The following is a 64378-nucleotide window of genomic DNA, read 5'->3' as shown; positions in this document are numbered from 1 at the left end:
TCTGACAAATAACTAATAACCATGATTGTATATTTAAAAAAGTGTAGTTTTAAGACTTTAATTAAATATTTGAGTAGAATATAATTAGTTTTAACTGTGTTGTAGAAAAGTTAAATGTTAACTTACTGTTTAGTTTTCTCAGGATGAGCAGGAGTAGTTGATGATAGCAGCCTAGCTGTTAGCTATGCTGTGAAGTGGACTGCTAACGTCGAGCTGAATGGGCGGAGTTAAGTCCCGCCTTACTGCTGTCGCTAGGTTGATCCGAAGTTAGGTTGAGACTGCAAATCCAATATGGATGCGGCCGTCGATTGGACTCATTTTCTGTCTATGTAACAGACGGGTCAGGGTTCATCCAGTAATATTTACAGTCTATGGTCATAACGAGCCAAACTGTCCATCAATCCGATCACACACTGATGGTGATGCCTTCAGGAACCATTTGGGTTGCTTCAACTGGGGATCGAACCACCAACTTTTCTGACAACCAAACCACTGTACCTCTAAGCCACATCTTCCCCATAACATTGACAGTATTATTTTGTTGAAGGAAGTATTAGCTTTAGGTAGTATATTGATTTTATAATATTGGTTCTAAATGAAATACGATGTCTTGAGTTAGTTCTTCTTATAATTATCTCTCATGCTTAAAAAATGTGTCCTTGTCGTCTTGTATGTTTCATTCATCTTGCTTTAAAGCATTGTCTTCTTCCGTTTGATGAATAGTTTCATATTATAATTATCAGTGTGGTATTTCAACAAGACAATGTCGTACCTCTGTCAGTATCATTTCCCTCATTCAGCCACCAGAGGGCAGCAGAGTACATCTTTTAAAAATGGCCTTCTATCCTGCTCAGTTCATCCACCAGACTCAGATAATAAATGAGATAAGAGATGAGATGAGATTCAACTTTATTGTCATTACACATATACAAGTATAGAGTAACGAAATGAGGTTTGGCATCTCACCAGAAGTGCAAATAAGCATAAAGTGCAAGAGTCTGTGTTATGTACAGTAATTATAAAATTTACAGATGTAGACTAAAAAAAGTGAATTATTAGGTATATCTGGATGGCTGGATTAATGGGATGCTATAAATATAAATAAATGCAATAAATATAAGTGTAGTGAAGTGTAAATCCAGACTGTTAGTGAAGCAGCTCATTCAGTCTCCACAAAGACTCTCCTGTAAGGACTCACTGAAGAGGATCACTTTACACCTCATAGAGACGAGGACATTCAGCTGACGTAGTCACAGGGTGTGGCATGAAGCTACATTTCAGTAGTTCTTGAGTAGTTCTTGAAATTAATGATGATGTAATGGGTGTGAAGATTTGATGGTTATGTGTTTCTAAGAAGATGCTCGTGCATTTTCTTATCTATTTACAGATTATATCAGTTTTCTACATATTGACTTGTTTTTTCTTATTTCAGGTTGAATATTTTGACTCCATTTTGACTGTTTGTTTCTTTTATGGATCCAGAAAGGAGCCAGTCAAGGTTTTGTTTTCACACACTTTGCATTGAATGGAGAAGCAGGATCCAGATACCTGTGATCACTTGAAAGGAAAAGAAACTGTGCCTTTGAGGTTTGGGACTTTTAATCTTTCAGAGTCACTTCAACTCTACAATTCACTTAGCAGACGCTATTATCCAAAGTGCAACACAAGCGAGGATCTAGAGAGGAGGAAACAAAGTCAGTAAGTGCAAATGAACAGCTTTCAGTCTGATCTGACACACAGATGCTGACAGGAAAGCACAACTTCAACAGCTGTTCTTTAGAGTTCTAATCAGCATCAAAACCATCCTAAATATCGTGATCATCATTACCAAACAACACCATCTTCATCTTCATCATCATCATGAAGGTCATTGGTGTTCATAAAGAGCTGGGTCTTTAGCTTTTTCTTAAAGGTGCAAAGGGACTCTGCAGATCCAATGAAGTTTGGAATTCTTTTCCACCACCGGGGGCGACAGAGGAGAAGAGTGTAGTTAGAAACTTAAGAACCCGTCCGGTTCAGTTCGGTATGGTACACATGTATTGGTGTTTCTACTGTCATGAATACTTTTTTGGCACGCTTCTGTTGGGGTGCCAAGCGTACTGAACCGACTCTAAAGGTTGGAGCTAGACACACTGCAGTCTGTTGATTGGTCGAAAGAAGAATCTTCACTTGACAGCGGTAATAAAGGACAAACACAAAACGCACCACGTTTTGGAGAGAGTCATTAAAAGGCTGTTTTTTGTTTTTATGCGACTATATGTCAGCGCGTAGCTCCGCCCCATGGACGACCTGGGAGATGCAATCATTCATTTTTATTTACTGTGTCACATTCTTCTTCTTCTTTATTGAATGTCTTGGCTGTCTGTCGTGCCGCTGTTGTTTAATGATGTACGGTTGGCTGTTGAAACGCAAACAAGATCAGGGTTTACCGTGTCAGACTGTACTGAACCAAACCAGACCGCTTGGTGGAAACGGGGCTTTAAGGCCCAGGTTCAGTTGGACATTTGTGAACACCTTATAGAGGCAAATAAAACCACATAAAGTGCAGACTGGCTCTTGTATAGTGTTTGCTTCCTCTCTTATTCAAGTACTGCTATGTGTTGCTTTTATCCTTCCCTAAACATTGGCTGTTATTGTGTAAGTTGAAAAGTTGTTTTAGGTAAAAGAGTCTGCAGGACAGTAAACTAAACTGAGCGCACATTCGTGAGTGTGTGTCTTCAGTGAAGTGTGTCAGTCTCTGCAGAAGCTTCCTGCTGCAGCAGTCAGTCTGGTTTCTGTTCAGGCTGACTGAGGGAGGTTTTTGTACGACGCTTTTTCACTGTGTGAACACATACTGACTGTTGATGATATGAAAACTCTGACAGTAGTAAACTGCTGCGTCTTCAGTCTGGACTCCACTGATGGTCAGAGTGAAGTCAGAGTTTGATCCACTGCCTGTAAAACGATCTGAAGTCCCCGATTCTCGAGTGCTACCATAGTAAATCAGCAGTTTAGGAGTTCCTCCATCTTTCTGTTGGTACCAGGCTAAATAGGGTTTGCCGCCTGTAGTAGCTACATCCTTACTGGTCCTACATGAGACAGTGACAGAGGCTCCCAGAGCAGATATCACTGCTGCAGGCTGAGTCACTGTGACCTGTCCTCTGGACTCTGAGGAGACAGAGACAAACACATGAAGCAGCATCAGGGTTGTGTGGGCTTCATTTCAGAGAGACGGATGTTCATAGAGGAGAGGAGTTTGATTGTCTGGACTTTACCTGTGAAGCAGCAGCAGAGGAGGAGAGTCCAGATGAGGACGCAGATCAAAGTCATGTTTTTGGATGAGGAGGAGGAGGAGGATTTCTGTGTCTCCTGTTGTGATGAAGGACAGCTGTCAGTCCTCCAGTGTTCAACTCTCAGGACTTTATACTCTCCCCGAGCACTGGAGCATGCTGCTGCTCATGCAAAGTGGCTCTTTATGAAAATGCTCTGACTAACTGGGGACTTGGATTATACTAATTCTAAAGTTAATGATTTTAAGTTTCAATAAGACATGTTTTTAAAACCGTCTTCATGCTTCTGGAGAAATCCCCGGAATAAAATGTCTTAATTTTGAATATTAATGGAAATGTATTCTTTATACTTTTCAGTTCATTTGAAGGTTTTGCAGACAAGAGCATTTTTTTTTACTTTCTTTAGTGAGAGGTTTTTGTACGGCGACTCAGTGAGTTTGCATCACTGTGGTACACATTTGGTGGAGGAACCAGACTGGATGTTGGAAGTAAGTCAAATATTAACCCTTTGTATGTCAAGAGATTTTTTTATTTTGAAATGCAAGACTGAAAATGACTGACCCAAACATTTGTGTGCATGTTTTTCTCTGTATTTAGACTAAATTGAATTTGAATGATTTTTGTTTTTAATGAAACACAAAATCGTATCAAAATAAATGTCAAATCTGAAGCCAGAGTCATCATTTGTTCCAGAGTAAATGAGTGTTATCATTGTAAAGGTGAAGTTGCATCTTGAGGGCTGGTAGTTTGAGTACGATGTGTTGAAGTCAGAAAGCCGTGTCTCCTGGACTCTGCTGCTGGTTTCCCCCTGCTGTTGTTTCACTTCTGAAACTGCCCTCAGTTTACACGCTAAATGCCTTCTTTCCCTCTCTATGATTTTATGTTTCAACGTTAACTTTTCTTGCCTTTTTTATTGACAGTTTTTCTTAAAATGAGCAAAAGAATAAAAATGGAATCAAACAGTGTTTGTTGTGCATATCTTTCATTTCTTAACAGGTTAACAATTTTTGAACGGACTTTGGTAAGTTCATCTAAAGAATTAAAAATAAAATAGCAATGGAAAACTTCCAAATAATCTTATATCATCAAAATCTGCTGTTGAAGATGGTGAAATGTCGCAATCTGATGACTGATGTGTTGATTTGTTAAATCTCTGAAAATAATGAAGGTGGGTAAGAAATGTGTTGCAAATGAAACGGATGATATCATCAGAATAAAGTGATAAAACATTGCTTCTGGCATTTTGTTCAATGCCTGCTCTGTGGTTGTCAAAATTAGATTTAAATATATAAATAAAATCATGAGAACACACATTGTGGAAAGTTTATTCAAAGGCTTTTTGGTAGGGTTAGGGTTAAGACTGTTCTGCATATTCTGTTGGGATCTCAAAAGAAAACGATTTAATACTTAACTCATAAAAAGAGATATTTATGAATTAAAACAATTCAAATGTTTTTTAATTATTGACAGTAGTATAATCCTTCTTTTACCTGTGGGTGCTTTGGGTGCTCTGCTTTTCTTGGATATAATCAGGAGGACTCTAATGGAAACAAGTTGGTAACCTCTGAGGTAGTCGACGACTTTAAAAAGACTTAAAGAGTCTTATACAACACATATAGTTCTGTCAGTGCAGACTAACCTTTCCTCTGCAGGGCACCAGTTTAGCTCAGTTGATAGAGCAGGCGCTGTATTTTATATATTTGTGGCGACAGTAGCTCAGTCTGTAGGGACCTTGTTTGGGAACCCGAGGGTCGCTGGTTTAAGTCCCTGTACACATCAAAGTATGGAAGCTGCCAGGTCCCAGGTCACTCTCCGAGTGCTATAGAGGTGTCCTAGAGCAAGACACTGAACCCCCAACAGCTCTGGTCCGCTCCCTGTGTCGCAGTGTGTAGCAGCCCCACTGACATCTCTCCAGGTCCTGATTGTGTTAGTGTGCACAGACATCATGTCCACAAGTTTTCAGATGTTACTGCTCTCGTGCACCTACTTACCCAAGGCAATAATCTGACCAACAAAAACAGAGATTGAATCTTTAGTCAGCTAGTGTGATGCATATTGAATGTTGGAAAGTATTATTGATTTTAGAAGAAAGAAAGACGATGTTTCCCCTCATAGCAGATCCAAACTGTCCAGTTTCATAAAGTACATCATACAGTACATCAAATAGGAAAAAGGACACTGATGTGTCTTTAAAGAAGGCTCAGTCAAGACTCTTAAGGAAGCTTAGATCCTCTGACATTAGCAAGAACCTTCTGTACGTTTTGTATCTTGGCTAGTGTCCTCTTTTATTCTGTTCTGTGCTGGGGGGCGCAGCTTCTGTTTGGATGATACAAATAAGATCAATAAGCTGATCAAAGAGGCTGGCTCTGTGATCGGCTTTACCCCACACTCTCTTGAAGTCACCTTTGAGAAGAGAACGAGGACAACACTAAAAATCTCTTCATAAATATCTGACATATGCCAAGGGTTCATTTTGAAATGCTAAGTACTGTATAGTGGAAATATATGATATTGAATAACTGATTGTGTAGTTTTTGTATTACAGGGAAGAGGTGATGGAAACCAGTCAGTGTAGTGTTTGAGTGTGTGTCCTCAGTGAAGTGTGTCAGTCTCTGCAGAAGCTTCCTGCTGCAGCAGTCAGTCTGGTTTCTGTTCAGGCTGACTGAGGGAGGTTTTTGTACGACGCTTTTTCACTGTGTGAAAACATACTGACTGTTGATATAGTGATTACTCTGACAGTAGTAAACTGCTGCGTCTTCAGTCTGGACTCCACTGATGGTCAGAGTGAAGTCAGAGTTTGATCCACTGCCTGTAAAACGACTTGAAGTCCCCGATACTCGAGTGCTACCATAGTAAATCAGCAGTTTAGGAGTTCCTCCATCTTTCTGTTGGTACCAGGCTAAAAAGGGTTCGTCGTCGTCCGTAGTCTCTACATCCTCACTGGTCCTACATGAGACAGTGACAGAGGCTCCCAGAGCAGATCTCACTGCTGCAGGCTGAGTCACTGTGACCTGTCCTCTGGACTCTGAGGAGACAGAGACAAACACATGAAGCAGCATCAGGGTTGTGTGGGCTTCATTTCAGAGAGACGGATGTTCATAGAGGAGAGGAGTTTGATTGTCTGGACTTTACCTGTGAAGCAGCAGCAGAGGAGGAGAGTCCAGATGAGGACGCAGATCAAAGTCATGTTTTTGGACGAAGAGGAGGAGGAGGATTTCTGTGGCTCCTGTTGTGATGAAGGACAGCTGTCAGTCCTGCAGTGTTCAACTCTCAGGACTTTAAACTCTCCCCGAGCACTGGAGCATGCTGCTGCTCATGCAAAGTGGCTCTTTATGGAAATGCTCTGACTAACTGGGGACTTGGATTATACTAATTATAAAGTTAATTATTTTAACTTTCAATAAGACATGTTTTTAAAACCGTCTTCATGCTTCTGGAGAAATCCCCGGAATAAAATGTCTTAATTTTGAATATTAATGGAAATGTATTCTTTATACTTTTCAGTTCATTTGAAGGTTTTGCAGACAAGAGCATTTTTTTTTCTTTCTTTAGTGAGAGGTTTTTGTACGGCGACTCAGTGAGTTTGCATCACTGTGGTACACATTTGGTGGAGGAACCAGACTGGATGTTGGAAGTAAGTCAAATATTAACCCTTTGTATGTCAAGAGATTATTTTATTTTTAAATGCAAGACTGAAAATGACTGACCCAAACATTTGTGTGCATGTTTTTCTCTGTATTTAGACTAAATTGAATTTGAAGGATTTTAGTTTTTAATGAAACACAAAATCGTCAAATCTGAAGCCAGAGTCATCATTTGTTCCAGAGTAAATGAGTGTTATCATTGTAAAGGTGAAGTTGCATCTTGAGGGCTGGTAGTTTGAGTACGATGTGTTGAAGTCAGAGAGCCGTGTCTCTGTGCAGTGAGAGGTTTTTGTACGGCGACTCAGTGACTTTGTATCACTGTGGTGGACTTTTGGTGGAGGAACCAGACTGGATGTCGGAGGTAAGTTTCTGTTGATTTCTAAACAGTGTAATGTAATCGTGATTTTTTTTTTTTTCATTTACAATATAAAGAAACATTTATACATTTTTACATTATATTTTTTTCCTGTTTGTGTTTGTCCTCCTGTACCATCTCAGGACAGATCGTTTACATTCAGTTCAGCAGCTTCAGATTCATAAAAAATAATTCTCTGGTTTCAGATATCTATTCCACATCAACGATAACTCTTAAAGGCCCTTATTTCATTTTGTCATTTTGAATAAATTGCTCAAAGGGAAGTTGTAAGAATTTTGAATGAAAATGTTCAAAGTCTCTGATCTCTTTCTGCAGATTATGTCACTTAAGATTTTTTAGCCTTTTATGATTTAAAACATGTTTTATTGAGAGATTTGGTTCATGTTTCCACTCAAGAGTTAGAAAAATAGGTATTTCAAAGGTTTGAGTGATTTGATGATTTTTCAGCGTTTTTATTTTAAGTCCAGTGTATTCTGGTCTCTCTGTACGATGATCGTCTCTGTGTTGATTTGCATGACAGATTTCTGAGAGGGAAGTGAAACAACGTGTGAGTGACTGCTGAAGCAGAAAAAAACATCTGACAGAAACTCCTTGAAGGAGAAACTCTGCTTTCAACTGCAAAGGTGTCCAGGAGTGATGTGTTTGACTGACAGCTGTGTGGTTCCTGTCCTCTGTTCTGATTGGTGTCTCCTAGGTGAAGCCCGTCCCACCTTGATGGTTCTGCCCCCTTCCAATGAGGAGCTGCAGCAGGGGAAGGCCACGCTCGTGTGCCTGGCCAACAAGGGCTTCCCCTCGGACTGGAGTCTGGCCTGGAAGGTGGACGGCATCAGCGGCGGCAGCTGGGAGGAGAGCAGGGGCCCTGCGGTGATGGAGCAGGACGCTCGTTACAGCTGGAGCAGCACCCTGAGGCTCTCTGCAGGCCAGTGGACGAAGGTGGGCTCTGTGACCTGTGAGGCCACCCAGGGCTCCCAGACGCTGGTCTCAGAGACACTGAGGAGGGACCAGTGTTCCCAGGACTGAGCTGTATAACCTGGACTCTGCTGCTGGTTTCTCCCTGCTGTTGTTTCACTTCTGAAACTGCCCTCAGTTTGCACGCGAAATGCCTGCTTTCCCTCTCTATGATTTTATGTTTCAACGTTAATTTTTCTTACCTTTTTTATTGACAGTTTTTCTTAAAATGAGCAAAAGAATAAAAATGGAATCCAACAGAGTTCTTTGTGCATATCTTTCATTTCTTAACACTGTTATAACTGTGAAGAGTCTTCATAGTCTCTGAGGTTAACAATTTATGATTCGACTTTGGTAAGTTCACCTAAAACATAAAAAAATATATAGCAATGGAAAACTTCCAAATAATCTTATATCATCAAAATCTGCTGTTGAAGAAGTTGAAAGGTCTCAATCTGATGACTGATGTGTTGAATTGTTAAATCTCTGAAAATAATGAAGGTGGGTAAGAAATGTGTTGGAAATAAAACGGATGGCATCATCTGCATAACGTGATAAAACATTGCTTCTGGCATGTTGTTCAAAGCCTGCTCTGTGGTTTAAATATATTAATTAAGATCATGAAAACACACATCGTGGAAAGTTTATGCAAAGGTCTCTTGGTGTTTTGCATATTCATTTGGGATGTCAAAATAAAAAGATTTGAGACGTATCTCAAGAAAAGACATATTAATCAATGAAAACAATTCAAATGTGTGTTAATTTTAGACAGTAGAAAACTCCTTCTTTAACCTGTGAGTGCATTGGGTGCTCTTCTTTTCTTGGATATAATTAGGAGGACTCTAATGGAAACAAGTTGGTAACCTCTGAGGTAGTCGACGACTTTAAAAAGACTTAAAGAGTCTTATACAACACATATAGTTCTGTCAGTGCAGACTAACCTTTCCTCTGCAGGGCACCAGTTTAGCTCAGTTGATAGAGCAGGCGCTGTATTTTATATATTTGTGGCGACAGTAGCTCAGTCTGTAGGGACCTTGTTTGGGAACCCGAGGGTCGCTGGTTTAAGTCCCTGTACACATCAAAGTATGGAAGCTGCCAGGTCCCAGGTCACTCTCCGAGTGCTATAGAGGTGTCCTAGAGCAAGACACTGAACCCCCAACAGCTCTGTTGTGCTCCCTGTGTCGCAGTGTGTAGCAGCCCCACTGACATCTCTCCAGGTCCTGATTGTGTTAGTGTGCACAGACATCATGTCCACAAGTTTTCAGATGTTACTGCTCTCGTGCACCTACTTACCCAAGGCAATAATCTGACCAACAAAAACAGAGATTGAATTTTTAGTCAGCTAGTGTGATGCATATTGAATGTTGGAAAGTATTATTGATTTTAGAAGAAAGAAAGACGATGTTTCCCCTCATAGCAGATCCAAACTGTCCAGTTTCATAAAAATGTCGGTGTCTTCCTGGACAGTACATTAAATTGGAAAAAGGACACTGATGTGTCTTTAAAGAAGGCTCAGTCAAGACTCTTAAGGAAGCTTAGATCCTCTGACTTTAGCAAGAACCTTCTGTACGTTTTGTATCTTGGCTAGTGTCCTCTTTTATTCTGTTCTGTGCTGGTGGGGGGGGGGGGGGGCAGTATCTGTTTGGATGATACAAATAGGATCAATAACCTGATCAAAGAGGCTGGCTCTGTGATCGGCTTTACCCCACACTCTCTTGAAGTCACCTTTGAGAAGAGAACGAGGACAACACTAAAAATCTTTTCATAAATATCTGACATATGCCAAGGGTTCATTTTGAAATGCTAAGTACTGTATAGTGGAAATATATGATATTGAATAACTGATTGTGTAGTTTTTGTATTACAGGGAAGAGGTGATGGAAACCAGTCAGTGTAGTGTTTGAGTGTGTGTCCTCAGTGAAGTGTGTCAGTCTCTGCAGAAGCTTCCTGCTGCAGCAGTCAGTCTGGTTTCTGTTCAGGCTGACTGAGGGAGGTTTTTGTACGACGCTTTTTCACTGTGTGAACACCAACTCACTGTTGATGAAATGTACACTCTGACAGTAGTAAACTGCTGCGTCTTCAGTCTGGACTCCACTGATGGTCAGAGTGAAGTCAGAGTTTGATCCACTGCCTGTAAAACGACTTGAAGTCCCCGATACTCGAGTGCTACCCAAGTAAATCAGCAGTTTAGGAGTTCCTCCATCTTTCTGTTGGTACCAGGCTAAAAAGGGTTCATCGTCGTCCGTAGTATCTACATCCTCACTGGTCCTACATGAGACAGTGACAGAGGCTCCCAGAGCAGATCTCACTGCTGCAGACTGAGTCACTGTGACCTGTCCTCTGGACTCTGAGGAGACAGAGACAAACACATGAAGCAGCATCAGGGTTGTGTGGGCTTCATTTCAGAGAGACGGATGTTCATAGAGGAGAGGAGTTTGATTGTCTGGACTTTACCTGTGAAGCAGCAGCAGAGGAGGAGAGTCCAGATGAGGACGCAGATCAAAGTCATGTTTTTGGACGAGGAGGAGGAGGAGGATTTCTGTGTCTCCTGTTGTGATGAAGGACAGCTGTCAGTCCTGCAGTGTTCAACTCTCAGGACTTTAAACTCTCCCCGAGCACTGGAGCATGCTGCTGCTCATGCAAAGTGGCTCTTTATGGAAATGCTCTGACTAACTGGGGACTTGGATTATAGTCATTATAAAGTTAATTTTTTTAACTTTCAATAAGACATGTTTTTAAAACCGTCTTCATGCTTCTGGAGAAATCCCCGGAACAAAATGTCTTAATTTTGAATATTAATGGAAATGTATTCTTTATACTTTTCAGTTCATTTGAAGGTTTTGCAGACAAGAGCATTTTTTTTTCTTTCTTTAGTGAGAGGTTTTTGTACGGCGACTCAGTGAGTTTGCATCACTGTGGTTCACATTTGGTGGAGGAACCAGACTGGATGTTGGAAGTAAGTCAAATATTAACCCTTTGTATGTCAAGAGATTATTTTATTTTTAAATGCAAGACTGAAAATGACTGACCCAAACATTTGTGTGCATGTTTTTCTCTGTATTTAGACTAAATTGAATTTGAAGGATTTTAGTTTTTAATGAAACACAAAATAGTCAAATCTGAAGCCAGAGTCATCATTTGTTCCAGAGTAAATGAGTGTTATCATTGTTAAGGTGAAGTTGCATCTTGAGGGCTGGTAGTTTGAGTACGATGTGTTGAAGTCAGAGAGCCGTGTCTCTGTGCAGTGAGAGGTTTTTGTACGGCGACTCAGTGACTTTGTATCACTGTGGTGGACTTTTGGTGGAGGAACCAGACTGGATGTCGGAGGTAAGTTTCTGTTTAATTCTAAACAGTGTAATGTAATCGTGATTTTTTTCTTTTTTTCATTTACAATATAAAGAAACATTTATAAATTTTTACATTATATTTTTTTCCTGTTTGTGTTTGTCCTCCTGTACCATCTCAGGACAGATCGTTTACATTCAGTCCAGCAGCTTCAGATTCATGAAAAATAATTCTCTGGTTTCAGATATCTATTCCACATCAACGATAACTCTTAAAGGCCCTTATTTCATTTTGTCATTTTGAATAAATTGCTCAAAGGGAAGTTGTAAGAATTTTGAATGAAAATGTTCAAAATCTCTGATCTCTTTCTGCAGATTATGTCACTTAAGATTTTTTAGCCTTTTATGATTTAAAACATGTTTTATTGATAGATTTGGTTCATGTTTCCACTCAACAGTTAGAAAAATAGGTATTTCAAAGGTTTGAGTGATTTGATGATTTTTCAGCGTTTTTATTTTAAGTCCAGTGTATTCTGGTCTCTCCGTACGATGATCGTCTCTGTGTTGATTTGCATGACAGATTTCTGAGAGGGAAGTGAAACAATGTGTGAGTGACTGCTGAAGCAGAAAAAAACATCTGACAGAAACTCCTTAAAGGAGAAACTCTGCTTTCAACTGCAAAGGTGTCCAGGAGTGATGTGTTTGACTGACAGCTGTGTGGTTCCTGTCCTCTGTTCTGATTGGTGTCTCCTAGGTGAAGCCCGTCCCACCTTGATGGTTCTGCCCCCTTCCAATGAGGAGCTGCAGCAGGGGAATGCCACGCTCGTGTGCCTGGCCAACAAGGGCTTCCCCTCAGACTGGAGTCTGGCCTGGAAGGTGGACGGCATCAGCGGCGGCAGCTGGGAGGAGAGCAGGGGCCCTGCGGTGATGGAGCAGGACGCTCGTTACAGCTGGAGCAGCACCCTGAGGCTCTCTGCAGGCCAGTGGACGAAGGTGGGCTCTGTGACCTGTGAGGCCACCCAGGGCTCCCAGACGCTGGTCTCAGAGACACTGAGGAGGGACCAGTGTTCCCAGGACTGAGCTGTATCACCTGGACTCTGCTGCTGGTTTCTCCCTGCTGTTGTTTCACTTCTGAAACTGCACTCAGTTTACACGCTAAATGCCTTCTTTCCCTCCCTTTGATTTTATGTTTCAACGTTACTTTTTTTTGCCTTTTGTATTGACAGTTTTTCTTAAAATGAGCAAAAGAATAAAAATGGAATCCAACAGAGTTCGTTGTGCATATCTTTCATTTCTTAACACTGTTATAACTGTGAAGAGTCTTCATAGTCTCTGAGGTTAACAATTTATGATTCGACTTTGGTAAGTTCACCTAAAACATAAAAAAATATATAGCAATGGAAAACTTCCAAATAATCTTATATCATCAAAATCTGCTGTTGAAGAAGTTGAAATGTCTCAATCTGATGACTGATGTGTTGAATTGTTAAATCTCTGAAAATAATGAAGGTGGGTAAGAAATGTGTTGGAAATAAAACGGATGATATCATCAGCATAAAGTGATAAAACATTGCTTCTGGCATTTTGTTCAATGCCTGCTCTGTGGTTGTCAAAAGTAGATTTAAATATATAAATAAAATCATAAGAACACACATTGTGGAAAGTTTATTCAAAGGTCTCTTGGTGTTTTGCATATTCTGTTTGGATGTCAAAATAAAAAGATTTGAGACGTATCTCAAGAAAAGACATATTAATCAATGAAAACAATTCAAATGTGTGTTAATTTTAGACAGTAGTAAACTCCTTCTTTAACCTGTGAGTGCTTTGGGTGCTCTGCTTTTCTTGGATATAATTAGGAGGACTCTAATGGAAACAAGTTTGGAACCTCTGAGGTAGTCGACGACTTTAAAAAGACTTAAAGAGTCTTATACAACACATATAGTTCTGTCAGTGCAGACTAACCTTTCCTCTGCAGGGCACCAGTTTAGCTCAGTTGATAGAGCAGGCGCTGTATTTTATATATTTGTGGCGACAGTAGCTCAGTCTGTAGGGACCTTGTTTGGGAACCTGAGGGTCGTTGGTTTAAGTCCCTGTACACATCAAAGTATGGAAGCTGCCAGGTCCCAGGTCACTCTCCGAGTGCTATAGAGGTGTCCTAGAGCAAGACACTGAACCCCCAACAGCTCTGTTGTGCTCCCTGTGTCGCAGTGTGTAGCAGCCCCACTGACATCTCTCCAGGTCCTGATTGTGTTAGTGTGCACAGACATCATGTCCACAAGTTTTCAGATGTTACTGCTCTCGTGCACCTACTTACCCAAGGCAATAATCTGACCAACAAAAACAGAGATTGAATCTTTAGTCAGCTGGTGTGATGCATATTGAATGTTGGAAAGACAAAGGAACATATTATTGATTTTAGAAGAAAGAAAGACGATGTTTCCCCTCATAGCAGATCCAAACTGTCCAGTTTCATAAAGTACATCATACAGTACATCAAATTGGAAAAAGGACACTGATGTGTCTTTAAAGAAGGCTCAGTCAAGACTCTTAAGGAAGCTTAGATCCTCTGACATTAGCAAGAACCTTCTGTATGTTTTGTATCTTGGCTAGTGTCCTCTTTTATTCTGTTCTGTGCTGGGGGGGGCAGCTTCTGTTTAGATGATACAACTAGGATCAATAAGCTGATCAAAGAGGCTGGCTCTGTGATCGGCTTTACCCCACACTCTCTTGAAGTCACCTTTGAGAAGAGAACGAGGACAACACTAAAAATCTCTTCATAAATATCTGACATATGCCAAGGGTTCATTTTGAAATGCTAAGTACTGTATAGTGGAAATATGATATTGAATAACTGATTGTGTAGTTTTTGTATTACAGGGAAGAGGTGATGGAAACCAGTCAGTGTAGTGTTTGAGTGTGTGTCCTCAGTGAAGTGTGTCAGTCTCTGCAGAAGCTTCCTGCTGCAGCAGTCAGTCTGGTTTCTGTTCAGGCTGACTGAGGGAGGTTTTTGTACGACGCTTTTTCACTGTGTGAACACAAACTCACTGTTGATATAGTGACAACTCTGACAGTAGTAAACTGCTGCGTCTTCAGTCTGGACTCCACTGATGGTCAGAGTGAAGTCAGAGTTTGATCCACTGCCTGTAAAACGATCTGAAGTCCCTGATTCTCGAGTGCTACCTAAGTAAATCAGCAGTTTAGGAGTTCCTCCATCTTTCTGTTGGTACCAGGCTAAAAAGGGTTCGTCGTCGCCCGTAGTATCTACATCCTCACTGGTTGTACATGATAAGGTGACGGAGGCTCCCAGAGCAGATATCACTGCTGCAGGCTGAGTCACTGTGACCTGTCCTCTGGACTCTGAGGAGACAGAGACAAACACATGAAGCAGCATCAGGGTTGTGTGGGCTTCATTTCAGAGAGACGGATGTTCATAGAGGAGAGGAGTTTGATTGTCTGGACTTTACCTGTGAAGCAGCAGCAGAGGAGGAGAGTCCAGATGAGGACGCAGATCAAAGTCATGTTTTTGGATGAGGAGGAGGAGGAGGATTTCTGTGTCTCCTGTTGTGATGAAGGACAGCTGTCAGTCCTGCAGTGTTCAACTCTCAGGACTTTAAACTCTCCCCGAGCACTGGAGCATGCTGCTGCTCATGCAAAGTGGCTCTTTATGAAAATGCTCTGACTAACTGGGGACTTGGATTATACTAATTATAAAGTTAATTATTTTAACTTTCAATAAGACATGTTTTTAAAACCGTGTTCATGCTTCTGGAGAAATCCCCGGAATAAAATGTCTTAATTTTGAATATTAATGGAAATGTATTCTTTATTTCAGTTCATTTGAAGGTTTTGCAGACAAGAGCATTTTTTTTTACTTTCTTTAGTGAGAGGTTTTTGTACGGCGACTCAGTGAGTTTGCATCACTGTGGTACACATTTGGTGGAGGAACCAGACTGGATGTTGGAAGTAAGTCAAATATTAACCCTTTGTATGTAAAGAGATTATTTTTTTTTTTAAATGCAAGACGGAAAATGACTGACCCAAACATTTGTGTGCATGTTTTTCTCTGTATTTAGACTAAAAACAAATTTTTAAAGAAACACAAAATCGTATCAAAATAAATGTCAAATCTGAAGCCAAAGTCATCATTTCTTCCAAGGTAATTGAGTGTTATCATTGTAAAGGTGAAGTTGCATCTTGAGGGCTGGTAGTTTGAGTACGATGTGTTGAAGTCAGAGAGCCGTGTCTCTGTGCAGTGAGAGGTTTTTGTACGGCGATTCAGTGACTTTGTATCACTGTGGTGGACTTTTGGTGGAGGAACCAGACTGGATGTCGGAGGTAAGTTTCTGCTGATTTCTAAACAGTGTAATGTAATCGTGATTTTTTTTTTTTTCATTTACAATATAAAGAAACATTTATACATTTTTACATTATATTTTTTTCCTGTTTGTGTTTGACCTCCTGTACCATCTCAGGACAGATCATTTACATTCAGTTCAGCAGCTTCAGATTCATAAAAAATAATTCTCTGGTTTCAGATATCTATTCCACATCAACGATAACTCTTAAAGGCCCTTATTTCATTTTGTCATTTTGAATAAATTGCTCAAAGGGAAGTTGTAAGAATTTTGAAAGAAAATGTTCAAAATCTCTGATCTCTTTCTGCAGATTATGTCACTTAAGATTTTTTAGCCTTTTATGATTTAAAACATGTTTTATTGATAGATTTGGTTCATGTTTCCACTCAACAGTTAGAAAAACAGGTATTTCAAAGGTTTGAGTGATTTGATGATTTTTCAGCGTTTTTATTTTAAGTCCAGTGTATTCTGGTCTCTCTGTACGATGATTGTCTCTGTGTTGATTTGCATGACAGATTTCTGAGAGGGAAGTGAAACAATGTGTGAGTGACTGCTGAAGCAGAAAAAAACATCTGACAGAAACTCCTTAAAGGAGAAACTCTGCTTTCAACTGCAAAGGTGTCCAGGAGTGATGTGTTTGACTGACAGCTGTGTGGTTCCTGTCCTCTGTTCTGATTGGTGTCTCCTAGGTGAAGCCCGTCCCACCTTGATGGTTCTGCCCCCTTCCAATGAGGAGCTGCAGCAGGGGAAGGCCACGCTCGTGTGCCTGGCCAACAAGGGCTTCCCCTCAGACTGGAGTCTGGCCTGGAAGGTGGACGGCATCAGCGGCGGCAGCTGGGAGGAGAGCAGGGGCCCTGCGGTGATGGAGCAGGACGCTCGTTACAGCTGGAGCAGCACCCTGAGGCTCTCTGCAGGCCAGTGGACGAAGGTGGGCTCTGTGACCTGTGAGGCCACCCAGGGCTCCCAGACGCTAGTCTCAGAGACACTGAGGAGGGACCAGTGTTCCCAGGACTGAGCTGTATCACCTGGACTCTGCTGCTGGTTTCCCCCTGCCGTTGTTTCACTTCTGAAACTGCCCTCAGTTTGCACGCTAAATGCCTTCTTTCCCTCTCTATGATTTTATGTTTCAACGTTAATTTTTCTTGCCTTTTTTATTGACAGTTTTTCTTAAAATGAGCAAAAGAATAAAAATGGAATCAAACAGTGTTTGTTGTGCATATCTTTCATTTCTGAACAGGTTAACAATTTTTGAACAGACTTTGGTAAGTTCACCTAAAGAGTAAAAAAACAAAATAGCAATGGAAGACTTCCAAATAATCTTATATCATCAAAATCTGTTGTTGAAGATGGTGAAATGTCTCAATCTGATGACTGATGTGTTGAATTGTTAAATCTCTGAAAATAATGAAGGTGGGTAAGAAATGTGTTGGAAGTAAAACGGATGGCATCATCTGCATAACGTGATAAAACATTGCTTCTGGCATGTTGTTCAAAGCCTGCTCTGTGGTTTAAATATATTAATTAAAATCATGAAAACACACATCGTGGAAAGTTTATGCAAATTTCTCTTTGTGTTCTGCATATTCATTTGGGATGTCAAAATAAAAAGATTTAAGACTTATCTCACGAAAAGACATATTGATCAATGAAAACAATTCAAATGTGTGTTATTTTTAGACAGTAGTAAACTCCTTCTTTAACCTGTGAGTGCTTTGGGTGCTCTGCTTTTCTTGGATATAATTAGGAGGACTCTAATGGAAACAAGTTGGTAACCTCTGAGGTAGTCGACGACTTTAAAAAGACTTAAAGAGTCTTATACAACACATATAGTTCTGTCAGTGCAGACTAACCTTTCCTCTGCAGGGCACCAGTTTAGCTCAGTTGATAGAGCAGGCGCTGTATTTTATATAATTGTGGCGACAGTAGCTCAGTCTGTAGGGACCTTGTTTGGGAACCTGAGGGTCGCTGGTTCAAGTCCCTGTACACGTCAAAGTATGGAAGCTGCCAGGTCCCAGGTCACTCTCCGAGTGCTATAGAGGTGTCCTAGAGCAAGACACTGAACCCCCAACAGCTCTGTTGTGCTCCCTGTGTCGCAGTGTGTAGCAGCCCCACTGACATCTCTCCAGGTCCTGATTGTGTTAGTGTGCACAGACATCATGTCCACAAGTTTTCAGATGTTACTGCTCTCGTGCACCTACTTACCCAAGGCAATAATCTGACCAACAAAAACAGAGATTGAGTTTTTAGTCAGATAGTGTGATGCATATTGAATGTTGGAAATTATTATTGATTTTAGAAGAAAGAAAGACGATGTTTCCCCTCATAGCAGATCCAAACTGTCCAGTTTCATAAATATGTCGGTGTCTTCCTGGACAGTAAATTAAATTGGAAAAATAACCCTGATGTGTCTTTAATGAAGGCTCAGTCAAGACTCTTAAGGAAGCTTAGATCCTCTGACTTTAGCAAGAACCTTCTGTATGTTTTGTATCTTGGCTAGTGTCCTCTTTTATGATGTTCTGTGCTGGTGGGGGGGGGCAGCTTCTGTTTAGATGACACAAATAAGATCAATAAGCTGATCAAAGAGGCTGGCTCTGTGATCGGCTTTACCCCACACTCTCTTGAAGTCACCTTTGAGAAGAGAACGAGGACAACACTAAAAATCTTTTCATAAATATCTGACATATGCCAAGGGTTCATTTTGAAATGCTAAGTACTGTATAGTGGAAATATATGATATTGAATAACTGATGGTGTAGTTTTTGTATTACAGGGAAGAGGTGATGGAAACCAGTCAGTGTAGTGTTTGAGTGTGTGTCCTCAGTGAAGTGTGTCAGTCTCTGCAGAAGCTTCCTGCTGCAGCAGTCAGTCTGGTTTCTGTTCAGGCTGACTGAGGTTTTTGTACGACGCTTTTTCACTGTGTGAACACACCTACACTGTGATAACTCTGACAGTAGTAAACTGCTGCGTCTTCAGTCTGGACTCCACCGATGGTCAGAGTGAAGTCAGAGAATGAAATCCCCGATACTCGAGTGCTACCATCGTAAATCAGCAGTTTAGGAGTTCCTCCATCTTTCTGTTGGTACCAGGCTAACAAGGGTTCGTCGTCGCCCGTAGTATCTACATCCTCACTGGTCCTACATGATAAGGTGACGGAGGCTCCCAGAGCAGATATCACTGCTGCAGGCTGAGTCACTGTGACCTGTCCTCTGGACTCTGAGGAGACAGAGACAAACACATGAAGCAGCATCAGGGTTGTGTGGGCTTCATTTCAGAGGGACGGATGTTCATAGAGGAGAGGAGTTTGATTGTCTGGACTTTACCTGTGAAGCAGCAGCAGAGGAGGAGAGTCCAGATGAGGACGCAGATCAAAGTCATGTTTTTGGATGAGGAGGAGGAGGAGGATTTCTGTGTCTCCTGTTGTGATGAAGGACAGCTGTCAGTCCTCCAGTGTTCAACTCTCAGGACTTTAAACTCTCCCCGAGCACTGGAGCATGCTGCTGCTCATGCAAAGTGGCTCTTTATGGAAATGATGGATTTCAATCACTCAATGAGCTGATCTGATGATGAGTCTTTCAAGTATTTTAAAAGTTTCCTGAAAAGTATTTCAGTAGCTTTAACAATTATTTTTCCACAAGTTTCAGTTTTTCATATACACAATTCAAACAACATTTAAACTATTCTTTAAAACCTGAAAAAGTATTTTGCCAACTTTTTCTGTGTTGCTTGTGTTTGCCCTTTCTCAAGGATTAAAAATGTTTTTTTAATGAGAAAAATTTTGAAAGTGGATACAACATATACAAAGACTTATCACAGAATTACAGCAAAATTCTGAATTTGTCTTTTGCAAACCAAACTTCACTGCATCTAAAGTCTAAAACAAGTAGCTCATAACGTCTTGTTTTAAGTAGTGAAACGTGTCTGTTGTCACGGTTAAGCAGTGGTGCCTGTCTGTTGAACGGTTACTGAGCTAAGAGAGGGAAGTGAAATGTTTCAGACCAGTTTCATCTTCTCTGAAGAAGACTGACAGATGCAGTCGTGTCCTCGGCTGCCACTTACGAGAAAAAGGGTATTTGACCTCCCTTAATCGTCATTGATCTCTCTCTCTCTCTCTTTGCAGTGCTGCTCCACTCCAGTGTGCATCGGACTCAAACATTTGAGTCCAGTGTACATCAGACTCAAACATTTGAGTCGGATACAGCCTGACTTTGCAGAGTGTAAGCCTGGCCTAAACAGAAAAAAGTCATTTGGGAGATTTGGTTTTCCATCTAGCAGCACAAAAGTGTCAGCATGACGTATTTCTAGTCATGTGACTTCCTGCAATGTGACAATTGTACTAAGAACCCAAATGCACAAATCCAAACACACTTAGAGAAGATACAAAGTCTGTTTAATCAGAGGGGAAGTCAGTACACGGGAATCTAAATCACAAGCAGAGGTAATCAAAACGTTGGGCAACAGGCAGGTCAGAAAATACAGAAAAAGGTCAGAATAATAATCGGAAAAATACACAATGAAAGCTGGAACGTTGTCATGAGGGAACAAGAAGAACTGGCATAGAAGGAGGGAAACACAGAGACTAAATACTCAAGGGGAGCGAAGACAACTAGACACAGGTGAGACACATCAGGTAATCACAGACGCAGGAGACACAGGTGAGAGTAGAAGAAAGCAAAGGATCTGAAACGAGATGCAGGGTAAGTGTCAAAAACACAAGATGTAAAAACATGAGAGTAACTGAAACCACACACTATCCTGGAGATGTGTCATAACCAAGGGGCAACCTCCGGTCTGGAAAAATGAAGCCTATGCGGAAGTACAAAAAACTGCAGTTCCTCGAGGTTCCTCTTGAGGCTGGCTGCAGAAGCGCCGGAAGTGCCATAAGCCCACAGCCAAAAAAGCCCGTTTTTACCACAGGAATCAACATGTTTACAGCCTGGTTCAAAAAACGAGATATATCTGAGAAGTTGACGGCCCCTTCTCCTCACACTGTGGGGGGGGGTGAATTTTTTTATAACTCATCGGATTTCATTCTATTAAGGAAAACGACTATGCCCATATTAGGGTTGTGTCAGATTTGATTGACAGCTCTGCGCGGTCAGCAGGTCAGGAGGCTAACAGCTTGATCCGTCTGATTTCTCCTCTTTCTTACTTCGTTTGGAGAGTTTGTTTAACACATATCTGACAACATACATGGCTTGCTGTGCGGTTAACAGACCATCCAACAAGTTGATGCTTCAGTTTTCTTCGGTAAGTGATATAGTAGTGTTATATTTACTGCTTACTCGTATTTATATTTACGGACCTAGCTTGTTTAGAGTTAGCTTGTAAACCAGTCGGCTAACTGTGTAGCTCATTATTTACATTATTTACATTATTTACATTATTTACATTATTTACGGTCAATGGTTTCGAAATGTTTGTTAAGATGTTGTTGTTGAAAATAATGAGTTTGTGTGATGTTAGAAGCTAAAGGTTCAGCTCGGTGGTTATCTGATGTTATGATGAATGTTATACTCCACCTAAATGTGGACATTAAAAAACAAACTTTGTGTAGTAATTATCCGTCAGTAACATAAACTGAACTGAACCTAATGTGCTGTGTAGGTTATAGAGGATGACATTAAAGTTACATGGTTGATGTAGTGTCTTAAGATTTGAGCAAACTGTTAACAAAAATCACTTTGTAAGAGCATCTGTAACCATTAAGAACTATATTAATAACCATATTAATTTTCACTGAACTCATACACAGAATATAGCTGTAGAAATATAAAATATAAATAACATGGAATGAAAATAAGATATAAAGCACATAGATATAAAGTATAAGAAATAGTTTGAAGAATACAGCCATGTACTGAGCTCATGTTAATAATAAATGAGTTACTGTATGTTCTGTACTAAAGCACAGAGAGTTGGGACCTGTTAATGATTTAAATAATTCAGGTTATATTTGTTTCATGTTAAGATGAAGTACTATCCACAATAAACTGCTTAATTTTTCCTCACCCAAAATCTGAGACAATTTAATGTGAAATGTCATTGTGTGAGTGAGAGAGCTGAAAACAGCATGATTACAATAATGTTTATCTTCTTAACTTTGAATAGATGTTGATTACCTGAATACTGTACCTTTGTTGTCTGGGTAGTACACTGTTGAATTTATAAATGTGCTCTTACACACAGATGAATATAGAAAAATAATTTGATGATTTAATAAATGATTTAATGAATAACTGATATTTTCTCTCTTTCTTTGCCATCCTGAAGACCTCTCACTTAAAGTCCATGTTCTTCTGGATCCATGTCACATGCTCAAGCTTCTTCTGAATGACTTTTCAACAGTCAAAGTTCTGCTGAGAGAAGATGGCCAGCAGATAAGACAGCAGTACATCAAGGAGCTCCACAGGCTTCAGGAGGAGGAGGAGGGTTTGCACCTTGGAAGACTGTATTCATGCTGTTCAAATAAAACTAGATCTCCTCCAAACAACTTGCAATCAAACTATTTTCTTCCCATTTTAAAACCCTTTGTCCAGTTTAGATGGGAGAAGTTGATATTATGTGATATTGATCTGGGAAGACTACATTTCTAAATCATTTTTAACTGTGTTTTTATTCACAAGTTATTGATCTTATTTACTCTCGATGTATCTTGATTTAAGAATGGGGCTGTGTTTAAGGTCATCATTTTGCAATGACTCTGTTACATCCCATTTTCAGAAATGAACTGCATTAGTATTTATCAAAAGAATAAGAAGTTGTGTAAAAGTAGACTTCCTTCCCTTAGCAATTGAGTTGAGCATTAATGCACATTTTAGTCTTGTCATTTCAAATCTGAAATGTATACTCAGAAGTAGACATAAAGGAGTGCATTTATATAGAAATATTTATTTAATCTGAAAAACAACATGAAAAAAAGTCTGTTTTTACAGCAGAGATGAACATGTTTACAGCTTGGTACAAAACAAACAAATAGGTGTGATTAGCTCATGTCTCGATGGACACACACTGTACGGGGGGTGAATGTTTTGATGACTCATCAGTTTTGATTTGATGAAGGATAAGAGTTATTCACGATAAGGCGTGTAGCTGACCTGATTGACAGGTGGGCACGGTGTAACGGTTTGTCAAGAGGTTTAAAACCCGTCTCAGCTCTCAGCCTGTGGGTGACATCACTCAGGCCATCCGGGGGAGACCTCCCTCACAGCGAGCTGTTGAAGAGAAGCAACTGAAGTCCACCCCAGAAGAACCAACAAATACAGATGTTGTTGAGGCTCAGGTTTCTTCCTCTGTCTCTGCAGCTCTCTGGGCACCTCGATGGACCAGTCACCAATAATCCACACTGTGTCTATAGGAGAAATACAAAGGTGTTCAATTAATGCCTCAGACAAGACACAATGTACAGTTAACTACATGTGACAGCTCAGGGTGTTTTTTTGTTATGAGCCACATCTGCAGGAATAATATTGAACAAGGTAGCTGCAACTCATCATAATAGATGCCAGTCTTAAACACTATTTTTTCTAATACTTAGTTTTTGGTGTGAAGCTGACACTGTCCACAGACTCCATGACTTCACGGGGTTCAATAGAAAACAAATATCTTATAATAAATACTAAATATTTATTTTTCAATTGTCATGTTCACCTCATCGCTGTTGACATCAGTAAATATAAGACACAGACATTCCTCTTTTTGTCAGAACAGTAACATGAACTGTATGCTTTGTAATATTGATTTCTTCTGGATGTCTCATATTTATTTACAGTTTATGGATAAAACTTTGTGAATGTATTTTTCTACTAACACTGACAAAGTCTAACTGCTCTGACAAATAACTAATAACCATGATTGTATATTTAACAAAGTGTAGTTTTAAGACTTTAATTAAATATTTTGGTTGAATATAAATAGTTTTAACTGTGTTGTAGAAAAGTTAAATGTTAACTTACTGTTTAGTATTCTCAGGATGAGCAAATCCAATATGGATGCGGCCGTCGATTGGACTCATTTTCTGTCTATGTAACAGACGGGTCAGGGTTCATCCAGTAATATTTACAGTCTATGGTCATAACGTGCCAAACTGTCCATCAATCCGATCACACACTGATGGTGATGCCTTCAGGAACCATTTGGGTTGCTTCAACTGGGGATCGAACCACCAACTTTTCTGACAACCAAACCACTGTACCTCTAAGCCACATCTTCCCCATAACATTGACAGTATTATTTTGTTGAATGAAGTATTAGCTTTAGGTAGTATATTGATTTTATAATATTGGTTCTAAATGAAATACGATGTCTTGAGTTAGTTCTTCTTATAATTATCTCCCATGCTTAAAAAATGTGTCCTTGTCGTCTTGTATGTTTCATTCATCTTGCTTTAAAGCATTGTCCTCTTCCGTTTGATGAATAGTTTCATATTATAATTATCAGTGTGTTATTTCAACAAGACAATGTTGTACCTCTGTCAGTATCATTTCCCTCATTCAGCCACCAGAGGGCAGCAGAGTACGTCTTTTAAAAATGGCCTTATATCCTGCTCAGTTCATCCACCAGACTCAGTTGATAAATCCAGACTGTTAGTGAAGCAGCTCATTCAGTCTCCACAGAGACTCTCCTGTAAGGACTCACTGAAGAGGATCACTTTACACCTCATAGAGACGAGGACATTCAGCTGACGTAGTCACAGGGTGTGGCATGAAGCTACATCTCAGTAGTTCTTGAGTAGTTCTTGAAATTAATGATGATGTAATGGGTGTGAAGATTTGATGGTTATGTGTTTCTAAGAAGATGCTCGTGCATTTTCTTATCTATTTACAGATTATATCAGTTTTCTACATATTGACTTGTTTTTTCTTATTTCAGGTTGAATATTTTGACTCCATTTGACTGTTTGTTTCTTTTATGGATCCAGAAAGGAGCCAGTCAAGGTTTTGTTTTCACACACTTTGCATTGAATGGAGAAGCAGGATCCAGATACCTGTGATCACTTGAAAGGAAAAGAAACTGTGCCTTTGAGGTTTGGGACTTTTAATCTTTCAGAGTCACTTCAACTCTACAATTCACTTAGCAGACGCTATTATCCAAAGTGCAACACAAGCGAGGATCTAGAGAGGAGGAAACAAAGTCAGTAAGTGCAAATGAACAGCTTTCAGTCTGATCTGACACACAGATGCTGACAGGAAAGCACAACTTCAACAGCTGTTCTTCAGAGTTCTAATCAGCATCACAACCATCCTAAATATCATGATCATCATTACTAAACAACACCATCTTCATCTTCATCATCATCATGAAGGTCATTGGTGTTCTTAAAGGTGCAAAGGGACTCTGCGGATCCAAGTTTGGAATTCTTTTCCACCACCGGGGGGCGACAGAGGAGAAGAGTGTAGTTAGAAACTTAAGAACCCGTCCGGTTCAGTTCGGTATGGTACACATGTATTGGTGTTTCTACTGTCATGAATACTTTTTTGGTACTCTTCTGTTGGGGTGCCAAGCGTACTGAACCGACTCTAAAGGTTGGAGCTAGAAACACTGCAGTCTGTTGATTGGTCGAAAGAAGAATCTTCACTTGACAGCGGTAATAAAGCACAAACACAAAACGCACCACGTTTTGGAGAGAGTCATTAAAAGGCTGTTTTCTGTTTTTATGGGACTATATGTCAGCGCGTAGCTCCGCCCCATGGACGACCTGGGAGATGCAATCATTCATTTTTATTTACTGTGTCACATTCTTCTTCTTCTTTATTGAATGTCTTGGCTGTCTGTCGTGCCGCTGTTGTTTTATGATGTACGGTTGGCTGTTGAAATGCAAGCAAGATCAGGGTTTATCGTGTCAGACTGTACTGAACCAAACCAGACCGCTTGGTGGAAACGGGGCTTTAAGGCCCAGGTTCAGTTGGACATTTGTGAACACCTTATAGAGGCAAATAAAAACACATAAAGTGTATAGTGTTTGCTTCCTCTCTTATTCAAGTACTGCTATGTGTTGCTTTTATCCGTCCCTAAACATTGGCTGTTATTGTGTAAGTTGAAAAGTTGTTTTAGGTAAAAGAGTCTGCAGGACAGTAAACTAAACTGAGCGCACATTCATGAGTGTGTGTCCTCAGTGAAGTGTGTCAGTCTCTGCAGAAGCTTCCTGCTGCAGCAGTCAGTCTGGTTTCTGTTCAGGCTGACTGAGGGAGGTTTTTGTACGACGCTTTTTCACTGTGTGAACACCCACTCACTGTTGATGATATGTACACTCTGACAGTAGTAAACTGCTGCGTCTTCAGTCTGGACTCCACTGATGGTCAGAGTGAAGTCAGAGTTTGATCCACTGCCTGTAAAACGATCTGAAGTCCCTGATTCTCGAGTGCTACCATAGTAAATCAGCAGTTTAGGAGTTCCTCCATCTTTCTGTTGGTACCAGGCTAACAAGGGTTCGCCAAAAGTATTATCTACATCCTCACTGGTTGTACATGATAAGGTGACGGAGGCTCCCAGAGCAGATCTCACTGCTGCAGACTGAGTCACTGTGACCTGTCCTCTGGACTCTGAGGAGACAGAGACAAACACATGAAGCAGCATCAGGGTTGTGTGGGCTTCATTTCAGAGAGACGGATGTTCATAGAGGAGAGGAGTTTGATTGTCTGGACTTTACCTGTGAAGCAGCAGCAGAGGAGGAGAGTCCAGATGAGGACGCAGATCAAAGTCATGTTTTTGGATGAGGAGGAGGAGGAGGATTTCTGTGTCTCCTGTTGTGATGAAGGACAGCTGTCAGTCCTGCAGTGTTCAACTCTCAGGACTTTAAACTCTCCCCGAGCACTGGAGCATGCTGCTGCTCATGCAAAGTGGCTCTTTATGGAAATGCTCTGACTAACTGGGGACTTGGATTATACTAATTATAAAGTTAATTATTTTAACTTTCAATAAGACATGTTTTTAAAACCGTCTTCATGCTTCTGGAGAAATCCCCGGAATAAAATGTCTTAATTTTGAATATTAATGGAAATGTATTCTTTATACTTTTCAGTTCATTTGAAGGTTTTGCAGACAAGAGCATTTTTTTTACTTTCTTTAGTGAGAGGTTTTTGTACGGCGACTCAATGAGTTTGCATCACTGTGGTACACATTTGGTGGAGGAACCAGACTGGATGTTGGAAGTAAGTCAAATATTAACCCTTTGTATGTCAAGAGATTATTTTATTTTGAAATGGAAGACTGAAAATGACTGACCCAAACATTTGTGTGCATGTTTTTCTCTGTATTTAGACTAAAAACGAATTTTTAATGAAACACAAAATCGTATCAAAATAAATGTCAAATCTGAAGCCAGAGTCATCATTTGTTCCAGAGTAAATGAGTGTTATCATTGTAAAGGTGAAGTTGCATCTTGAGGGCTGGTAGTTTGAGTACGATGTGTTGAAGTCAGAGAGCCGTGTCTCTGTGCAGTGAGAGGTTTTTGTACGGCGACTAGGTGACTTTGTATCACTGTGGTGGACTTTTGGTGGAGGAACCAGACTGGATGTCGGAGGTAAGTTTCTGTTGATTTCTAAACAGTGTAATGTAATCATGAATTATTTGTTTTTTTCATTTACAATATAAAGAAACATTTATACATTTTTACATTATATTTTTTTCCTGTTTGTGTTTGTCCTCCTGTACCATCTCAGGACAGATCGTTTACATTCAGTTCAGCAGCTTCAGATTCATAAAAAATAATTCTCTGATTTCAGATATCTATTCCACATCAACGATAACTCTTAAAGGCCTTTATTTCATTTTGTCATTTTGAATAAATTGCTCAAAGGGAAGTTGTAAGAATTTTGAATGAAAATGTTCAAAATCTCTGATCTCTTTCTGCAGATTATGTCACTTAAGATTTTTTTTTAGCCTTTTATGATTTAAAACATGTTTTATTGATAGATTTGGTTCATGTTTCCACTCAACAGTTAGAAAAATAGGTATTTCAAAGGTTTGAGTGATTTGATGATTTTTCAGCGTTTTTACTTTAAGTCCAGTGTATTCTGGTCTCTCCGTACGATGATCGTCTCTGTGTTGATTTGCATGACAGATTTCTGAGAGGGAAGTGAAACAATGTGTGAGTGACTGCTGAAGCAGAAAAAAACATCTGACAGAAACTCCTTAAAGGAGAAACTCTGCTTTCAACTGCAAAGGTGTCCAGGAGTGATGTGTTTGACTGACAGCTGTGTGGTTCCTGTCCTCTGTTCTGATTGGTGTCTCCTAGGTGAAGCCCGTCCCACCTTGATGGTTCTGCCCCCTTCCAATGAGGAGCTGCAGCAGGGGAATGCCACGCTCGTGTGCCTGGCCAACAAGGGCTTCCCCTCGGACTGGAGTCTGGCCTGGAAGGTGGACGGCATCAGCGGCGGCAGCTGGGAGGAGAGCAGGGGCCCTGCGGTGATGGAGCAGGACGCTCGTTACAGCTGGAGCAGCACCCTGAGGCTCTCTGCAGGCCAGTGGACGAAGGTGGGCTCTGTGACCTGTGAGGCCACCCAGGGCTCCCAGACGCTGGTCTCAGAGACACTGAGGAGGGACCAGTGTTCCCAAGACTGAGCTGTATCACCTGGACTCTGCTGCTGGTTTCCCCCTGCTGTTGTTTCACTTCTGAAACTGCCCTCAGTTTACACGCTAAATGCCTTCTTTCCCTCTCTATGATTTTATGTTTCAACGTTAATTTTTCTCGCCTTTTTTCTTGACAGTTTTTCTTAAATTGAGCAAAAGAATAAAAATGGAATCAAACAGTGTTTGTTGTGCATATCTTTCATTTCTTAACAGGTTAAAAAATTTTGAACGGACTTTGGTAAGTTCATCTAAAGAATAAAAAAAATATAGCAATGGAAAACTTCCAAATAATCTTATATCATCAAAATCTGCTGTTGAAGAAGTTGAAATGTCTCAATCTGATGACTGATGTGTTGATTTGTTAAATCTCTGAAAATAATGAAGGTGGGTAAGAAATGTGTTGGAAATAAAACGGATGGCATCATCAGCATAAAGTGATAAAACATTGCTTCTGGCATTTTGTTCAATGCCTGCTCTGTTGTTGTCAAAATTAGATTTAAATATATAAATAAAATCATAAGAACACACATTGTGGAAAGTTTATTCAAAGGCTTTTTGGTAGGGTTAGGGTTAAGACTGTTCTGCATATTCTGTTGGGATGTCAAAAGAAAACGATTTAATACTTAACTCATAAAAAGAGATATTTATCAATTAAAACAATTCAAATGTTTTTTTTAATTATTGACAGTAGTATACTCCTTCTTTTACCTGTGGGTGCTTTGGGTGCTCTGCTTTTCTTGGATATAATTAGTAGGACTCTTATGGAAACAAGTTTGGAACCAGACTAACCTTTCCTCTGCAGGGCACCAGTTTAGCTCAGTTGATAGAGCAGGCGCTGTATTTTATATATTTGTGGCGACAGTAGCTCAGTCTGTAGGGACCTTCTTTGGGAACCCGAGGGTCGCTGGTTCAAGTCCCTGTACACATCAAAGTATGGAAGCTGCCAGGTCCCAGGTCACTCTCCGAGTGTTATAGAGGTGTCCTAGAGCAAGACACTGAACCCCCAACAGCTCTGGTCCGCTCTCTGTGTCGCAGTGTGTAGCAGCCCCACTGACATCTCTCCAGGTCCTGATTGTGTTAGTGTGCACAGACATCATGTCCACAAGTTTTCAGATGTTACTGCTCTCGTGCACCTCCTTACCCAAGGCAATAATCTGACCAACAAAAACAGAGATTGAATCTTTAGTCAGCTGGTGTGATGCATATTGAATGTTAGAAATTATTATTGATTTTAGAAGAAAGAAAGACGATGTTTCCCCTCATAGCAGATCCAAACTGTCCAGTTTCATAAATATGTCGATGTCTTCACGGACAGTAAATTAAATTGGAAAATGGACACTGATGTGTCTTTAATGAAGGCTCAATCAAGACTCTTAAGGAAGCTTAGATCCTCTGACTTTAGCAAGAACCTTCTGTACGTTTTGTATCTTGGCTAGTGTCCTCTTTTATTCTGTTCTGTGCTGGGGGGGGGGGCAGCTTCTGTTTGGATGATACAAATAGGATCAATAAGCTGATCAAAGAGGCTGGCTCTGTGATTGGCTTTACCCCACACTCTCTTGAAGTCACCTTTGAGAAGAGAACGAGGACAACACTAAAAATCTTTTCATAAATATCTGACATATGCCAAGGGTTCATTTTGAAATGCTAAGTACTGTATAGTGGAAATATATGATACTGAATAACTGATTGTGTAGTTTTTGTATTACAGGGAAGAGGTGATGGAAACCAGTCAGTGTAGTGTTTGAGTGTGTGTCCTCAGTGAAGTGTGTCAGTCTCTGCAGAAGCTTCCTGCTGCAGCAGTCAGTCTGGTTTCTGTTCAGGCTGACTGAGGGAGGTTTTTGTACGACGCTTTTTCACTGTGTGAACACCAACTCACTGTTGATGATATGTACACTCTGACAGTAGTAAACTGCTGCGTCTTCAGTCTGGACTCCACTGATGGTCAGAGTGAAGTCAGAGTTTGATCCACTGCCTGTAAAACGATCTGAAGTCCCTGATTCTCGAGTGCTACCGAAGTAAATCAGCAGTTTAGGAGTTCCTCCATCTTTCTGTTGGTACCAGGCTAACAAGGGTTCGTCGTCCGTAGTATCTACATCCTCACTGGTCCTACATGATAAGGTGACGGAGGCTCCCAGAGCAGATCTCACTGCTGCAGGCTGAGTCACTGAGACCTGTCCTCTGGACTCTGAGGAGACAGAGACAAACACATGAAGCAGCATCAGGGTTGTGTGGGCTTCATTTCAGAGAGACAGATGTTCATAGAGGAGAGGAGTTTGATTGTCTGGACTTTACCTGTGAAGCAGCAGCAGAGGAGGAGAGTCCAGATGAGGACGCAGATCAAAGTCATGTTTTTGGACGAGGAGGAGGAGGATTTCTGTGGCTCCTGTTGTGATGAAGGACAGCTGTCAGTCCTGCAGTGTTCAACTCTCAGGACTTTAAACTCTCCCCGAGCACTGGAGCATGCTGCTGCTCATGCAAAGTGGCTCTTTATGGAAATGATGGATTTCAATCACTCAATGAGCTGATCTGATGATGAGTCTTTCAAGTATTTTAAAAGTTTTCTGAAAAGTATTTCAGTAGCTTTAACAATTATTTTTCCACAAGTTTCAGTTGTTCATATACACAATTCAAACAACATTTAAACTATTCTTTAAAACCTGAAAAAGTATTTTGCCAACTTTTTTTGTGTTGCTTGTGTTTGCCCTTTCTCAAGGATTAAAAATGTTTTTTTAATGAGAACAATTTTGAAAGTGGATACAACATATACAAAGACTTATCACAGAATTACAGCAAAATTCTGAATTTGTATTTTGCAGACCAAACTTCACTGCATCTAAAGTCTAAAACAAGTAGCTCATAACGTCTTGTTTTAAGTAGTGAAACGTGTCTGTTGTCACGGTTAAGCAGTGGTGCCTGTCTGTTGAACGGTTACTGAGCTAAGAGAGGGAAGTGAAATGTTTCAGACCAGCTTCATCTTCTCTGAAGAAGACTGACAGATGCAGTCGTGTCCTCGGCTGCCACTTAGGAGAAAAAGGGTATTTGACCTCCCTTAATTATCATTGATCTCTCTCTCTCTCTCTTTGCAGTGCTGCTCCACTCCAGTGTGCATCGGACTCAAACATTTGAGTCCAGTGTGCATCGGACTTAAACATTTGAGTCGGATACAGCCTGACTTTGCAGAGTGTAAGCCTGGCCTAAACAGAAAAAAGTCATTTGGGAGATTTGGTTTTCCATCTTGCAACACAAAAGTTTCAGCATGACGTATTTCTAGTCATGTGACTTCCTGCAATGTGACAATTGTACTAAGAACCCAAATGCACAAATCCAAAAACACTTAGAGAAGATACAAAGTCTGTTTAATCAGAAGGGAGGTCAGTACACGGGCATCTAAATCACAAGCAGAGGTAATCAAAACGTTGGGCAACAGGCAGGTCAGAAAATACAGAAAAAGGTCGGAATAATAATCGGAAAAATACACAACGAAAGCTGGAACGTTGTCATGAGGGAACAAGAAGAACTGGCATAGAAGGAGGGAAACACAGAGACTAAATACTCAAGGGGAGCGAAGACAACTAGACACAGGTGAGACACATCAGGTAATCACAGACGCAGGAGACACAGGTGAGAGTAGAAGAAAGCAAAGGATCTGAAACGAGATGCAGGGTAAGTGTCAAAAACACAAGATGTAAAAACATGAGAGTAACTGGAACCACACACTATCCTGGAGATGTGTCATAACCAAGGGGCAACCTCCGGTCTCGAAAAATGAAGCCTATGCGGAAGTACAAAAAACTGCAGTTCCTCGAGGTTCCTCTTGAGGCTGGCTGCAGAAGCGCCGGAAGTGCCATAAGCCTACAGCCAAAAAAGCCCGTTTTTACCACAGGAATCAACATGTTTACAGCCTGGTTCAAACAACGAGATATATCTGAGAAGTTGACGGCCCCTTCTCCTCACACTGTGGGGGGGGGTGAATGTTTTTATAACTCATCGGATTTTATTCTATTAAGGAAAACGACTATGCCCATATTAGGGTTGTGTCAGATTTGATTGACAGCTCTGCGCGGTCAGCAGGTCAGGAGGCTAACAGCTTGATCCGTCTGATTTCTCCTCTTTCTTACTTCGTTTGGAGAGTTTGTTTAACACATATCTGACAACATACATGGCTTGCTGTGCGGTTAACAGACCATCCAACAAGTTGATGCTTCAGTTTTCTTCGGTAAGTGATATAGTAGTGTTATATTTACTGCTTACTCATGTGTTTATATTTACGGACCTAGCTTGTTTAGAGTTAGCTTGTAAACCAGTCGACTAACTGTGTAGCTCATTATTTACATTATTTACATTATTTACATTATTTACAGTCAATGGTTTAGAAATGTTTGTTAAGATGTTGTTGTTGAAAATAATGAGTTTGTGTGATGTTAGAAGCTAAAGGTTCACCTCGGTGGTTATCTGACGTTATGATGAATGTTATACTCCACCTAAATGTGGACATTAAAAAAGAAACTTTGTGTAGTAATTATCCGTCAGTAACATAAACTGAACTGAACCTAATGTGCTGTGTAGGTTATAGAGGATGACAGTAAAGTTACATGGTTGATGTAGTGTCTTAAGATTTGAGCAAACTGTTAACAAAAATCACTTTGTAAGAGCATCTGTAACCATTAAGAACTATATTAATAACCAGATTAATTTTCACTGAACTCATACACAGAATATAGCTGTAGAAATATAAAATATAAATAACATGGAATGAAAATAAGATATAAAGCACATAGATATAAAGTATAAGAAATAGTTTGAAGAATACAGCCATGTACTGAGCTCATGTTAATAATAAATGAGTTACTGTATGTTCTGTACTAAAGCACAGAGAGTTGGGACCTGTTAATGATTTAAATAATTCAGGTTATATTTGTTTCATGTAAAGATGAAGTACTATCTACAATAAACTGCTGAATTTTTCCTCACCCAAAATCTGAGACAATTTGATGTGGAATATCATTGTGTGAGTGAGAGAGCTGAAAACAGAATGATTACAATAATGTTTATCTTCTTAACTTTGGAGGAGGAGGGTTTGCACCTTGGAAGACTGTATTCATGCTTCAGCTGTTCAAATAAAACTAGATCTCCTCCAAACAACTTGCAATCAAACTATTTTCTTCCCATTTTAAAACCCTTTGTCCAGTTTAGATGGGAGAAGTTGATATTATGTGATATTGATCAGGGAAGACTACATTTCTAAATCATTTTTAACTGTGTTTTTTTTCACAAGTTATTGATCTTATTTACTCTCCATGTATCTTGATTTAAGAATGGGGCTGTGTTTAAGCTCATCATTTTGCAATGACTCTGTTCCATCCCATTTTAAGAAATGAACTGCATTAGTATTTATCAAAAGAATAAAAAGTTGTGTAAAAGTAGACTTCCTTCCCTAAGCTATTGAGTTGAGCATTAATGCACATTTTAGTCTTGTCATTTCAAATCTGAAATGTATACTCAGAAGTAGACATAAAGGAGTGCATTTATATAGAAATATTTATTTAATCTGAAAAACAACATGAAAAAAAGTCTGTTTTTACAGCAGAGATGAACATGTTTACAGCTTGGTACAAAACAAACAAATAGGTGTGATTAGCTCATGTCTCGATGGACACACACTGTACGGGGGGGGGGAATGTTTTGATGACTCATCAGTTTTGATTTGATGAAGGATAAGAGTTATTCACAATAAGGCGTGTAGCTGACCAGCTTGACAGGCAGGTGCGGTGTAACGGTTTGTCAGGAGGTTTAAAACCCGCCTCAGCTCTCAGCCTGTGGGTGACATCACTCAGGCCATCCGGGGGAGACCTCCCTCACAGCGAGCTGTTGAAGAGAAGCAACTGAAGTCCACCCCAGAAGAACCAACAAATACAGATGTTGTTGAGGCTCAGGTTTCTTCCTCTGTCTCTGCAGCTCTCTGGGCACCTCGATGGACCAGTCACCAATAATCCACACTGTGTCTATAGGAGAAATACAAAGGTGTTCAATTAATGCCTCAGACAAGACACAATGTACAGTTAACTACATGTGACAGCTCAGGCTGTTTTTTTGTTATGAGCCACATCTGCAGGAATAATATTGAACAAGGTAGCTGCAACTCATAATAATAGATGCCAGTCTTAAACACTATATTTTCTAATACTTAAAGTTTTTGGTGTGAAGCTGACACTGTCCACAGACTCCATGACTTCACAGGTTCTATAGAAAACAAATATCTTATAATAAATACTAAATATTTATTTTTCAGTTGTCATGTTCACCTCATCGCTGTTGACATCAGTAAATATAAGACACAGACATTCCTCTTTTTGTCAGAACAGTAACATGAACTGTATGCTTTGTAATATTGATTTCTTCTGGATGTCTCATTTATTTACAGTTTATGGATAAAACTTTGTTAATGTATTTCTCTGCTAACACTGACAAAGTCTAACTGCTCTGACAAATAACTAATAACCATGATTGTATATTTAAAAAAGTGTAGTTTTAAGACTTTAATTAAATATTTGAGTAGAATATAATTAGTTTTAACTGTGTTGTAGAAAAGTTAAATGTTAACTTACTGTTTAGTTTTCTCAGGATGAGCAGGAATAGTTGATGATAGCAGCCTAGCTGTTAGCTATGCTGTCAAGTGGACTGCTGACGTCGAGCTGAATGGGCGGAGTTAAGTCCCGCCTTACTGCTGTCGGTAGGTTGATCCGAAGTTAGCTTGAGACTGCAAATCCAGTATGGATGCGGCCGTCGATTGGACTCATTTTCTGTCTATGTAACAGACGGGTCAGGGTTCATCCAGTAATATTTACAGTCTATGGTCATAACGAGCCAAACTGTCCATCAATCCGATCACACACTGATGGTGATGCCTTCAGGAACCATTTGGGTTGCTTCAACTGGGGATCGAACCACCAACTTTTCTGACAACCAAACCACTGTACCTCTAAGCCACATCTTCCCCACAGCATTGACAGTATTATTTTGTTGAAGGAAGTATTAGCTTTAGGTAGTATATTGATTTTATAATATTGGTTCTAAATGAAATACGATGTCTTGAGTTAGTTCTTCTTATAATTATCTCCCATGCTTAAAAAATGTGTCCTTGTCGTCTTGTATGTTTCATTCATCTTGCTTTAAAGCATTGTCTTCTTCCGTTTGATGAATAGTTTCATATTATAATTATCAGTGTGTTATTTCAACAAGACAATGTTGTACCTCTGTCAGTATCATTTCCCTCATTCAGCCACCAGAGAGCAGCAGAGTACGTCTTTTAAAAATGGCCTTATATCCTGCTCAGTTCATCCTCCAGACTCAGTTAATAAATCCAGACTGTTAGTGAAGCAGCTCATTCAGTCTCCACAGAGACTCTCCTGTAAGGACTCACTGAAGAGGATCACTTTACACCTCATAGAGACGAGGACATTCAGCTGACGTAGTCACAGCGTGTGGCATGAAGCTACATTTCAGTAGTTCTTGAGTAGTTCTTGAAATTAATGATGATGTAATGGGTGTGAAGATTTGATGGTTATGTGTTTCTAAGAAGATGCTCGTGCATTTTCTTATCTATTTACAGAGTATATCAGTTTTCTACATATTGACTTGTTTTTTCTTATTTCTTTATGGATCCAGAAAGGAGCCAGTCAAGGTTTTGTTTTCACACACTTTGCATTGAATGGAGAAGCAGGATCCAGATACCTGTGATCACTTGAAAGGAAAAGAAACTGTGCCTTTGAGGTTTGGGACTTTTAATCTTTCAGAGTCACTTCAACTCTACAATTCACTTAGCAGACGCTATTATCCAAAGTGCAACACAAGCGAGGATCTAGAGAGGAGGAAACAAAGTCAGTAAGTGCAAATGAACAGCTTTCAGTCTGATCTGACACACAGATGCTGACAGGAAAGCACAACTTCAACAGCTGTTCGTTAGAGTTCTAATCAGCATCAAAACCATCCTAAATATCGTGATCATCATTACCAAACAACACCATCTTCATCTTCATCATCATCATGAAGGTCATTGGTGTTCATAAAGAGCTGGGTCTTTAGCTTTTTCTTAAAGGTGCAAAGGGACTCTGCGGATCCAATGAAGTTTGGAATTATTTTCCACCACCGGGGGGCGACAGAGGAGAAGAGTGTAGTTAGAAACTTAAGAACCCGTCCGGTTCAGTTCGGTATGGTACACATGTATTGGTGTTTCTACTGTCATGAATACTTTTTTGGCACGCTTCTGTTGGGGTGCCAAGCGTACTGAACCGACTCTAAAGGTTGGAGCTAGAAACACTGCAGTCTGTTGATTGGTCGAAAGAAGAATCTTCACTTGACAGCGGTAATAAAGGACAAACACAAAACGCACCACGTTTTGGAGAGAGTCATTAAAAGGCTGTTTTTTGTTTTTATGCGACTATATGTCAGCGCGTAGCTCCGCCCCATGGACGACCTGGGAGATGCAATCATTCATTTTTATTTACTGTGTCAAATTCTTCTTCTTCTTTATTGAATGTCTTGGCTGTCTGTCGTGCCGCTGTTGTTTTATGATGTACGGTTGGCTGTTGAAATGCAAGCAAGATCAGGGTTTACCGTGTCAGACTGTACTGAACCAAACCAGACCGCTTGGTGGAAACGGGGATTTAAGGCCCAGGTTCAGTTGGACATTTGTGAACACCTTATAGAGGCAAATAAAAACACATAAAGTGCAGGCTGGCTCTTGTATAGTGTTTGCTTCCTCTCTTATTCAAGTACTGCTATGTGTTGCTTTTATCCTTCCCTAAACATTGGCTGTTATTGTGTAAGTTGAAAAGTTGTTTTAGGTAAAAGAGTCTGCAGGACAGTAAACTAAACTGAGCGCACATTCGTGAGTGTGTGTCCTCAGTGAAGTGTGTCAGTCTCTGCAGAAGCTTCCTGCTGCAGCAGTCAGTCTGGTTTCTGTTCAGGCTGACTGAGGGAGGTTTTTGTACGACGCTTTTTCACTGTGTGAACACCAACTCACTGTTGATGATATGAAAACTCTGACAGTAGTAAACTGCTGCGTCTTCAGTCTGGACTCCACTGATGGTCAGAGTGAAGTCAGAGTTTGATCCACTGCCTGTAAAACGATCTGAAGTCCCTGATTCTCGAGTGCTACCCAAGTAAATCAGCAGTTTAGGAGTTCCTCCATCTTTCTGTTGGTACCAGGCTAAGGAGGGTTCGTCGAGAGTAGTATCTACATCCTCACTGGTTGTACATGATAAGGTGACGGAGGCTCCCAGAGCAGATATCACTGCTGCAGGCTGAGTCACTGTGACCTGTCCTCTGGACTCTGAGGAGACAGAGACAAACACATGAAGCAGCATCAGGGTTGTGTGGGCTTCATTTCAGAGAGACGGATGTTCATAGAGGAGAGGAGTTTGATTGTCTGGACTTTACCTGTGAAGCAGCAGCAGAGGAGGAGAGTCCAGATGAGGACGCAGATCAAAGTCATGTTTTTGGATGAGGAGGAGGAGGAGGATTTCTGTGTCTCCTGTTGTGATGAAGGACAGCTGTCAGTCCTGCAGTGTTCAACTCTCAGGACTTTAAACTCTCCCCGAGCACTGGAGCATGCTGCTGCTCATGCAAAGTGGCTCTTTATGGAAATGCTCTGACTAACTGGGGACTTGGATTATACTAATTATAAAGTTAATTTTTTTAACTTTCAATAAGACATGTTTTTAAAACCGTCTTCATGCTTCTGGAGAAATCCCCGGAATAAAATGTCTTAATTTTGAATATTAATGGAAATGTATTCTTTATACTTTTCAGTTCATTTGAAGGTTTTGCAGACAAGAGCATTTTTTTTACTTTCATTAGTGAGAGGTTTTTGTACGGCGACTCAATGAGTTTGCATCACTGTGGTACACATTTGGTGGAGGAACCAGACTGGATGTTGGAAGTAAGTCAAATATTAACCCTTTGTATGTCAAGAGATTATTTTATTTTGAAATGGAAGACTGAAAATGACTGACCCAAACATTTGTGTGCATGTTTTTCTCTGTATTTAGACTAAAAACGAATTTTTAATGAAACACAAAATCGTATCAAAATAAATGTCAAATCTGAAGCCAGAGTCATCATTTGTTCCAGAGTAAATGAGTGTTATCATTGTAAAGGTGAAGTTGCATCTTGAGGGCTGGTAGTTTGAGTACGATGTGTTGAAGTCAGAGAGCCGTGTCTCTGTGCAGTGAGAGGTTTTTGTACGGCGACTCAATGACTTTGTATCACTGTGGTACACATTTGGTGGTGGAACCAGACTGGATGTCGGAGGTAAGTTTCTGTTGATTTCTAAACAGTGTAATGTAATCGTGATTTTTTTTTTTTCATTTACAATATAAAGAAACATTTATACATTTTTACATTATATTTTTTTCCTGTTTGTGTTTGTCCTCCTGTACCATCTCAGGACAGATCGTTTACATTCAGTTCAGCAGCTTCAGATTCATAAAAAATAATTCTCTGGTTTCAGATATCTATTCCACATCAACGATAACTCTTAAAGGCCCTTATTTCATTTTGTCATTTTGAATAAATTGCTCAAAGGGAAGTTGTAAGAATTTTGAATGAAAATGTTCAAAATCTCTGATCTCTTTCTGCAGATTATGTCACTTAAGATTTTTTAGCCTTTTATGATTTAAAACATGTTTTATTGATAGATTTGGTTCATGTTTCCACTCAACAGTTAGAAAAACAGGTATTTCAAAGGTTTGAGTGATTTGATGATTTTTCAGCGTTTTTATTTTAAGTCCAGTGTATTCTGGTCTCTCTGTACGATGATCGTCTCTGTGTTGATTTGCATGACAGATTTCTGAGAGGGAAGTGAAACAATGTGTGAGTGACTGCTGAAGCAGAAAAAAACATCTGACAGAAACTCCTTAAAGGAGAAACTCTGCTTTCAACTGCAAAGGTGTCCAGGAGTGATGTGTTTGACTGACAGCTGTGTGGTTCCTGTCCTCTGTTCTGATTGGTGTCTCCTAGGTGAAGCCCGTCCCACCTTGATGGTTATGCCCCCTTCCAATGAGGAGCTGCAGCAGGGGAATGCCACGCTCGTGTGTCTGGCCAACAAGGGCTTCCCCTCAGACTGGAGTCTGGCCTGGAAGGTGGACGGCATCAGCGGCGGCAGCTGGGAGGAGAGCAGGGGCCCTGCGGTGATGGAGCAGGACGCTCGTTACAGCTGGAGCAGCACCCTGAGGCTCTCTGCAGGCCAGTGGACGAAGGTGGGCTCTGTGACCTGTGAGGCCACCCAGGGCTCCCAGACGCTGGTCTCAGAGACACTGAGGAGGGACCAGTGTTCCCAGGACTGAGCTGTATCACCTGGACTCTGCTGCTGGTTTCCCCCTGCTGTTGTTTCACTTCTGAAACTGCCCTCAGTTTACACGCTAAATACCTTCTTTCCCTCTCTATGATTTTATGTTTCAACGTTAATTTTTCTCGCCTTTTTTATTGACAGTTTTTCTTAAATTGAGCAAAAGAATAAAAATGGAATCAAACAGTGTTTGTTGTGCATATCTTTCATTTCTTAACAGGTTAACAATTTTTGAACGGACTTTGGTAAGTTCATCTAAAGAATAAAAAACAATAGCAATGGAAAACGTCCAAATAATCTTATATCATCAAAATCTGCTGTTGAAGATGGTGAAATGTCTCAATTTGATGACTGATGTGTTGAATTGTTAAATCTCTGAAAATAATAAAGGTGGGTAAGAAATGTGTTGGAAATAAAACGGATGATATCATCAGCATAAAGTGATAAAACATTGCTTCTGGCATTTTGTTCAATGCCTGCTCTTTGGTTGTCAAAATTATATTTAAATACATAAATTAAATCATGAGAACACACATTGTGGAAAGTTTATTCAAAGGCTTTTTGGTAGGGTTAGGGTTAAGACTGTTCTGCATATTCTGTTGGGATGTCAAAAGAAAATGATTTAATACTTAACTCATAAAAAGAGATATTTATCAATTAAAACAATTCAAATGTTTTTTAATTATTGACAGTAGTAAACTCCTTCTTTTACCTGTGGGTGCTTTGGGTGCTCTGCTTTTCTTGGATATAATTAGTAGGACTCTTATGGAAACAAGTTTGGAACCAGACTAACCTTTCCTCTGCAGGGCACCAGTTTAGCTCAGTTGATAGAGCAGGCGCTGTATTTTATATATTTGTGGCGACAGTAGCTCAGTCTGTAGGGACCTTGTTTGGGAACCTGAGGGTCGCTGGTTTAAGTCTCTGTACACGTCAAAGTATGGAAGCTGCCAGGTCCCAGGTCACTCTCCGAGTGCTATAGAGGTGTCCTAGAGCAAGACACTGAACCCCCAACAGCTCTGTTGTGCTCCCTGTGTCGCAGTGTGTAGCAGCCCCACTGACATCTCTCCAGGTCCTGATGTGTTAGTGTGCACAGACATCATGTCCACAAGTTTTCAGATGTTACTGCACTCGTGCACCTACTTACCCAAGGCAATAATCTGACCAACAAAAACAGAGATTGAATTTTTAGTCAGCTGGTGTGATGCATATTGAATGTTGGAAAGTATTATTGATTTTAGAAGAAAGAAAGACGATGTTTCCCCTCACAGCAGATCCAAACTGTCCAGTTTCATAAAAATGTCGATGTCTTCATGGACAGTAAATCAAATTGGAAAATGGACACTGATGTGTCTTTAAAGAAGGCTCAGTCAAGTCTCTTAAGGAAGCTTAGATCCTCTGACTTTAGCAAGAACCTTCTGTATGTTTTGTATCTTGGCTAGTGTCCTCTTTTATTCTGTTCTGTGCTGGGGGGGGCAGCTTCTGTTTGGATGATACAAATAGGATCAATAACCTGATCAAAGAGGCTGGCTCTGTGATCGGCTTTACCCCACACTCTCTTGAAGTCACCTTTGAGAAGAGAACGAGGACAACACTAAAAATCTTTTCATAAATATCTGGCATATGCCAAGGGTTCATTTTGAAATGCTAAGTACTGTATAGTGGAAATATATGATATTGAATAACTGATTGTGTAGTTTTTGTATTACAGGGAAGAGGTGATGGAAACCAGTCAGTGTAGTGTTTGAGTGTGTGTCCTCAGTGAAGTGTGTCAGTCTCTGTAGAAGCTTCCTGCTGCAGCAGTTAGTCTGGTTTCTGTTCAGGCTGACTGAGGGAGGTTTTTGTACGACGCTTTTTCACTGTGTGAACACCAACTCACTGTTGATGATATGTAAACTCTGACAGTAGTAAACTGCTGCATCTTCAGTCTGGACTCCACTGATGGTCAGAGTGAAGTCAGAGTTTGATCCACTGCCTGTAAAACGATCTGAAGTCCCTGATTCTCGAGTGCTACCTAAGTAAATCAGCAGTTTAGGAGTTCCTCCATCTTTCTGTTGGTACCAGGCTAAATAGGGTTCGTCGTCGCCCGTAGTAACTACATCCTCACTGGTCCTACATGAGACAGTGACAGAGGCTCCCAGAGCTGATCTCACTGCTGCAGACTGAGTTACTGTGACCTGTCCTCTGGACTCTGAAGAGACAGAGACAAACACATGAAGCAGCATCAGGGTTGTGTGGGCTTCATTTCAGAGAGACGGATGTTCATAGAGGAGAGGAGTTTGATTGTCTGGACTTTACCTGTGAAGCAGCAGCAGAGGAGGAGAGTCCAGATGAGGACGCAGATCAAAGTCATGTTTTTGGATGACGAGGAGGAGGAGGAGGATTTCTGTGTCTCCTGTTGTGATGAAGGACAGCTGTCAGTCCTCCAGTGTTCAACTCTCAGGACTTTAAACTCTCCCCGAGCACTGGAGCATGCTGCTGCTCATGCAAAGTGGCTCTTTATGGAAATGATGGATTTCAATCACTCAATGAGCTGATCTGATGATGAGTCTTTCAAGTATTTTAAAAGTTTTCTGAAAAGTATTTCAGTAGCTTTAACAATTATTTTTCCACAAGTTTCAGTTTTTCATATACACAATTCAAACAACATTTAAACTATTCTTTAAAACCTGAAAAAGTATTTTGCCAACTTTTTTTGTGTTGCTTGTGTTTGCCCTTTCTCAAGGATTAAAAATGTTCTTTTAATGAGAACAATTTTGAAAGTGGATACAACATATACAAAGACTTATCACAGAATTACAGCAAAATTCTGAATTTGTCTTTTGCAAACCAAACTTCACTGCATCTAAAGTCTAAAACAAGTAGCTCATAACGTCTTGTTTTAAGTAGTGAAACGTGTCTGTTGTCACGGTTAAGCAGTGGTGCCTGTCTGTTGAATGGTTACTGAGCTAAGAGAGGGAAGTGAAATGTTTCAGACCAGCTTCATCTTCTCTGAAGAAGACTGACAGATGCAGTCGTGTCCTCGGCTGCCACTTACGAGAAAAAGGGTATTTGACCTCCCTTAATTATCATTGATCTCTCTCTCTCTCTCTTTGCAGTGCTGCTCCACTCCAGTGTGCATCGGACTCAAACATTTGAGTCCAGTGTGCATCGGCCTCAAACATTTGAGTCCAGTGTACATCGGACTCAAACATTTGAGTCGGATACAGCCTGACTTTGCAGAGTGTAAGCCTGGCCTAAACAGAAAAAAGTCATTTGGGAGATTTGGTTTTCCATCTAGCAACACAAAAGTGTCAGCATGACGTATTTCTAGTCATGTGACTTCCTGCAATGTGACAATTGTACTAAGAACCCAAATGCACAAATCCAAACACACTTAGAGAAGATACAAAGTCTGTTTAATCAGAGGGGAGGTCAGTACACGGGAATCTAAATCACAAGCAGAGGTAATCAAAACGTTGGGCAACAGGCAGATCAGAAAATACAGAAAAAGGTCGGAATAATAATCGGAAAAATACACAATGAAAGCTGGAACGTTGTCATGAGGGAACAAGAAGAACTGGCATAGAAGGAGGGAAACACAGAGACTAAATACTCAAGGGGAGCGAAGACAACTAGACACAGGTGAGACACATCAGGTAATCACAGACGCAGGAGACACAGGTGAGAGTAGAAGAAAGCAAAGGATCTGAAACGAGATGCAGGGTAAGTGTCAAAAACACAAGATGTAAAAACATGAGAGTAACTGAAACCACACACTATCCTGGAGATGTGTCATAACGAGCCAAACTGTCCATCAATCCGATCACACACTGATGGTGATGCCTTCAGGAACCATTTAGGTTGCTTCAACTGGGGATCAAACCGCTGTACCTCTAAGCCACAGCTTCCCCATACAATGACATTATTATTTTGTTTAAGGAAGTATTAGCTTTAGGTAGTATATTGACTTTAAAAGGGACCAAATGAAATACGATGTCTTGAGTTAGTTCTTCTTATAATTATCTCCCATGCTTAAAAAATGTGTCCTTGTCGTCTTGTATGTTTCATTCATCTTGCTTTAAAGCATTGTCTTCTTCTCCTTCATGTTTGATGAATAGTTTCATGTTACAATTATCTATTGTTTCAGTGTGTTCCTCCAAGAGGACAATTTGGGACCTCTATCAGTATCATTTCCCTCTTTCAGCCACTAGAGGGCAGCAGAGTACGTCTTTTAAAAAATGGCCTTATCTCCTGCTCGGTTCATCCACCAGACTCAGTTAATAAATCCAGACTGTTACTGAAGTCCAGACTGCAGCTCATTCAGTATCTCCACAGAGACTCTAACTGCAGAGGATCACTTTCCTCCTCGTACTAGAGACGAGGACATTCAGCTGACATAGCCACAGGCTGTGTGGCATGAAGCTACACTACAGGCACGTGTCGACATATCTAATGTGTCTGGGGGATATTTTAGGCTCCACGGTGACGAGCAGTGATGGAGGGGATCATCTGATAGTCAGGGAATCCACCGGTTTGAGGAGGGAAAAGACCACAGCACTGAGGCTGTAAAACAATGACTTTCTGAAATTCTCTCTAGGTGGCACTGTTCCACTTTGTTAATCACATTTTCTGCCTCTTTTTTTCACATTTCTATTAAATGCAACAACTTTATCGCGTGTAAACAAAACCAGTCGATGCTTGAAGGTCTGTCTTTATCTTATTGTTTCAACATTTGTCAACTCGTGATTCATAAAGTTTCTCTTCTGAACACTAATGATTGAACTTATTTCAAGTGTTTTGAAAAACATCTAATTTGAGCCAAAGAAACATGGGAAGCAAATTAAAAAGTAATAAAAAAATATACTCCTTTAAAACTCTTTTTTTTTTTGTTCAGGCAGACTGAGGCTGTGTTTAAATATTGTACAGATTGTATTAATTTACCACCGCGGAAATGGCGCTCAAGCAGGAAGACTGGTTTTATTCGCTCATACATATTCAACTTCTTCATTCAATTTATCCACTCTCTCTCTATACCACGTCCTCCGTCTCCCTGCTCTCGTGATCAGCGGATTTGGGGCGTTTACTCTTATCTCGTATTAATCCAATAATTCTGTCACAACCTCTCTCAACCAATCATCCTGCTGTGGTCAAATTTGAAAACCTGTTCTCTCTCTTCCGCAGTCAGTTTGTCATTTCAGTGCGATCGCTGCGACCCTCCTCCGCCCCGGTCACCTCCCTACTCCAGCTCAGCAGAGTTCAGATCCAGCCTGAGAAACCCACCACCACCACCAGGGGTATAGACTCCATCCTGCTGTCGGCCTCATTTCCCCTCTGAGTGCATGAAGTCATCTTGATGGAGTCTGATCCCCAAAGACACACGTGAACATTTATTTACTAGATTGTTAAATAAATAATTGTTCATTCTTAATTTAGTCTCTCCTGATTTAGATATTAACACCACAAAGAAAACTGGAAAAAAAAAGAGGTCAGCAGGTCGGACAGGAAGCAAAATCTTTCTCCTTAAGCCACAGGCCTTAACCCCGATAAGAAATAAAAAATTGCGTAGATAATAACAAAATCAAAAATAAATATTTGACAAAATACATTCATGAAGATGGTTGTCCCTGTAGCTTACTGGTAGAGATGTGACCATGAACTTGAATGACCCTGTTTGGGGAAAACTTAGAGGCTTTTGCTGCCTCTCTCTCTCTCTCTCTCTCTCTCTCTCTCTCTTTCTCTCTCTCTCTCTCGCTCGCTCATTTCCTCTCATCCATCATCAGTTTTTGTCATGAAGTAAAAAACTAACCAGATAAAAACACAAACAGGATGCAGCACAAACAGATGTCTGAAACTCACTTAAAACTAACTTGAACAAAAAAAAAGATAATTTCCCTTCCATTAAGTCTCAAGCAGCCACTGCTCATGAGTCATAAAACAGCTTTTTGGAAACACAAACGAAGAGCCTGCCTGTTAAACATTTTCTTGGCCTGTTGTGCCAGCGAGGCCCGATGCCTGGGCATGACCATGAACCCACCGCACCCCGAGGCTGCTCTCTCTCATTTCCTTTCTGGCCCCGCGCCGCTCAGGCCGGACCACGGTGTTCCTGTTTGGATTCCTGCAGGAGCGGGTCAGCCTCGCCATGGAAGATTTTGTTATTGCGAGTGGCCTCTGCCACTGTGGTGATACATTCTTTCCTCTTCCCTCTGAGGAGGCGAAGCTGCAGACGGCCACTTATACTGCAAAAAGGTTCTTCAGATCTGCAGCAAATTCCATTACATTAAAACAACTGAATTGAACGGTTTAACTGAAAGAAAAATGTCATCTTCATATCCCTTTAATATAAGAAGGCTTTGCAAATACAGTGACCTTGCACAGAATGCTTCAAGCTTGAAGCTTGAAGCATTCTGAAGCTGAACAAACCTTCAAGCTTTATGTATTTGTTATCTTCCTGCAAAGTGTTTTGATTTAGAGTGAAATCTTAATGTAACAGAGGGCCTCAGAGCTGTGAAAAACAATCTGCTGCTGCATCAGTTTTACATAAAATGTGCAACCCATCTGAGTCATTTTGAAACTCTGTGGTATCATGGTCTGTTCTCAGGAAAGTGAAACTTGAATTCAGCTGAAGGTCTCAAAGTCCTGTTGATCTGAAGAATAGAAGTACTCATGTTTTATTTTTTCCTCTCAGAGTAGACTCTGGGTCCGTTTATTTCTTTCACACAAACATTGAGAAACACATTTTTGAACTCTGATCCTCTTCTTTCACAACAAAAAATAGCTTTCCATCTCCAACACACACAGTTATTAGGACATCATATTCTTCTCTCACTGCTCGAGGACACCTCGCTAACACCAACAGAGTGCTGACGGTTAGAGTTATGGCCTTTGTATGGCTCTAAAGAGGGCTGTGATTTGACCACGGTCAAGGTTTCCCAGAACTCTTTATTGTGCACATGACCTCGCCTCTGTGCAGCTCTTTGTAAGAATAGCATCTTCATCATAAAAGCCAACATGGCAGGACTGACTTTACTGCTGTAGCTGTTGTCTCCGAGGTCAACGTGTGCAAACAGACCGGCGTTCTGTGATAAATCAACTGCAGTCAGAGGACTTAGAATGTGTTGTAAGCTGCAAAGTTATCCTGTTGTTTAATACGATTTATCTCGGTTGATTCAATAACATAAAAATGGACTTTAAGAAATCTGCACATTTGAAATCTAACATTCTAATGTTCTGCTAAATAAGCCCCTGAGGGACGGTTTGGAACTACTTCCTGGCGGGTTTTCTGATTGATGCAACAAATAAATGTCCACAAATGTTGTTTTTCACTTTGGATATGTCAGCATACGGAGATCCCAATAATCCCAAAAATGATAGACAGATAGACAAATAGATTGTCATTAAATTTAAGCAAAACCAAACTTGTGCTGTTTGGAAAACGCAAAATAAATACACAAGTAAAAGTAATGATAAATACTGTTGAAATAGAAAGAGTGTATGAAAATAAATTTCTGGGTGTGATCACAAAATCTGCTGGAAACCCCATATAAAACATGTGAGAGCAAAAGTAGCACGAAGCATTGGCGTGATGGGGAAAGCGAGGCACGTTTTGAATGAGAGAGCACTGTATATTCTGTATAGTTCACTTGTGTTACCATATTCAAATTACTGTGTGGAAGTATGGAGCAACACCTACAAAACCACCTTACAATCACTAAGCACACTACAAAAAAGAACCATTCGTATAGTAAACAATGTAGGATATTATGAACACACCAATATACTGTTTTTATAATTACACACCTTAAAGTTTGGGGATCTGGTAGAATTTAAGACTGCACAAATAATGTATAAAGCAAAAAATAAACTGCTACCTGTAAACATACAAAAAGTGTTCAAAGACAGAGAGGGGGGTTATAACTTTAGAGGGAAACTAAACTTGAAACAGCATTATGCTCGGACCAATTTAAAAAGTATGTGTATTTCCATTTGTGGGGTGGTTTTGTGGAATGGTCTTGACGAAACGATTAAACAAAGTATGAATATAATGCAATTTAAAAAAGTGTACAAAAGATATATTTTTTAAAAGTACAGAAATGAGGAAGGAGAATGTAAATCTCACAGCTCTTAATGACGCCTGTTCATTTTGTTCTTTTTTTTTTGTTTGTTTTTGTTTTGTTCTGTTTTTCTTAATAGCTCGATTGGAGTATTTTTTTTGTCTTGTCCGTTTATTTCATTTTATTGGATTTTGCATTTGTTAATGGTGAAGAAAGGCGGTAGGACTTGACAAGCCTAGGCTTCTTCCTATCCCTTTTTGAACGAGTCAAATGTGTATTATATTGAAATTGGCTTTTTATTTTTTTGTATTTTATACAGATTTTTATTTTTTTCCATTTGTTTATTAATTTTCATCTATTTTTTAATCATTCGAAATAAAGAAGAAAGAAGAAATACTAATTGTACGGGGGGATTGAAGAGTTGACTAGCAAGCTAGAAACTGCTTATTTTGCTCAAGGTGAAATGCTTCTGCGTTATCATTTCCCAATTTGCAGCAGCGTGAGAAGTTTTGTTGTTGTGTCTACGATTTTCTTTCAATACGTTTTTTTATGCGTTTTTGTCATTTCCCCAATTCGTGCGTCGTGCTCAGTCTGAAAACAGGTTTTGAGAATAAGTGTTTCATGCTTTATCTCTAAATGTTCAAATTGGCCGATTTTACTTTTTTTTGAACAAACACCCAGTAAGACATTTTTTGACAATAGAACATATATTTTTCCTCGATAAAAGCTCGCCTAATTGTCCGAAAATTTTTAAATTGCTTGTTGTTAGCTCTTGTACAAAGAGTCGATGCTCTCCGGCTGTATATAATTGTTTGATAAGAAGGTTGAGCTGTCACAGAGGTTTCAAACCCACATCAAAAGATGTGAATGTGAATCTTTGAAATCCCCCACTTTGCTCTCTGGATGGACTGAAAAAAACTCTGATTTTCTCCTGCCTCTGAGGCATGCTTTGATTCCCCCCTCCTTGGTATAGCATATACAGTAAACGCTTCATGTATGACATAAGATCTTTGTATATAGCTCATAAGTGAGACTCGGCCATGTTCAAAGTCTGGCTGCAGGGGCAGTTTTGACCTCAGAGAGAGGGAAGGCAGGAATGGGATAGGTAAGGAATGTTTGGTGCCTCTCTCTGCAGGCTGTTCACACCAGCGCTCACGGACTGCACATGCTCGAGTCAGTTTGGTGGAGGGAGTGTCCAGGCGGTTTTTATGTTAGCCTAGTTTAAACTGTGTGGGTTGTCTTGTTTGTGTTCTTGTTTTTGCCTTTTCCTCTTGTCTGGATCCTCATGTACTTCCTGGATTTTAGACTTGGAAATGAAAATTAAACTACCTTGTAAAAATGTTGTGCTGATCCTACTTACATTTTTTGAACAATACAAACTGGAAGTATTATCAGGATAAAAAACGGATTTCTAGTCTCCCCAACGTAGAGCTGGCGAGGCAGTCGTGCACACTGTAAAAACAAAAAGTTATTATAACATAAAATTCTAAGTTAGTTTTACTTCAAGTCTATGAAAATGTTGTGTTACCTCAATATTATACGCTTATGTCACCTCAACTAATTGAAAGTTTACCAACTTTGCAAAGTGATTCATATTAACTTACAAATGGCGAGCTCTATTTTCGATTGAGAGGACACATTCCATCTTGACACATAAGAGAACTTTTACTTGTTTGTAATGCTGTGATGGTTGTGATGTGATGGTTTCAGATTGATTGATAACCAGCTCTCATTCATCTTGGGATTGACATCTGCTCAAGAAACGCTGACATGTTGGCTGTGTGATGAAGGCAATTAGACCGAGATCAGTTAAAACAGTGATTCTCAAAGTGAGGCGAGGGACCCCTACACTGTAAAAACAAAAAGTCAAAAGAATATACGTTTATGTACATGGAGGAGAAAGTCTATCTCTTTTTTATCACAGCTTCATGTGAGAGCAGATAACTCACCTCTCACCAATTTTTTTTGCACGAGATTTCTCCCGACGCACCCTGTCTCCCAGACTTCTCTTTCTCTCTTTTTCTCTAACTCAAACAAACCCGGGACAGTAAGTTGCTGCAAAGTTACTCAAGGAAATATACAACTGTAATTAATAATGTGATTTGAGAACTATTAAGAGAACTATTAGTAGACTGAAAAACTATCTTGAATGAATGCAGGTGGCTAACCTTTATAGTTTCCATGTCCTGTAAGAATAGATGATTACATATTTAATTGGGCATAAATAAAGTTGTCCTCCTATTAGGAGGGGGGGGGGGGGGTTAAAATGAAATACACTACAGCCGCAAGTATAAAAGTTATGCATTGATAACTGTGTAATGTCTTAAATGACCTGAGCGTTCCTCCTGAATGGTCGGTCTCTTTCAGACTCAGCGTGCTCCACATGCCACACCCCTCATCACAAGATCTCTAAATATAGAATGTGACATATTCGGCCCACATCTCTTTGATTGCTCCATATATCAGTGGGAGCAGATGTTTCAGATGCCTGTCCGTGGAGATCCCTCGCTCCGCTTTTAATCCGTGCGCTCATCCCTTTGATCAAACCTCCACGGCTTTAGACGTCTCTGCTCAGAGATAGGACTCTGACCCGCCAAAAAGCTGCAATGACCTTTATTTTCTCAGACAGATTTTTTACTCTTTATGTAGTCATGGCTGTTTATTCCTCTAGCAAACTTCTGCACCCTGAAATGTGTGTGGTGGATCACTTAATCAGCAGTGAAACATAAAGACTAAAACTTTTACAATCCAGATGTCTTGTTCTTTAACCAATGCTTCAAGTGTGGTTTGCTTGGGAAAAAAAAAAACATAATCAATGTGCACTATATGGTTGAGGGGAACAAAACAGCAACTGTGCCATATTTAGAGCTTCTACGGAAGCCCTTAGCGGACATACATCGTTACATTTCATCTTACTTCACTCTTACTTTCCTGTGACAACAGAAAAAATCCAGATGCACATTTAGCACACAAACACACGCAGAGCAAAATCATGACCGCAAACTAGCATGTAGAATTTCATTGGATGTAAAAAAATATAATACAGCTGAATTAAGAAATGTGCATTGTGCAGGTAAGGGACCAAGTGAGCGCGATGAATTGGTGCATAAAATGTCCTTAGCAACAAGCACCACCAGAGGAAATGTTCCTCCTCTGTACTGCACTCATGACTTGCAGGCCTGGTCCAGAATCAGAGAGATGAACTGTAAAGGTGAAGCTTGATTCCGGCTACGTGCCATGATGGAATAATTCATCGATGCAGTTTGAAGGAGCCGATTCCTGATAACCCTACATTTATTTGATGTGATGAAAGATGAACCGTATTGCACAACGGGGAAGCTGCACACTCGCCTTCCCCTCGCTCTGTCACAGTTTAGCCCCAAGCGATCCTCCATCACCTCCTGACATCAGCCTCTCTTCACATGACTTTGATTTTCAGGCTGCTTTAAAAAAAAAAAAAATCCAAATCCTCCACGTTGAATTTGAGCCTGTTTCTAGTTTATATGCTCGAGGGTCAGATTGGCTCACGACCCATTGCTTTCATTAAATCTTATTTTATTGACATTATTGACCGATGCATCACCTCGGGCTGAACTGTTTCACTTTGTTGCATTCTTACCTGACAGAGAGCCTAGAGGCTTGAATGGGCTGCGAACTGAAGTTTGTGAGGTTGCGTTAGTTTTTGTTTTAACTTATTACAGTTCTTTCCAAAGAACCCTGAGTATCTCAGAGAGGAAATTGAGTTCAACTGTGATGAGATATTGAAACACTGGAGAAGTGGGAGGAAAGATTTGTAGGATGAGATACTTTCAGTCAGGACAGCTGACTTCAATCCCCTCAAACATGCCTTTTTTTTTTTTTCCCACAAAGCCAAATGAGATGAAAGATTCTGGCAGCACGCACAAAATGTTATGTGAGCATGACAAAAACTGTATTCAGTGTGTGCACCAAATTCCCCATATCTGCATGTGCATGTGTGATGAACTGTGCGGCTATTAAGTGAAAAAGCAAGCTTTGACACGACTTCATCCAACACGTGTTGACATTCTTTCAGCAATCTCTACAGACTTTATCAGGATAAAGAAAACCCCCTTCACCGGTGTAAGTGGGAACACGTAGAGCGCTTTGTTGTGTCTGCCGGCTTTGTGTTGAAGGAGAATGAATCAAATCATTATGCTGTTTTTCTCAGTATCTCACGTGTGATTCACCTCCAGAGTGTGTTGACAGCGACCACACAGGTGCTTCTGTTCAAACACTCCTGGAGACCGGTATCTGTGAAAAGAGAGTCATGTATGTGATGCTTACACGGTTTCAGAATTTAAAAAACCAGGCCTTTTAGCGTCAAAGAAACATTCAAACTGCTCATGGGTGAAATGTGGAAACCAGGGGGGGGACAGAGCCTTCTCCATAGCTGCCCCCCTCCCTCTGGAACTCACTCCCTACACACATTCAACACACATTCAACACTGCACCTACTTTCAAATCACTTATCAAAACTCACCTCTTTAAAGGCTTTATATGCAATTTTTTGATCCAGCAGATGTCGCCCTTGAGCACCAGCATGAAACCAAAACAACTTGCGCTGCATTGTTGTGTTAGCATGCTAATGCTAGTGATCTTTATTATGCTCGTATCTTCACACTGCATGTAAATTTACCTGAAATGAGCGTGATCTAGAAACACAGTTAAGCAGTGAGTACAGTATGTTATTCTTCTTTTCTCTAGTCCCTCAATTAAACAACTTTTAAACGCGAGGGGAGGGTTATTCAGAGGATATATTTGATTTCTATTATATTTAAGTGTGAAAAATCTCATATAAAGCCTTTAAACAAGTTTTTAATGTATGATTGTGATGTATGTTTTGCTTTCTGTAGTTTTACCTTTATTGTTGTTGTCGTTTAGATTTGTGTGTAATGTTGCAATGTCTGTTAGTCTGTCCTTACTGTGCTGTTCTTTGTTTTTTAACAAATGTACTCTAGTATCTTTGAGTTTTTGAAAAGCGCTTATAAATAAAATGTATTATTATTATTATTATTATCAAAAGTGGCTTATCAGAGGCTGAAACAGAGAAAAGCTCTGCTGTAAAAAAAGACTGCGCCTCTATTTTGTATGTGTTTGTTCATATCAGACTTACAGTATGTTCTTAGGGAGAATTAGTGAAACAAGAGGAGGAGGATGATTAAGAAGATACACTTTATTAATCCCTGAGGTGAACTTTAACATCTTTATTCTGCTGTTGAACACGCTACACACACATAGAGCAGACTTAAACACACACATGCAAACAAATCACAGGACACATGCACTAATGGAGTGAGGGGCTGCATGCAGATATAAGTAATAAGTAAGTAACTAATAAGTAACTAGTAAGTAAGTAACTAATAAGCTCCCAAGCAGTTTGGAGTGTGGTGCCTGAAGGGAACCTCAGCAGCGCTCAGGCAGTGAATCAGTACCTCTCCAGCTATCAGCCCAATTTCCAGACTTGGTCTGCACCAGGACCCTCAGAGTGAACTACTGCAGAGGTGCCAGATTTTAGAAGAGTAGTTTAAAACCTTCTGGATGAAATGCATGCTTGTTTTGTTGCCTATAGACTTGTACGGAGAAGATTGATACCACTCACATCTGTGCTTTTTAACATGAATCTGTAGCTTTAGTGCCAGTTAGCTTAGCTTGAGGAGTATAATAAGCTAGTTATTGAAATTGGGTCATATATGTAGTAGAAATGTGAAATCAATTTTGAAGTTGGTGCCTTCTTGACCTGGCTCATGTGGATGAAAGACAACAACTCCCAGAAAATAAGATAACAGAATCCTTTATTTATCCCAACGGGGACATTTACAGAATGCATAGCAGGTCTTGTGCCTGTTCCTCCAACAGCCTCAACTGCTCGTCGCTATATTGCGGCTCGTAGAGATAGCCACGAACATCCGATTGAAGCACAAGACCTTAAAAATCCCCTTCATCCTTATCGGTTCTTATCAGCTTTCTCCACACAGCCTGTTAGCAAAGCTACCGAGCAAGTTGGCGGATGCATGCTTTTAGATTCTGGGAGTGAGGTCTCACCCACTGATCTGTGATAGGCTTGTGGCTTCAGTGCTCCCCCCCCCCCCATGGCTCCTTTTCAGACAAGAAACAAAGATTTCCCGTCTCAGGGGAAAATGAGGGCGGGATGCACGACCATTCAAAAAAGAAACCAGGTTTCTAATGATACAAAGCTTAATGCAAATGGGTGACGTATCCCTTTAAGACATTTATTGTCCCCTGGGGGGAAATTTGATTCACAGCAGTGGGTAAAAACACAACAAATAAAAAGACTTGGGACACAAAGTACATCACAACCTGATGTAATACAACCAAGACAAACCTAACTGTTTGTTAACAATATAAAGAAAGTGCTGCTGGAGAGAGCAGTGAAGGTGTGAAGAAGTGTGAGGAACATACAGAAATGTGTACCTGTGTGTAATTTCCACCAGATACTTGTGCATTGCACGTCCACTCAGGTCTGTTACGGCTCCGTGCATGCTCGAGTCTGTACCCCCGGCCAGAGGGCAGAAGAACAAATTCCTCCAAGAGAGGACTTTGCTTTCCTCACAATTTGTCTCTTCCAGATATCTGGCAAGGAAAGCTGCTGTGTGCCAATTATTTTACCAACTGGACAGACGATTCTGTTTGTGCACTGAAACGTTACCGTACCATGACATAAAACAAAATGTTAAAATGGACCCAATAAAAGATTGGTGGAATGAAAATATCAGTGTCTTGTAATATAATGTGTGTGTCCTGGTGTTACTGACTTCCTGTTGTCTGTATGAATTGCAAATGTTACAAAAAGAACGCACCATTCTGTGGATAAGTAAAGCTCCAAACATGGAGGAAATGAATTTAAATCATGGATGAATAAATGTTTTAATGAATAAGTATCTGTGACCAAAGCCGCTTGCAGGAACAGGCAGTACTTTATATTTCAGAGTTCAATGAAGGCCAGCGGCAAATTCTGAATGTCACGGTGAACAGGAGTGATTATCAGCTCCGAGTCGCGGTTAGGAGAATAAAGAGCTCCTCTGTTTGGTGTCTGAGCAGGAAGCTGCCAGCTGCTGGACACAGCTGAGATCAACCGTCCCAATTTATTCTCATCCACAGAGTCGGAGAAAAAACAAATCGTCTCAAAGCTTCACTCTTTGAGAAACCCCAAGGAAGCCCAGAAAAATATGTTCAAATGAACTTATAGGCTGAGAAGAAGAGCTGACGAGAGGAATAATAGTAGACCCTCTAGGACGGATAAGGCAACTGGCTCATTATCTGCACAAGAGAGAACATGTCAGACGTGTTGTAGAGGAAGAAGTAGTGTTGTAGTCAAAACCACGCTAACCGAGACCAGAATGTTCAGAGACCAAGATATTTAGTTATCGAGACTGAGTCAAGGCCAAGACCATAAATATCCCTGAGAAATCCTCACCTTGTGTGCACAGGGCGTGTCACTCACTTGTTGTGGCCATAACTGGGGGATAACAATCAAACTATAAATGAATTGAAGTTTACTATTCTTTTTAGAAAGGAGCTTTTCCCTTCTAATCACAGTAATGACGTGGACAAATATCCAGTTAGTGTGGGTCTTGGCTGGTCATGATTTAAAATCCGGAGTCCGCGCATGAAACCAAACGAACTTGCGCTGCATTGTTGTGTTAGCATGCTAATGCTAGCGATCTTTATTCTGCTGGTATCTTCACACTGCATGTAAATTTACCTGAAATGAGCGTGATCTAGAAACACAGTTAAGCAGTGAGTACAGTATGTTATTCTTCTTTTCTCTAGTCCCTCAATTAAACAACTTTTATACACGAGGGGAGGGGTCAGCCGGCCGTCACGGCGATGTAAACAAAGTGAAGATAGGACTCTGAAAACATCACAGACAGTGGGACTCGGGTGTTACACCCATTGTAGACAGTCATGACTCACAGAGTTAATTTCAGAGGAAATACTTGATTTATATTAAATTTAAGTGTAAAAAATCACATATAAAGCCTTTAAGGTCAAATCTATGAATGACACAACCATGAGATCTAGGAATGAGACCCCTGTGAGACATTTCAAAGAAGTCGGTCTGTAAAGATCTTTGCACAGTTTTCTGACTGAGCAGGTGTTTGTAAGGTTTGTCAGTTTGGACTGCAGCTGTTTTTTCCAGTGGTCTAATTTCACTGAGTAGGACAGAATTGGGGGACATGGGGAACTTCCAGTGATGGTCAAGCTCCTGATGCCTCTGTGTGTCTTTACATGTTTTTGTATACATACACGTCACCTTTTGTCCGTGTGTGTGTGTGTTATTGTGTGAAAATATGCATACACACATTCATGCAAAGAATGAAAGTTCCGCTGCAGAGCACTCTGGGAACTGGAGGGGGGTTTTTCTAACACAAACACACAGAGAGGGATGGACCCCACCGACGCACTAATGCGGGTGCAGAGGGGTTAAAACAACAGCCGTGTGAATGCCCGGCACGCACACGAGAAAATAACCCACAAAGCCCCGTCAACCCTCGACTCTCAGAGCCCCGGAGCTCACTGTTTACAACAGCATGAAAAAGCAGACGCCGCGCTCGGCTCAGGTTTCAGAGTCAGAGACTATTTCTGACCTCGCTTTGACTGATACTCAGAGGACACGAGGAAAGAATGTCTCTGCTGGTGCATTTTTTATAGATTTACACTTTGTCTTCATACCTTTGAGTTAAATTTAATGGTGATAAAAAAAGTGTTTAGATATCTAACACCCGGTTCTCCCCTGTCAGGACGAGGCAGGTGTGCGATTAAAAAAATAAAAACCTTTGCTGCTCTTTTAGACTCTTTGTCAGAGACTCAATGCACAGCACCTTTTTAAGAGGACTTTATTCTGTGATGTCACTTTGATTTATTTTGTACCTATCATTCATCCACTTTATTATCTTTCCAATTTCTCTCTGCATGTGTGTTTTCATCTGATTATTTATTTCACATAGATGTCTGAACCAAGAGACAACCTCTGGCGTTAAAAATGGAAGAACCTGGAGGGTCCACTTGACTTGTTAAAATTGACAACAGAATTAAAAAAAAAAATTACAGCCTGTTTAAAAAAAAAAATGTTTAGCTCTCTTTATCGACGACATGTTGAATTAGCGTTAGCGGTCAGTAAGAGGAATCTCTCTAATTGGCTGTTCTGAGGTTTCATTTCTCTCCAGCTCTCAGGTTCAGTAAAGCCCCTTGAGCATGCCGCTGTAGTATTCATGCTTTCACCCATTAGTGCGGTTTCTCCTTATTTGTCTCCTCCGTCTCTTCTTTTCTTTTTCCACTAAAAGACCAAGACCACTAACCATTTTCTACTTTTCATCAGACATTATTCTCCATTAGTAGGCGACCTATAATACGAGTGGTGACCGACAGCGGTGTGAAAATGGTCTTCTCTTACCTTAACAACGGACTACCGCCCCCTGCTGGCATGGAGAGTTATTTCCTCTCATGCATGAGCAGAACGTGGTGGTTGGCCGTCGGCTGTAGTCTTTGTGGTGTGTTCAAGTGCAACTTTTTGGCCAAGATCTGAGGCGACATGAGGCGACGCCACAGTCTGCCTTTCGTCGCCACTAGTTCTTCTGCTTGGTGAGTCAGGGCCTTAAGATCCACCTCAGGTCCAACTCTTAACCTGTTTCCTGGTTGATTGAAAGCTAGGTTGAGACGATGTCTTTTATCATGATTAACGTGCTTTAAAATGCCACTTCAGTAACCAATGAGTGACATCACTGAGACTACGTCCATGTTTTATACAGTTTATGGTCTGAGCATCATGTTTGTCGTTGTTTTATTAGAAATGTGCTGAAAAAACAACTGAAAAAAAAGCATTAAAAAAGATAAAAAAGTGCCACACTTTTCATACAATCAAAGAGAAGAAGATGTGAATGCTTAATGACAACATAATGTGCCAAAGAAAATGTCAACATCGCTAAGTGAAAATGAAAACCTCCCATAGGATGAGTATAAATGACACATCTCAAATAGTTCACAAATGAATCCTTTTATTGCCATCTGCTCCAACACACAAACAAAACAGCTTAAAAAAAGAAAGTACGAAAATAAATAAACAAAGCAGAAACAGTAACGGCTAATAAAGAGAATAACGTCATGTAGCTTCAGTTCACATAGTACAGTCACTTTGCTTGGTTCATTCTGTACATGTGCCCTCATATTAAATGTTAATAATTAATGATTTAAGTTTTTTAAATCTTCTTTGGAGTTTTACAAATTAAAAAAACACACATGTATATATATTTTAAGACTTTACACAAGACAAACTAACCTTCGAAATACTTTTTTTTTTCAGTGTAAATTGTGGTCACATATTCTCCTCCTCTTCAACAAGTTTCCAAAAGTCTCAGAGCTCCTCAAAACATGTGTGTGAAGGTTCTTGTTCTAAATCCACTCTGATCCTGTATTTGATCATGTCTATAAACCCCTCTATTTCAGCCCTGCTCAGAACAGGCTGTTTCTGTGCCTGTATCTTTAAATATGTAAATGAGCTGTGTCTGACCACATCCCCTCTCTGGAAGGGATTGGGTGTTCTCTGGCTTTCTCACTCCATGTCCTATTGGTTACGGTGAGAAGGCAGACTCAGAGGGTAGAACAAACACCTAGCTGTGGGAGTGTCACCCACCTGGGGGAGGGGCTACTGCCCTTTGTGATGTCATGAAGGGAAAATCTCCAAACGGCCTGTTTGAGCACACATTTTCTGAAAAGTGGAGCAGGCAAAAGACGGAGAGGATGGAGGATCATTGTGGGGTTTGTAGACAGACTAGGGACACATATTAGTGTTAGAGAAACATGGGGAAGAGGATTTTGAAAAATATGTGGCCTTTAATAGCATTGCTAAGACCTCCTGGAGGTGCCAAAGATGAGGCTCAAAACCAGGGCGATGGCGCTTTTTCAGTTTCCAATACTGTGGAACAGTTTATCTCTTCTCATAAGATTTAATCCCCTAAGTTATTTATTGGTCCTTTTTGCTTTTAATTGGAAAGGACAGCTGAAGAGCGACAGGAACCATTGGGAGGAGAGAGCGGGGGATGACCTGCATTAAAGGGCCAGGGTCAATATTAAATCCTCAGCCGCTGCGACTAGGACTATAGCTTTGCACATAGGGCGCGCAACATAACCGCTAGGCTATTGGCGCTCCCGAGCTCTCCGGCTAGCTTCGACTGTTTTTAACCCATGATGAAGACTAATATCTCTTCTCTTAGGCTTTCCCTTCACATCTGAATTTCTATCTTTTATTAGAGGAGCGGAAATAAAAAATAACTTATATTTAGTGCATTCCATTCTTACACAATGTAAATGACACTTGACCTAAGGCCTCAGGAGGAGAGAAAGTTATAACAGAAACATAATATGTACATACTGATGGCAGTGCAATCGCCTCAGGGGGGAGAAAGAAATGAAGACGTGACAGAAGACAGGAAAACCGGTTTCTGGAAGTCAAATGTCACATGCCTCACTTATCATAGAAAACAACAGATTTGAATGTGTCTCCTCAAATGACCTGAATGCTGTGTTTGTACAGTTTTATGAACACATTAAACATTTTTTAAATAATAGAGAGAAACTGATAATATGTCCATCATTAGGCTTATTGTAATTATCTTATTAAAACAATAAATTATGACTGACTTATCTTCATTTCTCCATTTGTTCCCTGTGAAATATCACCGTCCTGACAGCATGCTCTTGTGCTCTTGTGATGTAAATTACTGTGCAAAAGTCTTATGCCACCACTGTTGTTTTTGCACAGTTATAATGACCATCCAGATGTATTACTCAGTCTCTCTTTATGAAGATACAAGCAGGAAATGCAGGAAACAAAACACAACTTTTAGAAAAGCAAACAGCTCCTGATGACAAAATGCCGTATTCAGTGTTACACTTTGCACCTAGCACATCTTGAACTCTTTTGGGTGCACTTTCATGAAGTTGACTTTAGTAATCTTCTGGTATATTACATCAGGCTTCTTTCAGCACTTCCCAGATTCTTATTTAGATTAAAGCTTCCTTTCCCTGTCCAGGTGATCCCATAATGCCTCTGTCATATTCAGGTCTGGTCTCTGTGGAGCCAGTTCATGATTTCCATCCATCCATTATCTACTTTACTTTGCCCGTTCGGGGTCACGGGGAGCTGGAGAGGATCCCAGTCAACCACAGGGCTGACATATAGAGACAGACAACCAGCCACACTCATTCACACCTATACAGAGTAATTAATGAACCTAACGAGCATGTCTCTGGACTGTGGAAGGAAGACAGAGAACCCAGAGAGAATCCACGCTCCTGTCCAACAGGGATTCTAACCTGAAACCTCCTCGCTGTTGAGGCGACAGCGCTAACCACCGCACCACCATGCAGCCCCCACAGTAAGTGACTTTCAGAGTCTAGTCAGCAGGTTTTTCCTCCCCAATAATTATTTCACTGCATTAGAAGTGAGCTGAGGAGTATTTTTTTTCTCCCTGTTCTCTTCTTCTTTTCCTCCATCTTTTTATGATGGCCACATTAACACTAAACATTTTATTCTATTACTTTTATATATATAAATATATCTAAAATATTCTTCTTTCCATTAATGTTAACACATATATATCTATTTTCTTTTCTTTTCTTTTCCTCTCAATTATCTTCAATTTTGTTTCTGTTTATTTTTCTTGCTACTTCCCACTCAGCCACTCACTGTGCCACACACACATTCACACCATTCTTATACACTACTTCAACTTACTACTTGACTTTTATTATATCTACTTTAATTGTATTTGTCTTTGCTAATGTTTTGCGTATTTTGATTTTGTTTTGTTTATTTCTGTTTTGCCTGTTTTTGTTTATTTGCCGTTGCTTTAATTGTCACGTCTATGTGCACATTTTTGTTTTGTGTTTGTTCACCTTATCACAATAAAAAAAAAAAAAAAGTGAGCTGAGGATCGTTGTCATGCTGAAAAATAAAAACGTGTCCAGTCAGGCACTTTGCAAAAGGAATGGCATGATGACTTGCAGTAAAAAATGCAAAACTAACAAAACTAACGGTGGCTTTAGGCTTTTGCACAGTACTGAAAGTCTATATTTAAGAAACACATACTGAATTATAGTGAACTATATTAGCTTCAGCTTCCTGTAGAAAGTGTGAGTGTTTCCTGTAAGAGGACCCTGTGAATTCACAGGGGTCAAAAAGGTGATTTACTTCATCTCTCAGTAATTTAATGTCAGTGTCATGCGTTCATGGTGATGACTTTGATGCCGTGAGCGTTGATGTAGGTGAGGAGCACCCTGACCCGCCTCTCGATGACGTCGATCAGTTTGTCGATGCCCTGCCGGCCGCCTTGGCTCTCCCAGTACGTCTGGTCCAGGAACAGGGACTGCAGGAGCTTCTCCCTCAGCTTCCTGCTCCTCAGCACCGACACAGCCTGCTCAGGAAGCCTGCGAGGACAGACAGTGAGTCACACATAACAACATGAAAATTGGTGTACATGGCTCAGACCTGCAGAGATTCATCTATGTTGTTCATAATGTTCACTGCCCTTATAGCATCCTGTTTTTAGAGTGAATGATGGTGAGAGAACAGCTAGATAAAACAGGCTGTCAAGAGTGTATTCACTGCAACTTTATCTTGGTTGTTTAGAAACAAAGATTTCTCATCTGTCACTATGGAGAAAAACGGCAAACAACAACAGCAGCTGTGCAGAAAAAGAAGAACAAGGACCAATGCCATGAAGTTATGTGCCGTGTGTGGGTGCAATGCTATGCAACAAGATAAACAAACTTCCAATAACTAACAAACAAGTACAAGCTGAAAGTTAGGACTTCTGGTATTATTTTCTGACCTTTTAACAGTTTACATGTGGGATAAACTCTCCTGCAGAGGTGACAAATACATGCAGATAGTAGTCAGGTTAGGGGTTTTCATCAAGGTGTTTTCAACGAGAACAAGATAGATCTATGTTTAGCCTGAAAGCCAGCATGTGCACATAGTTATGAAAGACGATAACTAGAATACTGTGGCTTTGCCTCACGGAGATCCGAGTGGATTTAATGAACACCTGCAGACGAGTTCGGCCTAATAGCTGCACACAATCATGAGGACTCTGAAGATGTTTGCAGTAGTAATGAGACTTTGTTGTGTTTTTCTAAAGCCGCTCTTCACATAATCAGTTTAAAATGTGCCTTGAATAAAATGTCAAACATCAGTTAATTTCGCCTTCATGAAGGTTAAAGGCTTTATATGTGATTTTTTGATCCAGCAGATGTCGCCCTTGAGCACCAGCATGAAACCAAAACAACTCGCGGTGCATTGTTGTGTTAGCATGCTAATGCTAGCGATCTTTATTATGCTCGTATCTTCACACTGCATGTAAATTTACCTGAAATGAGCGTGATCTAGAAACACAGTTAAGCAGTGAGTACAGTATGTTATTCTTCTTTTCTCTAGTCCCTCAATTAAACAACTTTTATACACGAGGGGAGGAGTCAGCCGGCCGTCCTGGCGATGTAAACAAAGTGAAGATAGGACTCTGAAAACTCTGAAAACATCACAGACAGTGGGACTCGGGTGTTACACCCATTGTAGACAGTCATGACTCACAGAGTTATTTTCAGAGGATATTCTTGATTTATATTATATTTAAGTGTGAAAAATCACATATAAAGACTTTAAAGGAGCCGTCAGATCTGACGAGAATTCAACACAAGATCATAGAAAGATCTGAGGGCAATGACATCTGGGATCTTCCAGCCTCTGGATATATCTGATCACAGCTTAATTTAGATTCATGTCGACTTTATATCCGATTTGCAATGCAGATGAGAAGCTGAATTTCTTAATAAGGACCAAAGGGGATCCATATTTCAGGACCTCTTACATGAGTCCTCCTGCCTCCCCTCGTGATGTGACTCGATGATTTATTGATTAAAAGGTGAAAGCAATGTCTGTGCAGTGTGGTTAAAAAAATACAGATCAACACAGATCTGTGGGGAATAAACAGAACGGAGATGTCAACATGCTCCCGATGCTCATGTCCTAAACGCACAACGACGTCGTTTAACCAGATGTAAATATTTACCAGGATTTCTGTAACACTCTGCGCCTAAAGAAACAGAAAACTGATCTGAACTTACTCTTTGATTCCCTGCAGAAGCCTGAAGTCAAGGTTGTCCTCGTTCCGGTCGAAGAATCCCTTATTGTTGGTGAAGACCAGGTGTCTGGGGTCATGACCTCTGTGGACGATGTTCGCCAGTGGTATGTTGTTCTGGTCGACACATTCAGCATGGCGTCCGAGTTCGACACACAAATCCTCCTGCCGCGGCCTGAACCCACAGCAGCTCTGATCCAGGCGGTGGTGAATCTGACCAAAGGAGAAAAATTATGTTTTTCGATCTATTAAGTTTACAACTACAGTTTTGACATATGACATTTATGAATTTTAAGATTAGATTCATGGAGTAACTAAAAGACCTGACATGAAAAAAAACAATCTTTAAAACAATCATTTTGGGGCCAGCAGACAGCCGGGAGACCGATGAATCATATCCAGAAGATTTCCACCTTTGTGCCCCGGTTGTTGTTTGCAGTCTGACTTTTTTTTTTTTTTTAACTCAAGCATGAGAATGGTGTGGGAGGTGAGAGACAACATCTCCAACTGGAACAATGTGTGTTTATAGAGATTAATAAAAGCTGTAAGACGATTGCTCATGGGCCCCCGGATTGCATTTCAGCCCATGTGTCATCCCTTTTTTGCCCTTAGATGGGATGGTCTGTCTTTTTAGGACAAGAAACTCACCACAAATACAAAGCTGAACACTTCCTACAGAGTCTGCATTCACATGTGAAATCTGTTGTTTTCCACTTCCTGTTTGGCCTGAATGCTGATTTTATATCAAGATAACTTTTAGACCTCTGGACGGCTGCCTGATATGACTTCCTGAGCCTGTGTGGGAGTCTCCTCTCATTTAATCCCTGCTTCCTCTGCAAGGTCTGACAACCAATAACCCCAACTACAGCTTCATCCTCTAGCCTCTTTGTGCTCAAACATATGACTGACAGGCTTGAGGTTGTAAACATTAAAGTCAAGTACACAGATTGAGAGAGAAGTGGAGATTACATGCCACTCACAGGCGGCTTTATGAGAAAGCTTGGAGTGACATGGGTCGATGAGCATCCACTAAGGCATGAAGTGTGACAGCTGAAGTACTTCCAAGATAGCTGTCAATCTAGCCAACAATGCTGTTGTGTAAGCCCTGATATCTCAGGACAAAACCTTCACATTTCTCCAAACTTCATCTGAATAACAATGACAAATATAAGTCTTTTCACACAGGCACAAAACTCCTGAAAATGCCTCTACGTTTTTGGGGTGAGCTTCATGTGGGAACGCGAATAGCTGACATTTTTCACCCTGACTTTTTGGACTTGCCAGCTCTATAGAAAATTTCACTCTAGGCGTTAAGTGAGCCGTTGTGAGAACGCAGCAGGATATTTTCAGGAAAATTCACCCCGAGTGAGTGTGAAGGTGTG

General features: G+C 40.4%; 1 protein-coding gene, 3 long non-coding RNA genes and 5 gene segments (V, D, J or C); 5 read left to right on the top strand and 4 right to left on the bottom strand.

The window, feature by feature from the left end:
• The first annotated feature begins 6676 nt into the window (after nucleotides 1-6676).
• LOC109978917 (Ig kappa-b4 chain C region-like) lies at nucleotides 6677-8499 on the top strand. The segment is given in 2 exon segments: nucleotides 6677-6903; nucleotides 7984-8499. A coding segment is annotated over 1 exon segment (306 nt).
• A 2760-nt stretch (nucleotides 8500-11259) lies between these two features.
• LOC109980138 (Ig kappa-b4 chain C region-like) lies at nucleotides 11260-12791 on the top strand. The segment is given in 2 exon segments: nucleotides 11260-11564; nucleotides 12276-12791. A coding segment is annotated over 1 exon segment (306 nt).
• Nucleotides 12792-15354: 2563 nt separating this feature from the next.
• On the top strand, nucleotides 15355-17082 carry LOC114919139 (Ig kappa-b4 chain C region-like). The segment is given in 2 exon segments: nucleotides 15355-15484; nucleotides 16566-17082. A coding segment is annotated over 1 exon segment (306 nt).
• Nucleotides 16912-19304, bottom strand: LOC136179984 (uncharacterized). Its single transcript, XR_010666903.1, has 2 exons — nucleotides 19197-19304; nucleotides 16912-19089 (listed from the first exon to the last, which is right to left on the bottom strand). It is a non-coding gene; the product is annotated as an uncharacterized lncRNA (long non-coding RNA).
• Nucleotides 19305-27320: 8016 nt separating this feature from the next.
• LOC136180007 (Ig kappa-b4 chain C region-like) lies at nucleotides 27321-28625 on the top strand. The segment is given in 2 exon segments: nucleotides 27321-27394; nucleotides 28109-28625. A coding segment is annotated over 1 exon segment (306 nt).
• A 7582-nt stretch (nucleotides 28626-36207) lies between these two features.
• On the bottom strand, nucleotides 36208-38002 carry LOC110003853 (uncharacterized). Its single transcript, XR_010666928.1, has 2 exons — nucleotides 37882-38002; nucleotides 36208-37774 (listed from the first exon to the last, which is right to left on the bottom strand). It is a non-coding gene; the product is annotated as an uncharacterized lncRNA (long non-coding RNA).
• Nucleotides 38003-39482: 1480 nt separating this feature from the next.
• Nucleotides 39483-39979, top strand: LOC110003855 (Ig kappa-b4 chain C region-like). The segment is given in 1 exon segment: nucleotides 39483-39979. A coding segment is annotated over 1 exon segment (306 nt).
• Nucleotides 39980-40321: 342 nt separating this feature from the next.
• Nucleotides 40322-42190, bottom strand: LOC110003857 (uncharacterized). Its single transcript, XR_010666929.1, has 2 exons — nucleotides 42086-42190; nucleotides 40322-41978 (listed from the first exon to the last, which is right to left on the bottom strand). It is a non-coding gene; the product is annotated as an uncharacterized lncRNA (long non-coding RNA).
• Nucleotides 42191-57840: 15650 nt separating this feature from the next.
• The window catches only part of gask1b (golgi associated kinase 1B), a 10957-nt gene continuing 4419 nt past the window's right edge, over nucleotides 57841-64378 (bottom strand). The window contains exons 3-4 of the mRNA XM_020659418.3: nucleotides 62983-63209; nucleotides 57841-61287 (exon numbers count right to left, since the gene is read on the bottom strand). Of these exons, the coding sequence (XP_020515074.2) occupies nucleotides 61080-61287; nucleotides 62983-63209 (435 nt within the window). The 3' untranslated portion in view covers nucleotides 57841-61079. The remainder of the gene's footprint in view (nucleotides 61288-62982; nucleotides 63210-64378) is intronic.

Source organism: Labrus bergylta, chromosome 9 (assembly GCF_963930695.1).
Source record: "Labrus bergylta chromosome 9, fLabBer1.1, whole genome shotgun sequence".
Taxonomy (NCBI): Eukaryota; Metazoa; Chordata; class Actinopteri; order Labriformes; family Labridae; genus Labrus; species Labrus bergylta.
This window is presented reverse-complemented; position numbering and strand designations above follow the sequence as displayed.